The following is a 72,089-nucleotide window of genomic DNA, read 5'->3' on the forward strand; positions in this document are numbered from 1 at the left end:
GTAGGTGAGTTCTCTGTTGTTCAAATCAGAACTAAGATAATCTAGATATCCTCTTGAACCTTCAACTGTATTCCTGTTCATTCATAATATGCACATATGTGACTGGGACTAAATGATCCTCAAGTACATGGGTAACTTCCTTCTCCACCTATATAGTCAGTGGATTGATATGATGGAGAGCTTATTCAATACAAACTTATATATTATGTTTAAAATAATACAAGGAAAATCTACTTGCTTGCATTGTCCTCAGCATCATGATCTTCTTGGAGCTCTGCAATAAGGGTTTCAGTTTTTTACTTTTGCAAGGGGGGGTTCTTTTATCACATTAGGTAGATAAAAAAAATAACAAACAGCTCTGAGGATGCCATCATTCAATTTCTGGATCACTTTGTCATGAGGGCCTTTCCAGACCCAGGTGTCCCCCTCTGTCAAAGGTTGTGGCACTTTTTGGAAAGCAGCAGAAAAATTTTGTTCCTGTAGCTCATCTGCTTCGGCTCATCTTCTAGTGTATTAGATCCAACTGTTGAAGAAAATGGATTTCTCCTGTTGCTACAGACTGTGAGTTCTGGTTTCTGCAGAGACACAAATTTATTTTGCTGTCCCTGTTTTGGGGGCTGCAGCTTTGGGCAAAGAGATGGCCAGGCACCTGGTGGCAGTCATGTGTGAACCACCTCAATAGGTTAGGTGAGCTCTCCAAAAATTGAACTCTTTCTTTCATTTTTGAGCCACTTCAGCAAGTTAGAGTGTTTTAAGCCTCTGAACTCTGAGAGTGAAGCTGCCTCTGAGGAACCCACCACAGACAGTCCTCAGACAGGTTGAGGAAAGGTTTGCTTTACCAGGGTGTGGAGATGGCTTAGCTCTGCAAATACATCAAGCATAGTAATGCCGAACTGCAGATTATTTCACCCTTAAATGAAAAGGCTCTATGTGGACCCTAGGACTAAAACCACGGCCAGTAGGAAATATGCTCCTTGGCAATGACAGAAGACAGCCAATACTTACCTTCAGTAGGAAAAAAGTGGCAACAAATTCTGTATGCCATGTGTGTAAATGGCATTCTAATTTATTATTAAAAAATCTATTTTAACATTGTTTACATCCTACTATAACCCACATAAACCAAGAAGACTGGAGAGGTTATTCAGACAGACACTGAACAAAGATGTGTAAGGCTTGTAAGAACTCCTCTGTTCCTTAACTTCACCAGAAAGACTGAGAGTTCTCATGACTTGGTGGTTATTTTTACTTAACCATGTCCTCTGGTGTTGGCCTTCTCTCCAGAGGCAGGAGATATAAACCACAAAGATCAAAGCACTTGCCCAGAGGAAACAAAAAATTCACACGCAAATTAATCATTTATGAATCTTACATTGTTCTGGCAACGGTTCATAGGTAATGTCAGAAACAGTAATCCAACTAATGGCCACTCAGCTAACAGAGCTGTTTGGGATCATTCCTATAGAATTTAAGAGTCTTGAACATATACCTCATCAACAGATTTCTTTCTTTAAGCATGGCACTTTTAGCCTTGTGTTGGCTCATGTCAGGACTGGAAACAGGGTTCTTAGACACACCACTATGCCGAGTCCCCTGCACTACCTTGTAATGACACTGCTGCATGGTGTTGCTTTAGCGAGAATGGGGAAACCAAGATCGAAGGCGGAAAAACTCTGTACAGCCGTAGGTGAAATAAGCACCTTTTATCACATTATTCACACTTTGATCTCTAACCACGCTGCTCCTGTTGCAGTGCCTTCTGCCTTTACTGATTTTTCCTGTACAGACTATGCATATATTTATATACTATGACAAATAGACCAAGTTAGCATTGTACCATCCAACTGTTAGCGGTCAGTTTTATATAGAAATGAAACAAGTCTTAACAAATAGCAACATTGCTTGGAAGAACATGATTTAGCTTGCCAAAGGGAGCTTGGAAAGCTTTCTGAAAAAAAAGGACTTTAAACAGTTATGGCAGTATAACTCCTACCATGGGAAATTGCTTCCCATGAACTTTTCATGCTGAGTATAAAAGCATCTTATACTACTATAGAATATCCCCCTTCCTAGACAAAAATAGCTGTACTACAAAAAGCGCTTTCATAGTAAATCTAGCGATAACCATTTAGAGGTGATTTGTATTGCTTTTTCATCATTAGGTTAGCTGAAGTGGTAGGTTTTTAGCATGCAGGTAAGGTTTATATTATTTCTGTAAATAACTGGTATGAAGAAAGGGTCAACACATCAACACATTTTCCAATGTTTTTGCAAAGTAGGCATTTAGTTTCACTTCTATTTGGAGAAACAGCTCTTCACCTCTGCCTAAATTCGTAATGAAAAAGAAAATCTGGCAGATCACAGGCTGTCCCAGACCTAGAGGTTCAGAGAAAGCAGCCAAAATCCAAGCATGGAAATTTCGAAGTGACTATGCCCATGGCTATGTCCAGATTTCCTGCCCATGACAGGGAATTGGTAGCCCAAAGCCCTAATATTTTTTCAGGTGAACTGCAGAAGACCTGAGTCTAATAACTTCAGAGCTACCCCTTAGCCAACTATCAGGAAGATTGCTAAAAATGAGTTATACAATTTTGCAAAAAACAAACATTACAAATGGATACCCACAAGTAGAGTTCAGCCAGAGCAATGCCTAATGACACCCAGATCTCCAATGATATCAAAACTTCACCATGTAATATTTCCTATATCACAAATTAACATTCTTCAGTGAAGACATTACATCAGTGAATTCCTCAACAACTCTATCTCTAAGTCATTAACATCCTTTAAAAAAAAAAATGAGAGAGACCTGGGAGCATTTATTGATTTCAAGTCAGATCTGAACCAAAAGTATAAGCCTTCCAAAGTCAGGTTGGTTGTAGGAAGGTAATGATTCACACTGCGTCTATTATAGCTAGGGAAAAATGAACCTATCTGGATATGAAACAGAAATAAAACTTATCAAGAGACGTGGGTTGTACCAGTGATCTACTAAACTAGACTGAAGTTAAAAAAGTTGGCAACACAGTAAATGAAAATCTGAGATTGTTAGATCTGTAGCCTGGTTTTGAAATCAAAGCATTTTGCCTTAAAGAAAAAAAAAGAAAAAAGAATAAAAAAGAGGGGGGTGGGGAAAGGGGAGGGGGGAAGAGAGAAAGACATTTTAACTGAATCATCTTCAAATCCATCTACATTTATCCAGATGGAACCACAAAACCTTTTGAGGTCCATTAATTGTTATCCTGGCTGCCCAAGTTTCCCTGTGTCATCCAGTAGAGATTTTTAACCTTAAAAAGTATAGGATAATGAGTGCTTATATGACACAAAGGAACAACAGTGCTCATACAAAATAATGATTCAGTCAGTTACAAAAAAAAGTATTTAGTACCATAGAGTGATTTTTCCAGTGTTGCAGTCGACTGCCTTCAATGTCTGTTGTCTCCAAGGCTGAGTGAATCACCTTTTAAATATATATAAAGATCTCCTGTGAAATCACTTTGTCAGTAGCTCAGCTGCACAAGGTAGAGATAATCTATATCAAAAATTCCTGACAGGGACTGTGCTTCCTTAGCAGGTCTTTGAAACCTTCCTACTCAGTGACCTCAGGCTTCAATGAGTCACTGTAAAAAAGTCAAGCTGCTGCATGTAGGTAATGAATGCACAGATTCATACTGCCGCTACTGCAGCTACGAAAAAAATGAACATTTCTGGAAATGAAAATCTGTGAAGTTTATATTTGGAAAAAGAAATGTAACAAAATCTCGCTGATTTCATCGTGTGCATTTATACTGTCAGATGGGTTCGGCACCTCTTTCACTCCATGACACGTATCTCCGAGTCATCTGCACTGCATATATGTTGCAAACTGAGTTCTTTCCTTAGCAAAAAGAGTCAGAAGACAGTTTTTCTCAGGAGGTTGCACTGTACAAGCAATATGGGTATGGGTAGCCTACTGCATAAAGCTCTACACTCGAGTGGTAGAGACATGAGCTTGCTTGTCTAGAGCAACAAAGACACAGTAAATATACTCATGCTGGTATGCAGCATTAAGATGAAAGTTTTTATTCTTATCACTCCAATCAGTCTTTATAGCACCATTCCATTCGGAATGATATGTGGAATTTCTCTTTCTACCAAGGCCCAGTATATAGCTTTGCCAAGACATGCTGCGACCAGCTAAAGGGAGGGGGAAAACAAGGTAGTCCCCTATCGCCTTCCTTTTTATTTTCCTTTTCCCAATACAAAACTTTTCCAACTTAGACTGTAGACTAAATGTAGTCTTAGGTGCCAGATAGCACTTAGCATCCATTGCAATGGGTATGACAATATACAAACTCAGCTTTCTATAATCCTTCATTGCAAAAATCACTAGAACCAATAGAAAATGGTATTATAAATGATCTCTTTCACTTCAGTGAAAACACTAGTTTGCATAAGGAGAAAAAATGGCAGGTGTATTTCTTAAAATTCAGCTAGTGAGCAAATTGCAGCGCCGCATAGGTGAGAGCTGGATGAGTTCTCCATCTTACTAAATTAATTTGAGCCCATATTCATCTCCCCCAATATCACCTACCAAAAGGCCCTAAATCAGGAGAATAGTCTCCCCAAATTTTCCCTTTAGTCAGTCTAAAAAAATAGACAACTCCAGGGAGTGATTCACCCCCTATAATTCCCTAGAACTGACCACTTTGGGGATCACCTGTCTGAATTCAGCAGCTGTGTACAAAGAACACGCCCATGAGGCAGCAGCATGGCTGCCTGGAGGTGGCTTCTGTAACTTACGAGTGTTTTAATTCTCTTCTTTTCCTAGGAGTAGGGTTGAGGCCATACATCCATGTTGCTCCCTCACACTACTTTTGAGCAGATGCCCTCACCCAGGCCTAGCTGCGCTGAAAGCCATTGCTGTTCCCCCACGCTTATCAGCGGCTCCCGCAAACGCACATCTCGCTGAGAGCTGTGCAAATTCACCCCAGAAGCAGGTGAAACAAACACCACGTTCCTTGTGTATCACTTATTTTGTCTAATTAATACTCCACATGGTCTCCCAAGGAGGGAACAAGAAATACATTATGAGAGAGATGCTTTTTTATAAAAGTTCCGTGGAACTTCAGAAATTACCCCACCTTTTAATAAAAGTCTTTACTGTTTGTATACATTTAGATAGGTACATGCACACATACATAAATGTGTTGAGGCAATCACACCTTGGAAGTGCATGAATACATACGTTTCCAATTAATTACAGGTCCATCTGGTCTCTGTGGGTTGTTAGCAGGGTAGTTAGTTTTATAGTTACGAGCTCAGGAGCTCAAATTCACATCCAGCTTGTAAACTGCGGATTGCACTCCAGTCTGCAGCCATTAACCGCTCGCAGCCTGAGGGCCATACTTGACTTCCAGGGATGTTTTTGAAGGATAACTCTCCAGTCTTGGGGTGCAGTTTTCCCAAATTTGGTTTTTCAAACCACATGGATAGGATTTATTATGCTTTCACAGCTGTTTAATTCAAAAACTGAATACAACACACAAGGACATATAGTTTATTTATTAACATATTTTATGACAGAATTTTTATTTAATCAGCTGAAGTTAAGGGTATGAAAAAGCTTATTCTAAAGTACTCTTTTTATATATCTATAGGGTATATAAGGCACACGTCATTATTAGGAGAACTGGCCAAGTAGGACAAAGACTGTTTTTTTCCATCTGTAACTTTTGACAGCCAGGAATCTTTACTTAAAATGGATAATAATTGTATGGATAACTTTTTTTTTTTCCTACTAGATTAGACTGTGTAGTCATATGTTTTGAAAAATCAGTTACTTTCCAGTATAAAACAGTTGACAGCCTTTCTGGCAAAATTTAGTGAAAATCATGGTAAGTGCCTTGAGAAGACAATGAAGCTACTTCCTGTTCTTTACGTTTCCTATAGCAATTGGCCCTCTGTGCAGTCTGGATGACACAGTCTCTAAAATCTGAAAATTATATCAAAATAATTCCTACCAGAGGTTTTACTGGTATTTCAACCATTACAACAAACAAAGAAACAAACAGGTCAATTTGAGGGAATGTATTCTTTTGAGATTCACTATTTCCTGGGAGTTTTAGGATCTGGGAAGATGCTTGAAAGAAGGGAAGGGTTCCTTGGGAACACCAGGACAGGGCTCCTGGGTGGAAGCAAAAGGGAATGCTCTTTCCTTCTTCTCCTTTATTCAGTTTCTGATTTTTTCCCTTCTTATTATTAATACATAGCAATCCCATTTACTCCACCAATTTCTATCATGAGTTTCTAATACTGGAGACTTTTGTTGTTTTTCTGATGTGCAGAAAACTCAGCAGGGAACCACCCATACTTCCCTCCTGCTGTTTTGTAGAATGACAGATCAGAGCGTGACCTAACAGCTTTTTAACAAAAAGTTAAAGTTATTTCAACACTGTTGAAACAACTGTACCGGCCTCTAGGGTTCTGGACAACAAAGACAAGTGGTGAAATGTCTAAACCCATAATTTCCTTGCAAACTGCTTAGACTCATGTTTCTCATCCCACTGGCATTACTATGCCAGATTATCATGTGTGTTGAAGAATATTGATATGCCTGAACACAGCAGTTTAATCTCCAGGAAGACAGTCCTGGCAAAGTGAGAGTAACAGGCAAGGGCCTGCTCGTTTGTGCATTTGCTCTTGTGCAATGTAAGCAGTTCTGCTTGTTTTGTCCTGAGACCATTTTTTTTCTGTTCTTCTACCCTTACATTTTTGTTTAATTTGACCAATGTGCTTTGCCAAACAACAAGGTTTAACGTTATCTTCAATGTTGCTATTCACTTGCAATCAGTATAAAACATTTCTGGTGCTTTCCTTACATTTTGCAATCCTTATATCATGTGTGTATTTTTGATGTTAACCCCTTTGGAACAACTTTTTTGACATCTTTTAAAAAAGTCCTACATAATATGGAGATACACTTCAGAGTGAAAACATGGCCTTAAAATGTCTTGTCCCAGCAATACTGTGTTAATAGATCTATTCTCAGTGTAAGATGTTGTCCTCAGCAGTCTCAGTTCACTTTTCATCTGAGAAAGATGAACACTTCCCTTTCTTGACAGGGCAAGTACGTACTTCGGCCCTAGAACTGACTCCAGCGTGCTTTAGACAAATGATACAGAGTGTCTGCATTTTAAAAGAAAAAAATCTGTTTTGACTTCAATTAAGAAAATATTTATAATCAGCTTAGAAGTGATCCCTGTGTGTTTGTGGGAGGCACAGGGACTCACTTCTGGCAGTTAAATTAGTGGTCTGTAGTCTGTTTTAGATAGTCTTGAAGTCACAGAAATACTTTAATGTTTCTCTGACCAGCGTACAGCCTCAGCTAATCTGGGAAGGCAGCAGATACAAGAAGCATAGAAAAACAGTTTGGCATCAACCATCACTCAAAAAATTTCTGTCCTTGGAGAAATACCTTGCATTCCCATTTTGCATGTTTTAACTCTTCAGCTCTGCTTAAGAAGTGACGTTACGCTTTTTTTTCTGCAATGACCAATGCTTTTTTTCATTCCAGTTTTTCTACTTGTATTACAATTTTCAGAAAAATACGTCCATTGACTTTGACTTAAGGATTAAAATTTTGAAAGATGGATGGCTTCTGAAACTCTGTTGACAGTTTTTCTATAACCAGAAGGCATCTTCTAGTCATCTTTAATGATTTTGGATCTGTGCTCTTCCATTCAGTTCACCATCTGATTGAGCCCTGTCTGTTTCTCACCTACATTGGATTTTCTTTTCTTAGTAGCAAAGTAGAAAGTAAACATATCTTTTCCAGCCTATTCTTTGCATATTTCTTTGAACTCAGATTTATTCCATGTGATTCCACTTCCAATACTTAGAAGAAAGACCTGTGTTGAGCCCCTGGTCACCTAGGGTTCCCTTCACAGTCAGAGGGAGCGAGACAGAGGGGGAGGTCATAGACTTACATGATTCTCTGCAGGCGGTTTTCTCTCTCCACTGACAACAGACTGGGAAAGACCTTTGCAGAGAGAAGGCATCGGTACTGCCTATTTAGACACTCTGATTATTTGTCTAAAATTAGACAAAATAAAGAAGAGTCTGATTCATTACTAAGCACTGAACTCCATCCGTTTACTTTCAGGTGCTGATTACTAATTTGTTTCTCTCATTGCATTGTCTGAATTTAAATCTATACATTTTCCGTATGATTTCAAATTTACAGTATGTTTATCTCACTTTGTGGCACTGTTGATTTTTCCTAGGAAGAGTTCCTCTGAACTAAAAATGTTACCATTATCTTTTTTGCCTGAGCTGTGCTTCCCCTGTTGGCACTTACAAACTCTTACATACCGACATAATTCACGTAAGTATTTTTTGCAATTTTCCATCCCCTCTGAACCACCGTTGCGCTCTTAATTGTGAACTGCTCCACATGTCTTCATGCCTCAGGTATCCATCCCTGCAGCACTTCAGATCTTTCATACCTCTAACGTGTGCAAACACTTACCACAGCTCAGGGTCTTCAGCTTTCTTTGACCTGGAAAAAATTACTTTGCATTCTGAATCTCTTAGCAGCCTCTTTCGGAGTGCTTTGCCCTAGATGGTCTCATAATTTAGTCAGATATTAAGGACTCGGTTAACTCCAAAACTGAAAAATATCCTTGTACAACTTAAAATTGTACAAATTCCTCCACAAATCCTTGCAAACTTTTTTTTTTTCTGAGTCTGTCCAAAAATTGTTCAAATGCTTCATTTTTATGTGAAGTGTACTCCTTGAATTTTGTACTGCACTTTCAGAGTTAGCCTCTCTGCTTGAGCTACTGAAAACCATTAAACCAGCAAGTAGTTCAAAACCACCTACTGTCAGAAATAAGGCTGCCTTCTGTCTTCCTTTTTGCTGCTGTCCATTGCTTCTAGTTCCTTTTAAGCTTCCTCCTTCATGGAGTTGTCCTCCACGTTTCCCAAGGGGTTTAACTCCACTGGGGCCTTGAACAACTCCTTTTTTCTATTCAGGATGTAGCTCACTTGATTTTATTCCCCTTCCAGTGTTTGGCTCAGCAGCTACAAAAATCAGGGAGACTGCAGAGACCGGCTCCACTTCATGAAGATGTTCTTAAAGTGCAAAAAAATTTCAGTCATCCTTTCTTCACAACAGGTAATTTTCTTCCAATTATCACAGGCAAAAACATCGTAAAGGGGGAGTTTCCCACAAAGTGAGGGGTCACAAGAGAGAGGACGTGAAGAAGAGGGGTTGTGAACGTCTGTGGACTAAACAGAACTGGCTGTGGCCTACTGAGAAATGGCAGATTTGTTAGAAAGAGGAGCAAACGTAGCAGCTAATGAGCCTAAATAACAAGCACTGTCTTTTCCCTTCTTATGATCTTCCTCTTTGTGTCTTCCCAGCTGCCTGAACAATAAATGTCCTTTGGGGCAGAAGTGAGCAATTGCCTCTCAAAGGAAACGGCAACCTGAGCTGGAGCTGTTACTCTATTGAGGTTTGTTTGGCCATCCTATAAGACCAGCAGCAGAGGAAGTGGATATATCTCCAAAAAAAAGACAAATGGTATAGTTTTTAGCGAAAGCATACAAAAAGTCTGTGATGCTGTTCTCAGCTTCACATTTCATTCTTCTGAGAGTTCAGAAATAGCTTCATTATCTATAGAAAAACAACTCCACTCAACTGAAACATTTTCTGGTTTTGACATTTGGTTTTGTACAATATTGGCTTAGAACCAAAATATTTTTAAAGTTTTTCAATGAGGAAAAAAAAAAGCATGAGGCAAATAGCGATGGAAATAGAGCCAACGGCCTAGCTAACTAGGTCACTTAGTAGGGATATGAACTCTTCTTTCATCTGTTTCTCTTTGTATAAATAATTAAATATTCACTGTATTAGAAAGGTGGAGATTAGCTATCTATGGGCTGATGATAAAGGGTCTTGGCTAGGCTGCAAAACACATATGGAAAAGCCACTTTTCTTAATTACGGAAATCAAGAGATTTGATCCACCCATAAGACCCACTGGAATCTCATAGTTACCAGCATATTGTTCTCCTGTTATGAAGGTCACCCTTTTTGTCTCCCCAAAAATCCTTCCCTGATGCCGAGAAAATCTATACATGTTGCCGAGAAGATACTACATTTCAAAAAACCTTTTTTATTCTGAAAGTTTTAGTAGCAAGACTCATTATTGAAAAATTTATAACCAGTTGTGGAAAAAGCTGGGGTTTATGTAAAGTTAACTGATGAAAGTGGATGAGTGTTTCATGAGAGAAACTTTTTTGCAATACGCATATTTTCTTCAAATGTAATGAAAGTTATTCACTTTCAGCAAAAATAGAAAACTAAAAATTATTTTAGTAAAATACATTTTTTTAAATTGAGATTTGTGAAAAAAAAATGTTTTTCACTCAGAATTTTTTCTTCCACTTTCTTAATGAGCTTTACATCTATTACTCTATGTAAAAAGTATCCAGGGCAATTCTTCATTCAGGATTTGTAACTGAGAGGTTACTAGTTTTTCTCATTGACGGCAAAGAGTTACTTCACCACTACAGTATTTCACCTGTGTGCTGTTGTGATAGGATGGAAATAACACTATTTATACAATGGTAAAAATGGAGTTATGCAGGAATAATCAACCTCCCATGAATGGAGGAAACCTGTTTGCATACAAGACAATTTTTAAAAGGCCATGTAAAAGGAGGTTAGATTTGCTTGCAAGGAAATAGTACATAAAATCACCATGGAGGTTCCAGTGCTCGGTCTTCATTACAGTGCAGGGCTGAGTTCCTACGCAAACTCCTGACCAGTGCACTTTGGATTCCAGGACATCACGGTACCCTGCTGTTGTTTTGATGGGAAGGAAGGAGTGATGAAACAAACTGGGCATTTCAGGCTCCGCGCTACCTCAACTTAAAACATAAGATGCCGTGAGTGTTGTTCTGTTGTACACTGATCAATGTGATTGCAGCTTTGAAGCTGGCTGTACATCATGCAGCAAAGATATATTTGATTAATCCCCTCCTGGTTAGTTTAAGTGATAGAAAGCCCCCTGAGGACTTAGGCTTGCTCTCCTTCTTTGCAGAGATCAGAGACAAATAGTTTCTTCCTGTGTTATTCTTGTCTTGTGTAAAGAGGATTTGTACAAGGAAGTCCCTGGTGTAAACAGTATTGAAAAATTGTTCTAAAGGATTAAAGCTTCTCTAACGATCTGACCCAGGGAGTGTGTCTTCTAGCAGCCTGCACTGATGTAGGGAGCTTTGGGCTTCAAGTAATGAGGCAATGCACAAGACGTAATATTTTGAGAAGATGTGGAAGACAGAAGACTCACCCATCGGTACATTTATTGGAATAAATATTAGCGACAGTCCTTCCTGCACAAAGGGAGGTAATTTTGCCCAATAAATTATACACACAAGATCACACTAGCATAGCATCTACTTTTTTGCCTCTTTGTACGCCTTGAGAATAAAAGCAGGTGAGTACTGACTGGGGAAGTAGGGTGAGGATGAAAACACTATAGCTCCACTTAATTCCCAGACTGTTCTGCACTTGTACTTTAAGGCTGAAAGGGGCATGTTTTTTTCCTATACCAGAATGTTATCCAATGTCACTTCTAATGCAATAAACAGAAATGTCTGCATGACTGTCAAAAAATCTCTGCAGCCCACTGACCTTTCAACGACTTTATCCAATATGAATTTGTTTTCTTTTTAGACACTGCCAAAAAGACCAACTTTTGCACCTCAAGTAGAACTTCACTAAGGAGTTCATGTTTGGAGCATCTTTCAAATTCATTGCCTGTCTTTTACCAAATGTGCATTTATTAGGTTTTTTGTTAGTCAAAAGCCTAAGGAAAAGGTAGAACAATTCCATTTAATGTGCACAATTCTTGTATAAACATCCTGCCCATTATTTATTTCTGGAAATACAGAAGCCAATGGAGCTGTTGAACTATAAGGTCACATTTGCTTCAGGCAAAATCTCTGTGTCAAGATTTCAGCCTGCCTATAGTTCTTTTCTTGAAGAAGGGAGACTACAGAGGAAAGAGAGATGTAGACTGAACACCAAAACCACACTTGAAAGAATTCTTGTTCTTCCACAGAACAACTCAGGAAGGAGACATAAAAAGAGAAGTAAAATAGTTGATGCTTTTCTGTATAAATTGTGACTCTGGAAAAAACTACTGTTTGCACTTATATATATGCACACTGAGATCAAATTAAGATGGCTTGGACAAACTCAAATATGTCTTTGCAGAGCTTCCTACATCTTCATCGGGTAATTTGGGTGTTCTATATTGGTCCTTATTTGTTGTTGTGTGAAAGGAAAGATTCTTCTTACTTCTCATGAAAAAAATATATCTTTCTCTGAAATATTGATAATGATATGGACCAAAAAGTGATGTAGTTTTTAAGTTTACCAACCAACATCTGTCATATAAATTAGTGGAGGAATAGATAACATTATTTATCTTCTTCATGGACTACCTCTTTAGTCTGGGTTAGTCTGAGAGTTACAGCAACAAATACAGACGCTTGGCTATACATCTGCCCCAGCTCCTGGGAGCACAGCCTCTGGGTCACAGGTCCCCTGTGCCTCTCCTGGCATCATTCGCTTTCCATCTCCATGATACTGGATCTGTGCTACCCTCACCCCTTCCAGCATCTCTTTGCACTTATATTGTCTCACCTGTCTGCTGCCCTCAACCCCAGTTCATTGCTCCGGTGACATCAGCTCTCACATGGACGTCCTATTTGAACGCGATGTAGTAAAGTGATAAGTTCTTAAAGCTGGCACAGAAGGAATTAATTCCACCTTTCTACCCTCCCCATCTAGCTTATTCCAGCTTAATGGCTTGCCAGACTTACAGCCTGTATATGTCTCAAAGCAGCCCTGTTCACAGTCTGCCTATGGATCCTTTGAGAGCCTCCAGAACTTGCTTGCACAATTTTTGTACCTTTGTCTCACCAGTGTCCTTCCATGGACCAGCTGTTGTTTCCCAACTCTTTTCCCAGCCCCTGAACATCTCTCGTTCTCCCCGCTGACCACGTTGGCTCCATTTGCTTCCCCTGCCCTGCTTTCACTGCTGGCTGGGTGCAAGAGTAAATGACTTGTTCCTGGCCTGCTGCTGCTGGGCTTTTGCACCTGTGTCTCCCAGGTTCCTACCCAGACACGAGCAGCAAGATTAGTCCACCACAGTGAATCAGAGGTGGCTGTAGTATATTAAAATGGAGAATTAAAAAAAAAAATAAAAATCAAAAAAAGCTCTTTGGCAGATGCAGAGGTGAAACCAACCAAACTACGCAGGGTCTTCCGTTAGTAAAAAATTAGCATAGTTTCATTATTTTGTATTTCCAAACTTCCCATCCTTGGGTATGAAATAAGAACATTGCCAACACAGCCCCCATTTCATCAGGGCACTTAAGCATATATTAATCATCTATATTTATTCAAGAAGGTATTCTGCAGATGTTTTACTTTAATTCTCACAGAGGTCAGCATATAAGAGCGACTTTAAATGCTTACAGTAATAGAATTAGGATGAAGCATCTGGGCCTAAGAAGAAAAGCAGTCTGCTGTGCAAAAAGTAAAATAAATCTGAAGAGATAAAAATATCAGATTCATTCTTCTTTTACGCAACACCTTGTCATAACTGAATGCCTGAATATTAGACACAATGTCTAATTTTGGTGTACTTCTGTAAATTTGGTGCCTTCTGCAAATTTATTTTCTTGGGTACATTTCTTGGTCAGCTGAAATGGTCTGCATAAAGATTTCAGTTACCTTCTCCCAACTGTACTTTCCCTTTTTTGCCACATTTAATATATGATCAAGGAAGAGGAAACCAAGAACACAGAAGCACTCAGGAAAGCAATCACAGATTCTCCAGTTACTGCTGAAATAGCTCCCTGAAGATGATGTGTTATGCTTCCTTTCCATTTTTACTTGGCAATCCTCAAAAGCACATCAGATGGGTGACCTCTCTTGTCCTATCCTTGTCCTCGAACATTAATTAGTTTATGCTTTGTGACTGACTCCTGCTGACTAGTATCTCTGAAGTTAATCATGTCACTAGGGACATTTGTATAAGCTTAGGTTCTATGTAATAGCACTAATTATAAAAGGAGATGTAAGGTTATTTGGCTACAGAAGTGTGTTGTTTCATGAGATTACAGAAAAACAAGGTAAGTTTTCAGATGTCACTGTCAAGAGGAACGAGTCAAATGTGAACCGTCTTAGTGCTGCTCACCAGTTCATTAACACCTCCATTTGTCTTTCTTCACTCTCCTTTCCCTCACCCATGGCAATGTTCTATGGAAATGGTACTTGTCCTTGCTGGGGAGGGGGGAGGTGGGGGCGGGGACCAAGGAGTAAGGCTTTAGTGCAAATTTCTGCAGAAAATCTTAATGCAAGGAAGAAAGAATGCGGGAGGATGGGTCGCTTGAGATTAGTTTTATGGGAATAGAGGAATACATCTCTCTTTTTTGCATTTATCCTTTGGTAGTGCCGTCACCTAACTATGGGGTTGCTCTGTATCCTATTCCTTTGAAGTGAAATTATACCCTGAACAGCTCCTGAAGATGAATTTTTGTACTTGGATTTTTCCTTGGAACAGAGAATTTTGGCATTTAAAATGTTGGTTTCCCTTGCCCTGATCTGCAAGGTAGTGTGAGGTCAACATTTGGCCAAAAGCTATGGTTTGGGCCAGTGAAACCAATGGGAGTTCTTATAAAGTTAGCACTTTCCAGCAGTAAAGCATGGTGTTCGTCCCTGCTAAATGGCTCTGAAGTGATCTTCAGTTAGGATAGTGGTGCAAATATAGAGGAACTGAGGAGCAGTTTGGAACTTTACCTATGATACTTATTGAATCTTACTTTGTGTTTACATCAGGAAGTTGAAAAACAAAACCACTAGAAAGCAAAAGTATTAGCCACTGACTTGAAAAGAGGAATGGTGTGAAATTTTACCAAGTGCCCCGTGAATTTTAAATTAGAAAGGATGATGTTTCTAGTTAAGTAACAGAAAAAAAAAGTTAACTAATGTAGAAGCTGAAATTATTTCTCAGACTAGTGAATGATTCTCTCATATTTTAGATAGGATAGGATAGGATAGGATAGGATACCTGCATTTTATAATTTATATAATATGTCAATGGAAGCATGTAAGTGCCAGAAAATATGCCCTGACTATGAAGCTTATTGCCAAGAGGATAGAAGGTATGTTCTGAAACCAGAATAATTCTGACCCTTGTAGCACACCTCCTGCAGTACGTGTGGATAACGGAACAGCTGTTTCAATAGCTAACACTCCCCAGGAATGACAGCATGAAGATTTATGCCAATGTCAATCATTTCTCCTGATGCTAAAGCATTCCTCCTGATGCTAGATCCGAAGCGCACAAGAGATAACCTCACTTATGCTGCCCTATCGAGTACAGGAAACCAAAATGCCTTCATTCGCAAAATGCTGGTGGCGCAATCCAAGTCCGCCAGAGACGCACTCGCAGTACTGCAGCCAGCAGCGGGCTGCGAGACTGAAATGTTCTTCAAAGATTCAATCACCTAATGTGTGAAATTACAGCATTTCATCCATATGTTCTCGATTGCACACATTTTAAAGGGACAGTTAAGCAATTTAAATCAGGGACAGTACTGATCATATAATTATACCTAAATATTTTCTGAAAATGTGCAGTGAAAAATGTGAATTTTGTCTAGGAGACTGATTGGCTTAGCACTCTCTCCAGCAAGCTTGTTTGAATTCAGAGCAGACTGAATTTCTTGGAAACTGTTGTGCTCCAATATGCTGTTACTTAGTCCACGTAAAATACATCAAAAACTTAATTCCGATGTGGTCCAGAACTACCATCACAACTAGGAGTTGTACATGCACTTTTTTTCACTGTTAACGAGGAGAGAAATGATCTCCCATCCTTCCCAAAGGTCATGAAGATTGTGTTCCTCAAGGCAGGGTGCTTTGAGAAACCCAGCACCGCGACCATTCTGCTGCATGAATTTGATAGATAGAAGATTCATGATGAGACGGGAGCCAATCTGCTAGCCACCATTGAAGCAACTATTTGGTTTTCTATCTATTTTAAAAATAATTTCCTTTAAGTTAGTAATTTTGTCACTACCTGTATGTGTGACATATGGCAAATGAAATTATGGGTTTGAGTAAAAAGCGGGGTAATACATGAGGGTTTTTTGCATCAGTTACAAGTTACATACTCTTTTCCAGTATCTACCTAATTCAATCTAGCAAAATAAATAATTATTTTTTTTTATCCGCTTGGAAGGACTTTCTAGTATTTTACGCATTTGTTCCTTAATTTGATTCATAAAATTTTCATTGTAGAAAAATGTTATTTTATGGATTTGATTTTCCTGTTGCTTTTTTGTTTTGTTTATTTTGCTGTCAGTGGTGGAAGCCCATTCCTCCCACTTCCATTCTCTTTAGAGCGTATAAACTCTGCGTGCAGGCATCTGAAGGAGCAGTAATCTTTAGTTATTACAATAAGTCCTTCAGCACAGGAAAGATCATAGTGGATCAATTTTGCTGCATTTGACTAATCGTCCTTTCTTGAATGTTGTGCCCTATCTAGAACACTGAGTAGTCTCTAGAAATGTAAATCAATGCAAAACTTCAAATGTACCTCTGTATTAAAAGCAACTCTAATATTTGAAATTTCTTGTGCTTTATATGAGATGTGATACTCATGCCTTTGAAAAGCAAACTGCCTCTGCAAGGGCACTGTACTGATTCAAATAGAAATGTCCAGGAAAAGAGTGGCACAGGTGACTAAAAGGGTTAAATAGAAAATTAGACTTAAAATATTTGTGCTACTACTAACAACTAATAACATGTGTTCTCCATTTGCAAGCAAGCCCGTCCTACAAATACCTTTCATAGAATATAATTCATAGTAGTGTGATGACAAAGTAATTCCCACCTTAAGCTAGGAGAGTAACACTCCCTAGGGGCATGAGGGCTGTTTTGCCTGCTTGTTTTCTGGGCTTTGAATTTGAATGAAAAATTGCATTTACTGGTCATTTCGGAATAAGGAAGGCAGGAAGGGTCTGTGTCTTCTTGAATAAATACTTGCTCCTGATAAAAAAATAAGAGTGTGTTATAGATCGTCAAACTTGAAGAACAGCAATGCTGGCTCTTCTAAATATTTGTGTTAGCCCCATGAAATCCTTTGAAAGAATTACTGTGTAGAAACCTGTGGATTTGCCATAGAACAGTTTAGCTACCAGCAGTATCCTTTTTACAACTCCCCATGCATTTATTGCTATGTCAATAAGTCAGAGGTCAGGAAAGACAATATGAATTGTACTGCTAACAGTCTACTCTCTCAGAAAACAGTGACACACTGGAGGCCAAATCTTATTTCCTTCATACACATTGGTCCTGAATCAACAATGTACTTCAGCAAATTCCTAGCTTTAAGCACTTAATATCTGCCCTAGGATATATGCATCCCCAGACTGACTCCTGAGATGAATGTCCTGTCATGATCATATTGACGTACACGATCTTACCATGTCCTCTAGTTTCCTTAGGAGACACGGGACCACTCCACACTCCAATAACGTCTGTAATTTAGATGATCAGAGGACCTGCACAGTGGAATATACTGACCATACCCATCACACAGGATAGAGACACCCGGTTTGAGCTGGGAGGCTGCAAACGCGGTTACAGTTATACATAAGCTAAAAGAACTTGCAAAATTGTGGGCACTTGATCCTGTCCCTCACAAAAAGCACCAACTTCTGAGGGATTATACTTATGAAAAAGCTGATGGGACTCATGCTTTTTACATATAATATAGCTTAATCTAAATTGAAGAGATTCTACAGGAACTATCCTGTTTCCTACTGACTCCAGTAGAATCGGTCCATGTGTTATGACAGCAAAAAAAGTCTTTAAAAAGACAAGGACCTTGAGGCAAAAGCTACTACTAAGCCTTCATTCCCATTTAGCGGATTTATTAAAATAATATAAAAAGGAAATAATAAGAACCATCATTTTAGCAAGGTGACCTTCACAAAGGACATTTCAAAAGAGAAACTGCAATTCTTTACACATAATACATAAAGTGCACAGTCCACAGCCATGTTACTCTGAACAGACTGCACTTAGAGCTTTCAGCACGTTGGTGAAAAGAGTGGGTATGTTAATTGCATAATTGCAGCTTTATATAATGGTATTTATGTTAGCTGAATTTATAATTTACTATTACAGTATGCTGTAACGGATTAATATCCACTTATCAGTCTATGAACAGCCCTGTATGCATTACACTGAAACTCACTTAAAGGTAGAATAATGACACTAATAGAATAAACGTACTGTTCAGAGGGCAGTCCTTTTATTCAAAAGAACGTGCGAGGCATCAGCAAGGACAGAAAGTCCTTGAAAGGGGCATCTGTCCAGTATTAGACTACAAGGTATATCTGGAGATGTTCTAGGCTTCTATTGAAAGCAAAATTTAACGTAATCTTCAGCAATAAGGAAAAAACAGATAATATAACAACTTGGCCCTTTGCACTGTTGAGCATCAGGGGTGACTCCTTGCAGTTTCACAGTCCATCTGAATAATAAATAGTGTAAATGGTCAATTAAGTTGATAAAGATACAGGGCATCAGTACATTTACACCAAGCCGACGTATAAACCACTGTCTAATGAATGCCTGAGAGGAGTACCCTGTACTTAATTAACTCTTACGTGGCCCTGTTCATGGCAGCATGCCATGGTTTGGGCCACCACTCTGTGTCAATGGCACACTGGTACAGGCACCTGAGCATGTTGGTATCATGTAATAGGGAGATATACACGTTACACAGATTTTTTTGTGGTTCATTCATAAGAGACGAGCTCAGCACTTTGCATATCCCAGCTGATAAATCCACAACTTGTGTCTCAGTCTGGCCTCTCCATATAAGCTCACAACATCAGGCAGGCACTGTGTAGGACTGATGGTTGAGATCTGTGTATGAGGTAGTTGTGTCTCTTCCTACTCTACAGAATGGGTAGAAGTAAGCACTGCTAGGGTGCAATTCATCTTATCCTAAAATAAACACCTAAAATAGTTCACATATATAACACCCCAGAAGTGCCTATTTATCTCCATTGTCAATAAAGATAGCCTAAGGTTAGGTCTAGAACACACATTGCAGGCATTTTTACTTCTATTAAACTTAATTGGAACTTTGATGGGAGTTAGATTTCCAAACAGAGTTGATGTTTCATGTCCTGCTCTCTTTGGTTACATCTCCATTTTTTTAGCCAAGGCAGCAAAAACCAGCAATCCACAGCCCAAGTACTGTGAACCAGCTCACAGCTATACTGCTGAGGTTTAGGGGTCATTAGGAGTACAGGTTACACCTATAATGTGTGGACATCACAGAAAGCATCAACAAGATAATCAGGAGAGCATCAACAGTGTATTGAGGATCTAGCCTCCAGCCCATTTTTGGTCAGTGCATGGAGTTTACTACTGAGATGACTATTTGGTTTGCATAAGAGCAGAGTCCAGGTAAGAATATGGGTTGTATTTCTGTATACATTTCTATATAGAATATATTTCTATATCTTAGAAAACAAGGGTTTGATTATACTTCAGTGAAATATTAGCAGCAAATGGTAGGCACTATAAACAATAATACCGTCACTATCTAAAGGTCCTCTAGGCACGATGAAGACTTGTCATGTGTCGGTGGTACCGACTGCTGATGCGGCTTTTGCCTTCCGCAAGAGGTAAAATCTTCTGCGTCCAGCTGTGTAGGGGTTTATTGGTCACTATCATCTGCCTTTCTGTTTTATGAAGATGTATTGTGAAAGACTGTGTGTGTGACAATCCTTTTATATATATATGCATATATATTGTGTGTGTGACAAGTCCTTTCATATATAGATATATATGACAGGCACCATCTAATGATTTTCATAACACATGTACGGTTTTATGAACATCCCTTCTTAGTTACATCAGTGACATCTCCTGCAAATTTGTGCATATAAATGGAAATATTTTTTATTTTACTTTAGATTGTACTTCTGCTCTGATGTCTAGTCCAGGAACACAGCACCTGACAAAAACCCAACCCTGTTAACATATGGCATCACATTCTGGTATCTATTGGATCACGATTTTCTCCACTGAAAACATACTGATTGTCTTCATGATGCACCAAAATGTGTCATCTGTGCAGAATGCATAAGTAAAGTTGTTAAGAGTAACTTTAATAGACCAGATACTAGACCTAGTCACACAGAGTTACTTCTACATCTAATTTCCATTTTTACGTAAAATTGTAGTAACAGTTCAAAGTTCAGACATATCTCGGTAGGAAGCTAAGAGGAGAAAATAATAATGAAAAGGAAATACACTTTCAAAGTGCAAAAGACACAAAGTGTTGATCAAGAGAATAGTGACTGAATGAGAGCTGTGGTAGCTGAAAGCCCTCTGCCAGAGTACCTAATGGCAATTTATACAGGCAAATAAAATTCCTGTATGCACACAGAGATGACAAATGCAAATGTAAATGTGAAGGAATTATTCAAACAGTGCAATGTGACCACAAGCAAAACACTTCTGTATCTGGTCACTGTTTTTTAGGAGTTAGATGACATAAATGAGGACAGAGAAGAGGACAAACAGAACGGAGAGATTCAAAAATTCTTTTGGCAGCTCAAAAAGGATAGAGAAATTTCTAGGTAGGCTTTTAAGAGAGGGAAAACTGCACTGAAAGGAAGAAAAAACAACTCTGCAAGAAATTAGAGTGATACTGCAGTCATACCAGCAATGAAAGAAAAAGCTACAGTAATAAACTGGCATGAAGTTTGGGTTTTTTTCAAAAGTAGAGAGAACTTAACTCCTTCCACACCTGCCTTCTACTCCAGCTCCTCCATGCGCAGAATTCTTCTAAGCAAAGGTGATTCAAAAAAAACCCCCAAAGTCTTTGTCCATATAATTCAAAGTTGGGCTAGGCCACCGTAGCCAAGTCATTCTTATTTGCACGCCTAGCAGCTCCAAAGAGAGCAGTAAGCCATACTTAACAGCCATGGGGTAGCCTGCTCATAGCACATGTCCCCAGCGCACGTCCATAGCACCTGCCCTCAACAAGGCTGCAACTTGCACCTCAGACTGACCGCAAAATAGTTTAAATGCTCTACTGGCACATGCCCACAGTGGGGCAAAGTGTGCTAAAAACCTACCAAAAGGCCAAAGTATGCGAATGCACACCATTGATGACAGGCAGGCAATGCCTGGACTTAACTAGCCTCCACGTAGAGGCCCAGGTAGGACCCTAAGTGAAGCATTAACTGATGAGACCAAATGACTTCTTACAGTGGTCTTCGATACCTATTTTGTGCTTAAAAATAAGTTATTTTGTAGTCTTTCTCTCATTTCAGTCCTACATCAAATGCATTTATTCTTTCTGAAGTACCACATATCTGAACCAGTGTAAATGGATAAATTTACCCAAACTAGCATAAATTAAATGCATAAGTGCTGCCTGCAGGCTATTACCAAGGAAAGTTAGGATTTACAATGTAGAAGCTACTTCAGAGGTGATGGTAGGTTAATAACAGAGGACAAATTCCATCTTCCTTAGGTTCAAGGACTAAAAGATTAAGTCATTTCCTTTGAATTAGGATCCAAAGAGTTTCTGAAAGCCCAAAGATTAGAGATATATGGGGCGGAGGAAATGGGGAAAAAAGAACAAAAGAACAGAAGAAAATAATATCTGCATAACCACTGTTAACATTTGTTTCTTAAAAGTCAAAACATTGCAGTGTTTCCCTAAATTAAGAATTCTTTTTGATAAAAATGTACATCTCCATTTCTTATTTTAAAGGCAAGTTTCAGAAGTTCATCTCACTGTAACTTTATTGTGTTCTATCAAGAAGCATGTTCACGACTAGGCCAATCTCAGGTCTTTATAGTGCCAAAATCAAAATTTTAAATGCTTTTTAAAAGCTTAAAAAAGCCATCAAGGATCACGTATTCTAGAAAACTCATGCACTCTGCCCCAGCTGCAAGTCCTTAACTGACATGAAGAGAAGGCAGGATGTTAACTAGCCCAGAACGCATCCTACTACCTTTCCTACTAGCTGGTTTCTCTGAATTCATTGCAGACAGGCAGACACCTCCAAAGGACAATATATCCCACCTGAAGATAGGCACGTCAGATGTTGGAGCTGAACTGCTCTTTTGAGTTACTTCTGCCTCTCAGAGGGAAAGCTAGACAATTAGTTTGGACTAGACAGTGAACTTTAAGATGACTTCAGTTAAGTGAGATGACTGTATCTGTGATACACACATTCTCACAATAGAGCAGCAAATAGAGGCTGTTAATGCAAAGCCTTCATTTTTCCTGTCACTAACAAGCAATAAAAAATTACCTTACGTTTTAGTAGTAAAATATAATGAAATTATAGCAGGTGAGTGAGTACTCGGCTTACTAGCAAATACCAAGTAAAAGTTAAACAAAGCTGGTGTGGGTCCTAGAGGGAATCTAGCACGGGCAGGATTACGCCTAAACCTTATTGTGCTGAAATCTGTAGTGTGTGCTGATTCTCACCTTGCAGATCAGAAACCCAAGCAAATGAAAAGCAACTATTTTAATGTGTTCTTCAAATTTGGGGTTATAATGCAAGACCTCCCAGAATATTTAGGCAAATAAACTTAGAAATGAGGATACGTTTTTTACCGGTTTACTCAGCATTTAGTTATGTAGATTGAGAGAAAAAAAATTTATGTGGAAGTAATGTGAAGAACATATTGTTTCTTTCAGATAAGAAATGTTTTATGAATTCCTATGAAGTGTAGGAAAATGCATAATGAAAAATTATGCCATCAATAATGTAAAACGGAAGGAGAGAAATGGAACAAGTTAGGCCTGCAGCATTTTATTTACGTAAAAAGGTCTTCTATAACCTTGTCCTGATAAACAAAGAAATAAATGTTTAAAACATTTTTTTTTATAAATCTTTATGGTTTCACTCTACTGGTGAAATAAGATAAACCGTAATTAGAAAGAGATACTGAGTACGTCATCGTGTCTTTGAAAGCAGCATATATGAAAGGTTTGCTTCAACAGTGTTTAAGTCTAGGGTGCAGAAAGCAAAAAAAAAACCCATAACTTATTGCTCATTTCATTGTAATCCTTCCTATCAGTACAAACTTATCCTTATTTCTGGAGGTAATGCTGTTTGCACAGGTGACATAACAATTTTTATGCTCAAAGGCACGCTCATCAGTGATACAAATAATTGTCTCAGTACCATGTATGAACCTGCCTGTAAAAATTGTACTCAGAAAATATGTAGGAAAAAGAAAGGGCTAGAGTAAAAATACGACACAGTCAGCTTTTCCAGGGTGAATATATTCTGTTGTAGTTATTAGGAACTTCAGGCTTAGCCTTTGCCCTGCCAGAGTATGCCACATTCCCCTTTGAGATGGGAGGCAGTCCCCCTGTGGCAAAGCAGCTGTCCCCGGAACAGGATCGGTCAAAAGGAAGAACATAACCTGATCCAATGTTGTTGGCACAGAAGGGATGAACAGAGCTTTGCCAGCTTGTAATAGCAGAGGATCAAATTAGAGGGAACCCCAGTTGTCTGCTGTGGCTCTATTTGTGCAATGGCAAGCTACAACAAAATTAACATACAGAAATACCGGCATAAGTGTTCAGAGGAGACAAAAGATTTTACAAGGTTAAAAAAAAAAAGTGTTGCTCTTTAACATTTTTTGGGACTTCTCTGTTGTAAGAGGACTATAGCCTAGAGGACATATTGGATTTATTCATAATATAGCAAAACTAACAGTAAATGTAGGACCTGGCAGCAAAGACTGGATCTTTCTTGACTTTTCTTGAAGTTAAGAGTCAAGAAAATGTCAATAGTTCAGATCCCTGTAGTTATTTATATATTGCACTTTGAATGTTACTTGTTGTCTGCAGGAGCAGGCAGTGAGGCAGCCCACGCTCTAGATAGGCCTCCAGAGATCAGTGGAAATGGCTGGAAGCTGCACAAGGGTGCAAAATGTGTTTTGTGCCTGTTTTTTTGCTTCCTGTAAAACATGAAAGTGATCTCTGCGAGATGAGGAAGATGTTTTGTGTACTTCAGCGATGCTAGGCTAAGGTCAGGTGTTGTGTCTAATGGTGCTAATGAGCTCTCCGAGTTGGAGCCCCTCGTGGGCGGCAAAAGGTATTTTTAAGTTCAGTGGAGCACCATTTTATGAATGCAACCTCTTCAGAGATAAGTAGACCAGATGTAAGGTATTGCCTAAAAAAAAGACAGATGAATGGGAAGGTGTCTTGTATTAACTGGATTGCTATGAATTTAGATAAAGGAAGAAAACGTGGCTTGGAACTGTGATGATGTTATTAAAAATGGTCGGTCTGGGTGCAATCTCCAGCTAAGTGCCCGAGGACAAAAAAAACTGCATCACCATCCTGATGCTAGTGTTTAATGTGAAATTATATCTTTGGCTGGAAAAGAGCTCTTTGTCTGACACAGAGCATGGAGCTTTTTATATGATGTTTATTAGGGCTTACCAGGAAAGGTGGCTAATGTAGGGTGATAAGAGCATTACTAATTTTCTTTGACAAATGGCTCTCAGATATTTTCCATTGTGAATTGTACATTAAACCGCAATTTCTTTCATGAATTTCCTTTTCCTACAGCCATGCGATACTGATTCCACACCTATCATACAGCAATTCAAATGCTCACACACAATGAAGTAGTATAAAAAGTGCTAAGAAAACAAGATTATAATAAATAAACATAAGGCTAAATATTTTTGCAGTCATGCTTCTTCAAACAAGCCATAGCAATATGAAGCCTGAAGTAATTCAAAACCACATACCTAATCCAGATACGTTAAAAGAAATTATTGGCTTCTCTTACCAGTATAATTTTTGGTTTACTGTGATTCTAAGAACTACCGTTATTACAGATAATGCTTTAAGCTAAACTGAAGCTGAAGGACCTGCTTTTCTGCATAAGAGGTGAGACCAGTGTAGGCTTCTGTCCTTTCACTCCTGGCAGCAATTTCCTGAATAGTATGGAAGAGGGATAAGTAAGTACTGACATGAGATACTTTGGTTAAAGAAATCATTCCCTGTCATTCTCACATCAGAAAGTATTTGGTTGAAAATAGCTAGAATAGAATATCAAATTCATGAGCACTTCTAGCCGAGATAATTAGTTTAACAGGAAATCTCTGACACCTGAAAATCTCTCTAGCTTTCATCAATTAAAACAAAAACATTTGAGCACAACCGAATACTGGAACTCTTATAGGCAAAATAAATGAAAATGAAAAGCCTTGGGAACATGTAACAGTTCTTTTTCAATATTCATCAGAAAAAAATGTTGAAATATAGTATTTTTTTATTGGGACAAAAAAGTATTTGAACTTGGACTGAGGCACTGTGGGATCTTTCACAGTGATCTCTTTCACCCAGACAGCCTCTAGACAACTTTTAAAACCTTGAGGAGATCACGTAATTCTTTTAAGACTGAGGGGGGATCTTCTCAATGCTTATAAATACTTAAAGGGTGGGTGTCAGGAGGATGGGGCCAGGCTCTTTTCAGTGGTACCCAGCGACAGGACAAGAGGCAACAGGCACAAATATGAAGATAGAAAGTTCCACCTAAACATGAGGAGGAACTTCTTTATTTTGAGGGTGGTAGAGCACTGGCACAGGCTGCCCAGGGAGGTGGTGGAATCTCCATCTCTAGAGACATTCAAAACCCGCCTGGACGCGTTCCTGTGCAACCTGCTCTGGGTGACCCTGCTCTGGCAGGGGGTTGGACTAGATGATCTCCAGAGGTCCCTTCCAACCTCTACCATTCTCTGATTCTGTGATATAACTGGATATGAAGTTCTATGTCTGTACCATGTTCTCCCTGAAGACCAGCAGCTTTCCCACATAAGTACCATTTTTAGTCACCTTTTTCATTACTTTGAACAGAGAGGCTAAGTGTAAGGCAGTAGCACCATGTACCTATTACCATCCAGCCCTTACCCCCAGACCACCGCTCTCCATGACTAAGTTTCATTTAACATTATAAGTTCTTTGAGATGAAGGTCTTCATTGTGTCCGGTGCTGCAGGATACTTTAAGAAAAGCAAGTCCATTCAACTCTTTATAAGCATAAATTCTCTAAGTCATGCTTAATAGTAACTGCAGTAGCTTTGTCCTGTAGCAGGAAACAGTACATGTGGATGACACTTAGAATGCCTTTGGGGGAGGTACTATTTGTGCTGTAAGGCTGGGCGATGAAAATGCCCCACTTTGTTATGTGACATGAAGGTAAATGTTCCACAGTTCCAGAAAGCTGAGGCACTGAAATGGTCCCATGGCCTGGTAAAGCTGTGCCTTTTCTCTTTGAAGGCAAAGGGACCTCCTCTTTCCCTCGCCAGCCCTGCCACTGTCACCAGGCAATAGACTCCCAGCACTTTCTGCTACTGGCATGGCTGAAAAACTGTCTTGGGCTCGGGTTTCCCAGAAGTAATGCCAAGTCCATGTCCAAATCCTTTTTGTACCAGCACAGTAAAAGAAGTGATCTTCCAAGGCTTCAGGACAGCATAAGGGAGTCTTTGCATTGGAAACTCTGCTGAGATAGAGTAATTCTTGATAATTAAAGCCAGACAAACTGCCACCAAGGGAAAGAAATGGGAATCGTCTGCCGTGGAAGCTGTATCCATTCCTGCCTAAGCGTTTGTTGTCTCTCACTGTCTCTGAGTCTGGATTGTTTTTTTTCCATCAAACTAAGGCATTTTTGTACAATTTGAGTAGATTTTTCACTTAAGGATTCAGTAACTTTTAGCAATCAATACAGTAGCCCATACACTCTTGAGCACTTAACCCCTGCATGGTTTTCGTGTCCCCCATAACTTCTTTGATTTTTCAGCATTTCTCTTCAATATCTTTTAATTTCAACTGCAAGCGAGAAGCTGATTGTTTGAGCTTGAACAGAAAGTTTCAGTGTGTGTCTTCTCTGCTGTTCTAATGCAGGTGTAAAGGTCATCTTCACTCATGACAGCTCATAATGTTGCTCTCCTGCCTTTTGTTACTTGTAATTCAGGAACTGTGTTGGGAACACCAAGATACCGAGTGCAGAGCACTGAACAGTCATCCAAGAAAGACAGTTTTCAGGAAATTCCAAAGTTGGACAGATTTGAATGAGCAAGTGCTGGAAAGCTCCAATCATTATTATAGTCACCCTGTCAATCACTGGTCTCCCTTTATGAATAGTTGTAATGTAAAACTGAAGGAGCGATGAGAGAAAACCAGGTTGCAGAGGAAGAGCCAGAATACAAAGAAAACAAAACTGGGAACATAAGATGATAAACAGAAAGGGAAGAAAAACATCATGTTTACACAAAAGAAGTTAAAGGAAGGTCAGATTAACTCTGGGATTTATGAGCACTAATATGAAAAAGAAATAAATAAAGAGGGTTATTGAAGTGCTTATGTACAAATGGAAAGAGCTTAGCAGTAAAGATAAGAGAGATGACGGCATACACATATTTGGAACTTGTGATATTGTGGGAATAGTCCAACTGGGCTAGAAAATAACAAGAATGGGGAGATTACTGAGAAAGAAGACAGAGTTTTGAGAAGACAGGGAGGGAGGGAAAAGGGGGAGAGCATAGTGGGAGGGTTCAACAGTGTTGCAAAGGATAATTCAGGAATGATATAGAGATATTTGAGAGATAACTTCTTGTGGACATATTCCAATACTCCTCAGTGCAGTGGATGAGTGAATTTCAAAATTAGAGTGCAAATTGAAAGCAAATAAATTGATGTAGATACTTAGGAAAGAGTAGTAGGTGTACCTGTACAATTTAACTCTACACATAAAATAAGAAGATGCCAGCAGGACATTTGTGCATTTCTACTTGTTCTAGCTATTAGGTATTTTATACAGCAGTAATGAGCATGCTCAGCTGTATGTCCATAAAAGTTTTACTCCTTAAGGGACTAAAGTTAACTTATTGAATGCCTCAGTTCCCATAGACCTCCAATAGTCATCTTGAAAAAACAAAAAGGTAATTGAGAACTTAAGGGGGGAGATCAGGATCAGCACTTGGGGATGCTGGCTAATCACCCAGCAGTGTGGGGCTCCTATGCCTGCCAGCCCACTTTTCCATGTGGAAGAGACATGCTTTGGAGGGACAGTATCATCTCTTGGGTAAGCAGAACATCATTTGTTCAAGCTCTTGAAATCAAGATTATGTTGATCTACGGTAGGTGGACTGACTACTTACTGCTCCTATATGCAGCCTGAAGGAACTTCTTTTGCACATGACTACTTTACAGATGAATCTTTATGAGCTGGTACAGATCTTGGAAGAAGAACCTATCAAAAGGAGACAAAGCTTTATCTTAAATGTAAATGTGTGCTGCAAATTGCTTTCCTAATGTTACCATGATGGCTGCTACTTCAGAAATAAGAAAATGACCATAAGAATGACCATAACCACACCAAAGCCCAGCTATCCTTGTACCCTGTTTTTGACAGGGGTTGTTCAGGAAAAGCATGAAGAACTGACAAGTGTGCAATGAAATTCATACAAGAAGCCCTCCTAGTTACAGCAAGCACCAGCTCACAAAGCCTTGCTAACAATGGCATTCGGTTTTTGTTTAAAAGATTTTTTTTCTTGAATTTGTCTCACCACTTTTTTAACCCATTTTTGCCTTTCATGTTAAACTTAGCAGGAACAAAGACAAATCAGATCCTGAGCTGCATCTGCAGAGGCACTGATAGCAGAGATAGAGTTGTGATCATCCCAATTACTCAGCATTGTCAGGCTGCACCTGGAGAACTGAGTTCAGTTCTGGGCCCCAGAATTGAAGAAAGACATGGACAGATTGGAAAGGGACCAAACGAGGGCCATGAAGATAACCAAAGGGCTGGAAAACCTGCCTATGAGGAAAGACTGAAGGAGTTAAATCTTTTCTCCCCAGAGAAGAGAAGGCTCAGGGGGGCACCTCATCACAGTATTCCAGTACTTAAAGGCCAGTTACAAAGAGGATGGAGGCTCTATCTTCACAAGGAGCCACACGGACAAGACAAGTTGCACCAGGAGAGGTTTCATCTCAACATAAGAAAGATTTTTTTCACAGTGAGAACAATCATTCACTGAAACAACCTCACCAGAGGTTTTCCCATAAAAAGTTGGATGAGATATCTTTTGAAGTCCCTTCCAAATGGACTGATTCTATGGTATCCTATAACAACGATTTTATGGTTTGATTATGCACTATGAAAAAGTATTTTTTTCTATTTTCTTTAAGCTTGCTACCTGATCATTTCAGTTGGAGCCCCTTTAAATCTTTCATGAAACAATGAATAAATGTTTCCTGTTCACATACCTTATGAATAATTCATGATTTTATAGATCTCTGTCTTAATCATCTTTTTTTCTATACAGAGAGCTCTAATCAACATAAGCCATTCCTTACCTTTGATCTCACTAGTTGCCTCTCCGTCTACTTTTTATAGTTCCCTATATGTTTTTAGTGATAAGGGACACCAGGACCCAAAGAGTGGGCAAACCATTGAGCTGCAGTGTGGCATGATGTTTTCTGGTCTGTGTGGTGGTCATGATTGTTTGTTGCTTCTTAATAATTCCTAACATTTGTATTGCTCTTTTGACTGCTGTTCAGTGCGGAGCTGTTATTTTCATAAAACTGCCAACTATCACTCTGACATCTTTTTCCCACATCACAATCTGCAATATAGAGGCTATCTGTGTTTATTTATAATGTTGGGGTTTTTTTCCAGTTGTACTACTTTGTATTAATGAACACAGAATTTCGTCTGCCATTTTGTTACATTTCATGTGTTTACTCAGTAACAAACAATCACATTCGTTTCAACCAATCTCTTCTCATAAAACCCACATTTTGATAACTTTAAAAAAGCAGTTTATGCCCTCTGCACCCACTGCATCCTATGACAGTGAGATAAGAGAAAGTTGAGAAGAACATAGGAAAAAAAATCTTGAGATAAATATGTATGTCTAGGTTTTCCAGGGTTTCTCTTCATAGAAAATCTATTTGTAGATAGTAACCTGTAAGTCTCCCTTGTCACTGTGAAGACTGCCTTGGCACTGCTGAAAAGTATGGATTCCTTCTATTAAGACCATTCTATATGACGTCTGAAAGGTGTTTTTTGATAGAATTTGAGATATAATCAAAGTATGAAAAACCATATATACACACCTAAGACTTTAGATCACCCAATTGCACAACAGACATTATATCATTATCATGAAAGTCTCTCAAAAACTAGATTTAATAGCTGAATTGTACATCTGCAGTGAGATTACCCTAGTTGCTTATCAGGATAAGGGAAATCACAGAGAAAGTGCTAAATTTTGCATTTTGAGACAAATTCCTCATGTACGTTGAAATACATAACTCATGCTAATTATTAAAGTGCCATTGAAATGGATTAGCCTAACCCATCCAAGGTGTTCTCAGGGTGGCCTAAGACAGCAGAATTGTTCTCACCTAGTTTTAGATGGTTACATTAAAGACACTTACAAACTTTACAAATCACCGTCAAATGTTACTGTCCTGAGAAAGATACACTTTTAAGGTGTGAAACATCTGATCTGCTTTAGTAAAGGGTGAGTCTCACTTACCTTCTTTTAGCTCTATTGACCAGATATTCAGTGACCATAAGGGGATCTGGGATGTTTGGCTCTGTCGGAGACCATCCCAGCTTGAAATGAAGCCAACACTCTGCAGCAGGTCTTCTAGGCTGTAAGGCATAATAAATTGCATTCAAAAACATCATATTTTCCAATCAAAATAAATGAGAGACTTAAGAAAGAAAGAAGGTAATAGCTACTGAAGCAAGAAGCAAAAACGTCAAATAATTAAGTGCTCTAAGAATGCCACTCCATTTTGCATTCAGGCAGAAATCTGAAACACTGGCAGTCAAGCACTGGAGTTTAAGACATATTCTTTTTTGATAGTTTTAACGTGCTTGTATTCCTACTCAGCAGGAAACACATTAGTGAAAAAATGTCAGATGTAGTCTCACTGGAGAATTAGTCGAATTAATTTATACAAAAGTCCAATAATTGTGAGGGAGTAACAATGGCAAAAACACTATTGGAATAAAATTCTCTTTGCCTGGCTGGGTAAACTAGAGGAGTGACCTTTATTTTCGCTGCATAGGTTGTGAAACTTTAATTTTGCGTTACAATTTTGTCTCTGAATTTTCTGTTTGGTTGATTTTGGTTTTAGTCTGGCTTCTGGAGGAATCAAAGACTATTTGATTAAGTTGACAGTTTATTTGCTCTTTTCTCTCATATTTTTACACAATTGTGATTTAATATAACAAAAATCTCATTGAAGCTAAATTCCTGAAGTCTCTCTGAAATCGGAGAGAGAAGAGAGACACCTTCAGTGCTTGAAAGCCTGCAGTAACAATATAATTCTTATTAGACACTAGAGAATTGATATAAAAAAGCAAGTATGACAAAGTGGTATAAGTCTTCTTGTTGCGTAGTCACTCATATGTATTTTAATTATTTTGTTAGATATATTGCTAATAAGTTTATCAAAACCAATACGAAAAGTCCGTGGTTTTTCTGTCTCAAACGTAAAAATTAAAAAAAAATAAAAATACTTGGTGTCAAGCGTATTTTTCACCTTGTAACATAATACCTAGTTTCTGTTTGGAACATTTTACCAGAAAACAAATGAATGCAAAGGCAGACTAAGATACCAGTCACCATGACGGGAACAATGAGGTGACTCCACTTCTTTCACTTCCTTAAGAAATAAATTATGCACATATATGCATACAACAAACCAATCTCCTGCCCATTCTAATAAGACTGATACCCAATACATATGTTACCGTTAATCTCCAGAAGCTGAAAGTAGTACACTAGAAAAAACAATTACAGAAAAAATAGAGCAATGAGAATTCCACAAATTCCTACATAGTAAATTTGCTATTTTTTTTTTTTTTTTTGCATATGCTGCTGAATTGCTGCCAAAAAGCAAAGTGACAGATTAAATATCTCTGGATTTGCAAAAATCTCTTCTAACTCTTGGGATGTGGTTCAGTGTCTCTTGTCAGATTAAAAATCGTATGTTCTTAAAGCATGAAAACCATGAAATGAAACTGAGTGATCCTGTCACCCTGAGGACTTACTACAGTCGGTAACACCAGTCTTGATCTGACAAAAACTCAGACAAGCAAGAACACTGAAATATTCCCAGATGTTAATTTCTAGTCATTAAAAAAAGGTTTAAATTTTTATTTATTTTTTTTTTAAGTATAACATGGCAAAGCTCATTCAGAGATATGAAAGAGGCCTCTTGAACTTTAGTATATGTTTTGAGTAGGGAGAAAGACTACTGAAACCAGCTCAACAAGAAGTACTTTCCCAGAATGAAGAACATCCATTCACATCCCCCAACACCTTGGGAAATGTGCAGAACTACATCAGTGCATGGTGTCACCAGTGCAACTCAAAGTATCTGAACTTAACTACATCACCATCCTCTAAAGAAAAGAGTTTTGGATAGATTAAGATGCAGAAACAGAATTGCAAGATTTTATGAGAAAAATTTGTTAACAGTAATTTTTCACTGCAGCGTGCTCACAGTGTACCTCCAGGCTAGCAAACTCTTAAGATACCATCACTTGGGCACTACATGGTTTGTTCTACTGAAATCTTCAGTGAAAGGATTTAAAAAATGGAAATAATTCATGTATTTGTGTTTTTTTTTCTCTCCTGCTGAAGACAGCAACCAAAATAATAATCTGTAGTTTAGTAGAATTTGATGAAGTCGCTGCATGAATTTCGTGGGAGATGGAGCAACTTTTACCAACTGAAGACGTGACCTTATGTCAGATGACATAAGGAGAGTAACAGGGAAGTTGAAGGCAATTGAGTCTGACACAAGCCCTGTTACTACACAAGATCTGTGTGTCATGTTGGCTCTATTCCTCCATGAAGCCCCACCAGGTGCTTTAGCATTTGACTTTGTGCCAGCCCAGGCTTACATGCTTGCTTACCTTTAAGCTTGCCTCCTCATTTAGCATTTTACAAGATTTCAGCCAAAGTACCTGCAGGATTGATCCCTTTTTTTATTGGAAATGCAAAATTCATGTTAAGAACAAAATCAAACAGTTCACAGCAGCTGACAGAAAGGCAAAACCACAAGCTGTTTAAAAATGACTGGCAGGATATTTCTGGTCTTGTCGCATCACCAAAAGGCTCGTAAAGCGTTCAGGCTTTCACAGTGACCACCGCCATCTGATGCCAGCTAGATTCCTGGGACTGCTCTTCCTTTTTCTGGTGTAATTCAGGGGCAAGTTAGGCATTCCTCAAAAGGCTCCAGTTTGCTCTCTTATGAATTGCTTCTCTCCAATCAACTTCAATTCATGGAAGACAAGGGCCTCTTAACAATATTGCATATTTTATCCTCTCTGATTGTTTGGCAAATCCCTTATTCCCTAAGTTTTTCATTTCCCCCCTGACATTTCACCCACTATATTATGGGCATCGTCTGAGGATTTAAATCCAAAAGCTGTTACTGTGGCTCCAAAGCTTCAAATCAAAATTGAAAGATGTAATTCAGCTGTTCTTCTATAAATATGCAGCAATTATAAAGAAATAAGGGTCAATATAGAATCCCAGAGAGCTTTGCAATAACCTGCACTCACTATATTTAACTAGAGACATGAAAGCTACTTAGTTTCAAGGAAGCATTTAAGTATTACAAATGATGAATTTACAAATTCATGAATTATTGATGAAATAAAAACCTCTCTGGAATTTGAGCAACTTTTATTTGAACATATTCCCCATATTTATGTACAGGCATCTTAACAGCGTTTTTCAATTTCAGTTTTGGATTTTGAATATACAGCAGGAGTCTCTCATTTCATAAGCATCTGGTGAATTTGCATTACGAGTATGGTTTGCACCGAGGGTTGTGAGTTTATTGCCACCACAGTCTAAAATCCTCCAGCTCACAACCACGTCCAGTTTCCCTCTATCCTTCCTGCTCTGCTCAAGAGGGTGGCGTTCGATGTACGGAGGTGTCCCAGGGGTGCACCAGCACGGGCTCAGGCAGCTGGGACAGGTATCATTTGAGAAGAAGTATTGTCCATTTGACTCACAGCCCTCTCTGTCATTCCAGAAAAGATTTCTGTTACAATTCCCACCTGCAGGGTTCAGACTGAAGCAGTTCATGCAGTTCAGAAATTGCTGGTGCGATTGACAAAGTAGCAGCCCTAATTAGCAAATATCAGCAACCACTGAGAACTTTCCAAATGAAAAATTAGCCACTTTGCAGTACTTATTAAAGTGTACAGTGTATTCAACTCTCTCAGAAAAGGAAGATAAATCCTGTGTCTGTGGTTCCCATGCCAGTGGAATTTGGACAAAGGAAAAAAAATCCCTTTAATTATGAAAAAGATTTTGGTTTTGGTATTCTGCTAAAAAATCTCAGATGTGGAATGCCATATTCAGGGAGGTTTGGGGCCAAGATTTCCCCTGCTGGAATAACTTCATGTAGACGTGATTTCATGTAGATGCAAGATGAAGTCACTTATGCATCAGAGAGATTGATTTTTCCAGCTCAGTGACAGGGCCACAAAGCCTGGACTAAAACAAGTGGTCCATGGGGAAGTTTTAGTTCCTAGAAACAAGTTGTGTTCAGGACCAGTACACACTGATAGGTGCTGGTCCCCAGTCATCCTTCCTTGCTGGATTTCTGTGAAAGAGCTCTTTTTAGAGAACAAATGAACCCTTCTTCTAATGGGGAAAGTGACTAGTGAGAGAAAAGTTGTGAAAGCCGCTATTTTCAAATCCTTGTTTGAACAGAAGGAAGTGGATCTTTGATGGGGAAAAATAAAATATCATAGAAGTGGGAAAGCCTTTCATTTTCTTCAGTTGTCTGGCAATTGACTCTGAAAATGACAAAAACCTATGAGTTACCCATTAGCTTTGTTACTGTTACTATTGCAAGAAGCCTATCAGGACAACTTGCAGACAAAAACATAATATTGAGCCTTGCCTCATCCCCAACATGACAGTTGTTGTTCCAGTGCCCTCAGATTTTACTCTTACAGGACACAAGTGGTTAAATCAAAACTGGCAAGAGAAGTCAGAGGAGTTAGAGATCACCCTGTATTTAAACTAATCACTTTTTCAACAATACAAACTCAGAGAATTTTCTCCAGTCTGATTTTTTGACCCTCTCTCTTCATCCCAGGTCATGTAGTAATGCTTGCTTTTCCAAATTTAACTTGGAGCTTTAGTCTTTATAATGCAAGACTTAAATGTCTGTAATAATTTGCATGTGTCAGTTAGACTAGAGCAGCATGTTTCTCCAGTCAGGCCATAGACAACCAGACTCTGTATGGTTTGGTGTTAGATACTGTTAGTTACTCTCCAAAGCTATCACGATTACCAATATATAGGCATTACATGAAGAGAAATCAGTTTGTTTTCCCAGCTGTTCCTCTCAGTTTTTAACACCATTGCAGACTGCTGTAAAACCTCCAAATTAATCTTTGAGTGAGTCCTGAAGACTGCGTCTGTCTCCTGCCATTTCTCCATCTTGACATTGTGCTATGGAAATTGTTTTCCATTATTTCTTCTTCATGTAAGAAATATATGCTTTTCTCTGTTCAGCTTCACTGCAGCCTTTTACTCCAGACTGATGTTGCTTTGTAGTATTTTCCCTACTGACTTTCCAGACTGTTTCCTCCCCAAGAGAGAAAGAAGCTAAGAGAAAGAAGCCCAGGCCTACCAGCCCAGGCAACAGTAGTTTGTCACTCTTTCACACCTACTACTACTATTATTAATTATTGTTATTATTATTATTATTATTATTATTATTATTATTACCACCTTAGGCTCTGCTATCCAGAAGGAACTTGAGTGCCCAAAGTCACAAGGACACCCAAGACTACAAATGAGTTGTGCACGCCAAGGGATGAAGCCATTCCTTCCATCCCAGTCCTGGTGGCACTGAGTCATTTTTACTAAAAAGAGGTGCTGTGCTAGGCAGTCAAATCCAGTCCTAACATGGCTATCCAGCACAAAATGACATCTGCTCACAAGTCCTGCCTGTCATTTGCATCCTTTTCACACACACTCCATAACAAAACTCTTCTGAAATGGGGCGTATGAAGAATGTCCTTTTTATCTAGAAAAAAGCCGTAATGATACAACCTCACTGACTGTGGCAAGGGACTTCTTGTGTTATAAAATAAAGACAAAAGGGAAGAAGCTATTTTTGTGGCTGGTTTCACATTATAGTTTTAACTTGAGGCTTAGTAGGAGTTTCAGTGAACGCTCACTGTAAAATGTGAACAACTTCTGTATTAAATCTGAAAGAACTCACTCCCTTGGGTCTTTTCATCCTCACTGGTGGATGGCCTGGTAAAATTTCTCAATTTTCTCTTGCATTACATGTTTCAGCTAACATGTGATATATTTCTGTCCCACTAGGGCAGCCTGAGAATTTGACGGCTTCCTAAGCCATGAAGGAAGACCAAGGTTTTTCACCTTTCCTTTTGTAGCCCTTCAGTCCATCCTTGCCAGACACTGGGAGTGAAAATGATACTGTTCTTTTGGTGAGCGGATTAATACATATGATGATAATTGAGCAAAAAGCCACGAACAATAGTCCTTTTTCAGCATAACGGGAGAGTTTCCGATATGGGGCAGGATGAAGAATACAGGAGATGACAGAGTAGGTCACTGCTGTAAGGAGAAGAGCAAAACGTTAATTCTCGTTTCTGTGGCCCAAGAACTAGAACAGCTGTTTACCATTTCCATCCCATGACTACATGACCAACTACTGACCTCAGTGGGCTCAGGACAGGCTCAAACTGTTTGCAGAACCATGACAGCCGTTCTTGAGGCTGACTGTAGGCTGCAGAGCACACGTAGGACAGCAGTGGCAGAACGCTTTACTAAAAAGGTGAGTCCCTTCAACTGTCCCTGTTCTGTTCCATGTTTTCGGATTATTTACTATGCTTTTAACAGCATAAGAACTAAACTGTACAGGATAATGACGTATTTTCAAGTAGGTATGAATCAATGGAGGAAGGAAATGGAGGAAGGAAACAAGGTGCATAACAGGGGTTACTAACTAAGCAAAAATTTGATGGCTGCTGGCCCCGTTCATTCTTCGATCTAACGCTGTATCATTTATCCTTTTGTCCTTCATCCCTTTGCAAGATGATTCCCACGCTGTGTTTCTAGAGGGAAACAAAATTGCACGGCATCGCTCAGTCTAGAATGACAAATTTCCAGGCATTCAACTTTAAAACCCTTCTTATTAAATGAAAATTTTTCACTGAGAAACTACTATTTATTCCATAATGTTTGCTTAATTTCTGTTTTTATCATATGAAGAGGAATTCTGTAGTTCTGTTTATGGTATCAAATGCTCTGATTTTTCATAATTAAGAGCTTTGTTTGTCAAATTGTTGGTGTTTGCACATCACAGCAATGGAGAGAACAGTGCTGTGTACACACGGAGGATGTTCACATCAACTGCAGGCTGCTGATGTTTGCACAAGCTGTAGCTCTCAGCAAAATCCAGCGTCGTGGACTGGGACATCATTGTATAACATATACTCATCCCAAACTTTCTTCTCTTCTTGCATTAGGGAAATCTTTCATTCGAACAACGACCTCAGAACTATAAACCCATTTCCTGCTTGATTTAACACTGTGGGTTTTGTTAATCTGGTGTCTAGGATTATCCAATTTGCATGTGAAGCAGGAGTACTTTCATTCTGGGACCTGGGTGAAAAGTCTGCCCATGGAGTGAAAATGACCTTTCCAAAAAAAGAAACAAACAACAGAAGAAAATGTTTTTAGTCTGTTACCACTCTACAATCAGGAGAAAAACTTCGATAACTTTGTATGATTCTTAGTTCCTTAAAAGAAAAGGCTGGTTGATGCTGTTCTGCTGTGTGCTGTTAGAGGAAGAATATGCTCACCCTGAAGCTTTTGTTTTAGCTTGTGCATCCAGAACTCTTGAATTAACTATTCTCCTACTGCTTTCTGTTATATACAGAGGTGTTTTTACATATATAAAGATGGGCTGCTTACAGTCAGTAAACAGCACAGGGCCTTCCTATTGCTTTTCTTGAACTATGGAAAAAGCCTGCCTAAAAGTTTGTCTAATTAAAGGAAATTAGCGTTCCTTCCTGTTTCTACAGAAGACACGTGCCGAAAGGTACAGTCGGTGCCAGTGTCCCACGCATGTGTGGCTGTCTTCAGAACTGTCCATACCAAAACTCTGACTTTTTGTGAAAGTTTTGAAGAATGCCTCATCTCTTCTAGGTTCTGTTCTGGTAACCACCCCTGCACAAAATTGAACGGCTTTGATAGTTTTTCTTTATTCTCTGATGTCTCTTTGTGATTCTTGTCAATGCTTATTGTGAAGACAGCATTCTGAAAACAGAAGTCAAAGCTGAACAATCTCATCCACTCTATATATTTAATGCTAACAAAAAGCAATCCTTTTTTTCCTGTCTATTTTTTCATGTGGTTTTGTAACATCTTGGTGCACACAGCTTTCATAGGAGACACCTCTGTGGTCTAATAGGCCTCATCACTAAGCATTTTCTTAATAGCCAAAATTTACTTAATTTCTGTTTTTATTGTTATGACTCAGTAAACAAGCTTTAAAGCTCCTCCTTTTAATGCTCCAGTAAAGGAGCTTCAATGCTGCTTTACTGGAGCATTAAAATTGTGATTCTGTACTTTGCCTGATGAAAACTTTACATGGTATGAATTGAATATCCTCTTGTAAAATTATAATAATGAGATAAAATGAGTTAAGCCTATGCTTTTCTAACATGTTCCCGTGAATGGCCTGTTCTTCTTCCTTTGTGTGGTATGTAATTTCTTACACTATTAAATGTGCTTTTCTTAAAAACATGCTTGAAATTAATTCTGCTGGAACTTTACAATTCCAGCATGCATGAACTTTTTTTAAGATCCTTGACAAACATTAGAGGTTCCTGGTCATTCTGTACAGAATTGCCAGTTATACAAAATAATGCAAACTTCTTTCTTGAACTGTGTTAAAACCTGTGCACTTTCATTGGGATTTCGTTAATTTCCATGTCAGCCAGGGAAACCGATATACTTCTGATCCCGAGCACTGACGTTGATGATGTTACGATGAGAACATTGAAGAGCTAATTAAAAGCATGATGTAGTCTTACAACTTCTGATAGGCATTTGAATACCATGCATTCGTGAAATGCTGAAATGTAGTACCTTTAGTTGTTTACAGGCATTATCCTTTCTCAGTTCTGGAAGAACTTTCTGAATTAGTTTTAATAATTCTTTATTTAGCTCCTAAGTTTGTGATATGGGGTTGCCTTCTTTTTAGCAGTAGAACATCCAAACAACCTTTCTTTGTACACAAGTAGCTAATCTGTAAATCATGTTAACTTTTGGTGTCAAACTGAGTCAAATACGCCTGCATTTTCGTGAACAATATATGCCCCAGTTCTTGGAAAGTTTTTGATTCCTGTAATGTCTGTTGCCATACTTCCTGAAAACGTATGCGCACTGTCATATTTTTAAACTAAATGTCCTTCAGCTAGAGCTAAATCACAGCAGTAAAGATGCCAGTTGGGAACTGATTCATTCTCGCATTCTTCTACTTTCTCCTTTAACATCAATTTATGCAACTATTCTTCAATAATTTCAACTCAGAGCTTGACTTGTTATCTTGCATTTTGGAGATGATGAGCATCTTTGAGGTAGCCTAATAACTTCCTTTTTTGGCATTTTTGTGAACGTTTAATACTTCTTAAAATCTTGCAGGCAGAACACAGTAGATCCAGCAAATATTTTTGTTATGATAAACTATTACAGAAGTTTTGTTTCTTGGAGATGTCATTCTGATCTTAAAGTGTGAGTAGGTGGTACCACAGATATGTTTAATTTGCAGTAAAGATTTTCTGGTATAATTATGCTGCTATTTTGTTCATATCATCATTTTCTAATAAAATACCTTTACATAGACACATCTCAAAAAATACCTTTCTTTCATTCCTTTTTCTTACTTTACATTCTCCACTCTAAGTTTAATCTGTGAGATAGTAGGATAAACTTTATAATTAAAATTTGAATCAATTCCATAATTATATTATAAAACTTTTATTTTGCACAGTTATACAATTAAATGTGTATTGATGTCTTAAAAATGTCAGCATAGCTGTCCTGGAAAACACTTTGACTTTTTCTTCTTCACTGGAATTCCTACCTCTTTGTCTTCTGTTTCTGTAATCAGCTGTTAGAACAATACTTTAAAGAGCTGTTTTTATCTTTGATGATCCATAAAGCATCACACTTCAGTAAATTATTGTTTAATAAGCTTGTCACAAGGACCTAAGTGCCAGGAAGTTTCATTAGTCATTATATAATGGATTGATACTCACTGGTGCAGAAATCACAGTTCAGAATTTTGCCTTCATATATCAGAATTTAAGGTTGATGGTTTTGAAACATACGATGCAGTGCTGTTCTGCTTTAAATGGGAAAGAAAATCTTTGTAAGAAAGTTTTTCATTAAATTTCTTTTTTTATAAGCTAATTCTTTATTTCATCACTCTTCCATTTTCTCATTATTTGTCACACAATTGAGTACTTGACTGAAACCTGAGTTATTTGAGCCACTTCTGAAGTGGTTGGCACAGTTGTCCTACTTTGTGCATCATGAATGATCAGCGACACTAACCAAGAATGGGTTGTTCTGTCTCAGGGGAGGATTTTGCTTAGTCAATGCTGGTTCTCTGGGTGTATTCTAATAACTGCTGGCTTTCACATTACCATGTAAAGTGAACCCTAATTAATCCAGCAGTGAAAGACGTGTTTCATCTTCTGATACTAGCTCATTATGAAAAATGTAAACAACTCTGTCCAAGCAGTCTGTGTGCATACTAACTTCTGCCCTAATGATGCTTATTGTCTGACTAACTTAGCTTTGTTTCATTTTTTACTATAAATACATGACTTCTAATTTTTGTTCCCTCTTCATCTTTAGCAGTCAGATTGGTGTTTCATAATAACCTGCCTTAAAGTAAACCTCCGCTTTAGTACTTTTAACCAATTGGCATCTACGTAGCACTCTCTAAAATGAGTGCTTTCCTACTGGCCTGGAGTGGTCCTCTCAAGGGCATGCAGTATGGCGAGGAGGTGGCAGCTCCCAGGGGTGGGAATCAACAGCCTCAGGGAAGACTCAAAAAGCAATTTATTTCTTCATTGTTACATATTCTTAGATTAAGGTAGCTTTCTAATAGAAACCACGTCTAGGAAGCAACTTTAATGAAATCAATACTAAGTTGTCCTTGGTGCCTCCAAACTCCCTGAGGACGTAGAAGCCATGCCGGCAGATTTAAAGCCCTTATGAAGTGGATTTTTTTCCCTCTTGCCTGTAAAGGGCTGACAACACAAGCTATTTATCAGTACAAGTCAGCTTACCCCATCCTTTTATATATAACTGCTGAATGCCCTTTCCATCTCATGAAATAAGTCCATCTTATTGCACAGCCATGTAGAAAAAAATTTGTGAATGGAAGTCATAGGAATAGGTACAACCTCTTTGCAGAGGAATAGAGCCCCTACTTTGGCTCTTTCCTTCATTCCACGACTGTTCACGGATAAGAAAGAAAATTAAGAGAAAGAAAAAGGACACCGGAGAAAAGAAAATGCAGGTGGGAGAAGGGAAGAGGAAGCACAAGTGAAAGCAGTCCTCAGCTCTAGCATTAGCATTTGCCAAGGCTTTCCACTCAAGCCTGGCTACTTCTCTTTTCCGCCCTCCAGAATGGGAACTGTTTCCATCTTCCTTGTCCCTTGTCCGCCTCTTTTGGAGCTTGCTTGTCCCCAGAATATGAAGCAGCTCAATTCAGAGTGTTGCCAGTTAGATGCTGTATTATAGGTCATTTTGATCTCCATTTAGCTGTACCTCATTAGAGGAGCATGTTTTGTTTAAGTAGAGATGAGGTTATTCATAAGTAATTCAGTGCCACTGAGAGAAGAATCAATTGTGGGAACATTAAATTTTCATTAAATATGTTAAATGTAACCTGACAGTCAAATGGTCTCCAGTTGTATGGGTTTTACTGCAATATTACTTTAAGTAAGAGATGAAAGTGGGATTAGGTGGTAAAGAATACTTTGTTTGGCTTAAGATAAAGGATAAAAGTGGGGTATTTTTCCATTAGCATTCACTCTGCAGGGATCCTCAATTACTTACAGGGCCATCTGCACTTCTGGAGATATTGTGAGTTTGAAGTGAGTAGTACGTGCAAGACAAGAGCAGATTGGAGCTGTCTGGGCCAAGAAAAATCAGACACACTTGTTTTTGAGTGATATGACACATTTTGTAGCTCCTGTAGGCCTGAGAACTTCACACGCCACAACTTCTTGCGTTCCATTCTCCCTAACCTCGCAAGGATTTCTTCACCTTTCTTTTGACGATTTTGACATGATTTCCATGTCTTCCTGTCCCATAGCATTGATCCCATCCCACTCTTAACACAAAAATTTCCAGCTGATGTCCTCCTCAACCTCGTTGTCACCTTCACACCACTGTTTTACCTCCCCTCTCCCTGTTCTCCATGACTCCAGCTCTCTGCTAACACACCCAGTCACCTAGTTCATGGTCCATACTTGCCTCATAGCCTTTACACAGTCCTGTGAGAGTGCCAACCTTAGCCCACGCTTGGCTGTACCCCCCACCCAACTCCCACAAGTGGCCTGTGCCCCAGCTTGCTCTCTTCCCGACCCCTTCCTCCCTCCCATGAAACTGCCCTTTCCTCCTCCTTCCTTCTGCTACTCCTGACTCTCGTTTGTGCCTGCACCCCAGGCTATTGCTCCTCCTCTTCACTCCCCAAGTCCCTTTCTTCTCTATTCTCAGTCACCAGCTTACCTAAGCCTTTTATTTTTGCCAGAGAGCAAGCTGCAGGTGATCCCTTCCTGTAGGAAGTTACGCTGCTGCTGGTTGTACATCCCTTGGCTGTAACGCAGGGCGGTAGAACTTCTCCCCAACCTGTAGTGTGGAATGTTGTGACTGGCTTCTAAACAGAGCTTTCGAATGGAGCATCACCGTCATTAAGCTTGTGCTGACTGATGTTTACTCCCAGAATCTCACAGCTGGCCTTTCCAAGTCCAGCATGTAACAACAGCACAGCGTGATCCCATTAATTTGAGTGTAAAGTTTCACTCAGCTCTTGCCTGTGATGTTTCATTTCTGTTTATCTATCACAACTAACTGACTGCTTTTCAGAATGGGATGTATATATGTGACACATCTTTCCCTGGTTCCCCTGATAAGTCAGTGTGTAGCAGTCAATCAGGCACAAGTATGAGAAGAATCTGAATTTTATTTTACAGTTGCTGCCTGTCTCTTTTGTTCTGATATATCTGCCTAAGCATAGAAAATGATGTTGTAGAAGTACAGAATATCTGATTACATGTATTACTGCTTTTTCTGCTGTCACAGATAACGGCAGTAATGCAGCTATAGTACATGATAGTGTCTTGCTGTTTACCTGTTCCAGCCTTTGGAAGACCTCAGCAGCTGCTCTTCAGAAAAAGTCCATGTTGAAGTTTGCTCTTGAATTCTACAGAAGAGAAAAGAAATGCACGTATCCTACTGTTAGTACCTTGACAGACTCTTCTGCCTGCTTAGCTTCTGGTATAAATATTTGATCTTGATTCACCAAAATTAAACAGAAATTGCTAGTGTCTTACAAAAGACCTCCACTGGCTTATATATAGCTGGGCTGTGGTAAACACATCTTTTTGCTCCAGAAGTCTGTCTTTTTAACACCACTATCTCTTTAAAATAAAGACGGCAAAATGACAAAACAGGTTGGATTCACACACAAACCACCTTGAATTAACTTGAAAATATAAAAAGGTGCATTTCAAACGCAACAACAATGTAATAAAAGATGCACATCAATGTATTGTCCAAGGTTTCACCTTTAAAAAAAATCTGAAAGCAATTATTTTTATTTTTTTTTTAAAAAGGTCTCTTGCACTCTTGTTTAAAACTTGTATGGAACCAAAAACAACTATTTGCATGTGAAAATCAGACTGAGAGGTGAATTGTCAATTGGCTTGTATCAAGCCAAGTGGTCTGAGGAATTCAAACCACATCACTGTCCTTATGAAGTTGCTTTACATGTAGCTAACAAGCTGCTTCTCGTTGAGAAATTCAGAGTCCTGGTGAATGCTATATATTTTTCCATGTGTTTCCATGAATTAACTGTTTCCATTGAGTGGCAAACCTTTGTGTTTCACAGGATCACTGAGTTAGCAAGCAGCTGAGCCCTGAGCAACACGTATTCCTCTGCAAACTCTATGCCCAGTGACTGCCCAGTGACTGTGAGGAAGACTGTGAACTCATATCCTTTGCCTACTAAAGACACTTTCAAATTACCAACTCAATAACACTATTAATACACTGTTGCTAAGAATAATTGCGTTTACACACCAAAAATAAGGATTTTATGCGTACATTGGTTTGAACAGATTTTTCAATTCAAGAATATGCCACTTTGGCTCCTTACAGTCTGTTTTAATGCTGACCTCCCTGGAGAGTTTCTAAATAGTTATATGATTGTCAGTTTGGGAAAGCAGCAGAATTTCTGGCACCCTAGAGGCAATGAAGATGTCACAGCAGGTTCAATCATTACTGCTTCAAAAAATGTTACAAACTTTTGATGGATGCCATTTCAGAGCATGGGGTCATGTCACTTACTTAATTTGCTTTTAAGGACAAAGAAAGGTGGGCTTGGTTTTTGTCCTTTTTGTGTTGTTAAGAAAGAAGCTTCTGGTCACATGTCCTAGATTTCAGCATATTTATCTTTGCATTGGTTAAGTGATGCACAGATAAAAGACAATTTCTGGTTTGTATCTACAAAAATTACCTAGTACTTGCAGTCCCCAGCAGAGAAGAGCATCTCATGAGAGAGGAGAGGACTATCCAGCAGTGCTCTTCAGTGCCCTCCAATCAGCAGGGCATCTGTAAGGGTATCATTTTATCCGCCACAACTCAGACTTGTAGATTAGTTTAATATAATCTGAGGCTACTTGTTTCTGTGTGAATAGAGGATACGAGGAACAGAAAGGTGCATTGCATCCATCTTCTGTTAACAGCATAGGACTGTTATTAGTCATGTCTTCTGAATACTATTTTTTTTCCAATGTACTTGGCGAGTTTTACAGAATTCCTAATTTGGGAAATAAATTTCCAGCATTTCTATGGGCAGTGATTAAAAACTGAATGAGGGTTATCAGGATCTGGCCTATTGTGAAAAATTTGCTATTCCACTTTCAAAGAAACGTGTAAACTTTTTTTTATTTTGGAATGCCAGTGTTTGGTTTGATAATGAGAATGTTGGTATTTTTATGCTAAGCCTACACAGGCACGAAGAGGGGCATTTTAGGCCGTTTCCCACATCAGTTAAAATGACTGCATTACAGCTAAGACAAACAACAGAAGAGCTGAAAACAGGACACGATTTTAGAATATAAAAAATATGCTGGAGTAAATATATCTGTGTTGGTATGACAGCAAATAAAAGCTTAGTGATGTTCTTTCAGGTTTATTTATAATTTGAGTATATCCCAGTCTATACCAAATCATACATAGTATCCAGATCTTTTGAAATAAGGCTATTGGCAATAGATCTAACTTAAGTACAATTGAACTGTGATTTAATTTGCTTCTTGCTAAATTCTGAACCATTTCAAGCTTTAGAGTGAGAAATATCTTCAAAAGAATATCTATGGTATGATTTCTATATTACCTTTAGTTTCTATTTACCACATAATGCTTACGACATACCCACAAATCCTTGGAAATGCATAGCTGTAGGAGCATGAGGCCAATCCTTCATGTCAAAGAGCACTCTCATGGAAAGTAAATTATTACCACCAGCCTCATATTTATACAGTGAAGCTGAGGATGTTTAGCAGCTTGTGTGCTGTGAAGCCTGTTGTGGGATACTGCCTCTAACTTAAACTGTGCAGGCACAATGGAGCCCCATTTGAACATTAGCACTAAGTAACTCATGCTAGCAGAGGATTTGGATTTAGGCTATGACTTTGTATTTCCCTGCCTTATGGGTTTATAATTCATTCTTACCATATGCTTCAGTCGGATTCATTGCAAACACTTAGTTTTGATTTTTATACTAAATTGCTATCAGTTCTTATGGAAAAAAATTAAACTAAGCTTCAGAGAGGTGATTTGTATTTAAGAGTTCAAAAGTTCTTACAACAGCCATTTTAAAAAGTTCATATCCTAAGCTAAAAGATTCATGGTAGAAGTTAAACTTCAGACTTGCTCTAATATGGGAAATTGCAGGCATGCCTTGTCCTGTCCCTTATTATCATATGTAGTTATGAATATATCTAGTATCTCAGATCTCACACTAGCATCACTTTGTATTTTACGGTAAGGGTTTATGATATTTTTTGTCTGTGAAACCCTACATGATTTGGGATCTAAGCTACAGCACTCCAGAAGTGCCCTTGTCATCTTCAGAGATTCCCAAATTGGAATAGTGCTCATGAGAAGGATGGAGGGTGGAATAAAGAGTGGTATCCTTGGGAGGGTCTTCTGGTTCCATTTGCTTTCCTTCCATCATGTTGTTCTGCTTAAGTTTCAGAATTCATTTTTCCTTTGAAGATATCTAAGGATGAGGTTGACTTGTTGGGGTGAGAACTCAACAGGGTATTTTTGGGATTGTTGTTATTCTGACCATGGAAGGTGGAGTGCTGGGATCTGGACCCTGAGGGCTTTCAAATCCATGGCATTCACCGCCCAGGAAACTGCCTCTACTGCTTAATCTGACCTGTCCTATTGAAACTGCAGCCCAGCAGATAAGGTAGCGCTGAGAGAGTTCTGGGCTCAAGTCTCTGTTTCCAGCACTTTGGTAAAAACCTCTGTCCATGAGGGAAACTGTGTACCTCAGTCTTTGGATGACTGTATATCTCCTGTCTTTTGATGAAGACTCTATCTAGTAGGTCCATATTTTTGTCTTCCAGCTGTCTTTTCAAGAGCAGTTATGATGTGCTCTGACTCTGCTTCTGTATGCCAGACCAAGCCTGAAAGCATGTAGGCCCCTTCACACTTCCCTTCTGCATCCTAATGAGGTACAGAGGCATCCAGAGCTTGTAGCTTCTTGAGTTAGAGTAAGCTTGTAGATTACAAAGAAAATAAGTAGGCATTGAGGGAAGTCTGAGATCAAGAGGACAGGCGTGGAGTGAATACCATCTGATCGGTCTTTTTATGTCACACTGTTCCTGAATCTTTTGGGTGTTTTGGAGATGATGTTTAGTTTTTTCCTACATGTCAATTCCTGTTTAGTAGCTCAGACCAAAGCACAAACAGGATAGCCAGAAGAAAATATGTCTGAGGAGTGAAACGCTGTCAAAATGATCCTTTTCTTAATTGCAATAGATTAAAAGGTGTAATTACTGGTAATTTCTCAGCTTACCTTATTTCTCCATCCTTTTTCTTTGGACTGGACAGAGTCGTCCTGAAATTACAGAGTGGCTTCAATACACAAAAACTTTCTAATAAATTTCAGTCTTGTTTCAGATATTGCCACTGTGCTGGAACTGCTCTTGTGAGAGTTTGTAATGAGAATCTGTTGCTTCAAGCTAACTGAGAAGCTCCTTCTTTCATTGTCTTGATTTATCAGCAGCCTTTGATACTGTTGACCGTGGGGTCCTATTACATTGCCTTCAGCACCTCCTGGGTTTTTCAGGCTCCACACTGGCCTGTTTCACATCTTATTTAATGGAGCACTGTCTCTACCGTTATATACTGCAGTTCTCTCGTCATAGTGATGCCTAAAGCTGCGTTGTGCAATTAGATTTTGATAGCGCAATTTGCCATGACAGCACTGCAATATAGTAAAATTCTCACTTTTGTTTGTTAATTTTTTATATCTAACATACACACCAGGTGTACAGGGGTGATAATTGTTTGAGAAATTATGCAGCTGTTTGTTCATGGATCTGTATGATAATGTGATCCCTAACAATAATTGACACTGTATGTAACTGATTTTGTTTCTAAGACCATATGGTGTTAAACTTGCAGGTTTTGTGTTGGGAAAAAGTTATTTTAAAACAGTTAAAAAAGGTGGATTATATTAGTAAATGTATTCCTTCCTTCTCATTAGGATGCACTGAAGGAAAGGTGTCCTTCCTGTTAACAAGCAGTGTCTGTTATATAGAGCTTTTTTTTTGTCTCCATTATTCATTGACATTAATGTGGAGCCAGCAACTTGGTGATGGAGCTCAGACACCAGAAAGGGAAATGTGGAAAATATCCCAGCATAAAAGTTTGTTCTCTGTCTCCACTCCTTACATCCCTAGGCCAGAGACATTTGTCTTTCCATTCTGAATCTCCTGCCACTCATCCATTTCACGGCGTCCCGTGCAGCAGAGGAGATATGCCTCCTCTCTGCTGCAGACCTTTAGCAGATGTGGTGTCAACATCCCTTCAGACCTGACTGAAAGTAGCCCCCTGCAAGTGTGTGTGCTTGGGACCTCCTTTAAAGCTATCTGAAAGTTATGAATCAGGTTCAATGTATTTGCTGGGAAACTGCCTGAGCATCATTACCAAGAAAGAACATTGATTGCTTTTGCTGGTTCAAATCTCATGAACTTCTGAGATAAGTATTCCCCATTCTGGTAATTCTAGACCCTTACAGGGGTAGGAATGTGAATCTAATATTTGTATCCACAAATTCAAAATTACATCAGTCTACACTAGGTTCACTAGTATTTACAACAGAAAGTAGTTGTCATGGTTTAACCCCAGCCGGCAGCTAGGGCCACACAGCTGCTTGCTCACTGACTGTGATGGGGGAGAGGATCAGAAAAGTGAGAAAAAACTCGTGGGTTGAGATAAAGATAGTTTAATAGGTAGAGCAAAAGCCACACACGCAAGCGAAGCAAAACATGAAATTCATTCACTGCTTCCCACCACCAGGCAGGTAGGTGTTCGGCCACCTCCAGGAAAGCAGGGCTCCATCACATGTAATGGTTACTTGGGAAGACAAACACCACAACTCTGAACGTCCCCCCCTTCCTCCTGCTCCCCGAGCTTTATATGTTGGGGGAGAACATACGTCACATATCATGGAATATCACTTTGGTCAGTTGGGGTCAGCTGTCCCGCCTGTGTCCCCTCCCAACTTCTTGTGCCCCCCCAACCTCCTCACTGGTGGGGTTGTGTGAGGAGAAGAAATGGCCTTGATTCCTTAGCAACAGCCAAACAGTGCACCATCACACTGTTCCAATCCCAAATCCAAAACGTAGCACTATACCAGCTGCTAGTAATAAAGTTAACTCTATCCGAACAGAAATCACAACAGTAGTAGTGAGATTAAAATGTTGTGGGGTTTTTTCTCTGTCAGAACAAGCCCGATTAAAGTATTTCCAATGAAAAATCTACAACCCATTTCTCACTTCCACCTTAAGTCCACAGAGCAGGAAGCAGAGCTTCCATCCTTGTTCCTCACCCTCATCTGGGCTAACCCAGCAACTGCGATGTTTGCTCATTGCAAATTAGATGAGATTTCTGGTTTTGTGGGATCCTTCTGATAGCAGCCTGACCTTCAGCATGCTAGGACATTATCTGCATCAGATTTTTTTCCGTATTAGAGATGGGCTTACAGGATGAAATTCAGTGAGATTTGTTAAGGTATTTAGCTCCAGTGTTTTGGTTCAGCCTCATTTCTGCTGCATTATACTTTGCACTTTCCATTAGGTGAAGTGTAATTTAAAAATGCGGGAAGAAGCCCCCTTTTGAAAGCACTTGCTATCATCTGTGCATGGCCCTCACTTCAAAATGTAGCAAAGTAAAACAATGTGGAATCCATTCATTAAATGACACATTAAGCAGCCAGTGCCTTTTTTCTATATTGCCTGCAATAAAATATATTCAAAGCACTTCATATTTCATTAAAATTATCAGCGAAATGATTTTCATCTAATGTTATTTCTGCTTTTAATAAAAAGGCCCTGCAAAATGAATAACGGAACATTTTTCCTTCCTTTCTTTCTCTTTCTACAATTACGATATTGAAAATATCCCACAAGTGAGGGAATGACCCATAAATTGAGTTATGAAGGTCATGTTCTATGAAGAGCAGATATTTTCCATATATCTTTAATGGCACAATTGGGCATAAGCTATTTTAGTTCACAGTGAATCTCAAAACTACGCTTTGAGCATGCTATAAGATTGTTTAGTGCATATCAACTTTGAAGTGCATATTTCAAATACCTGTACATACTTGATCATTGTTCTTTTTGTAGGCACTATGGCCATATTAACATGGCAACAGTAGGTTTTGCCTGAATTATCAAGTTTAAAGTAGTTTTGAAAACTTTTTTTGGAAGTCAGAGCTGTGACAATTAGATTATTTCACTGTGATGCTGTTCATTGTTTACTGATTAGAGAGACACTTTGATATCAGAGAAATTATTAAATCTGAAATGGTCATTTAGAAAAAAAAAGACTTCATAGACAGAATGATTTTGTTTCTTTTGATCTTAAGCTTATTGTGAACATAGATAAATGTAAGCTTTGCTGCAGGTATCTCAGATGGGTGCCAGATACCCTGGAAAGCATAAAAGTAAGAGAGCAGCTCACCCAGAAATTACAGAGAGGATTGCATCCTGTAGTGTGTGGAAATAATCTGAATTTATAGAAATAAAGATAGTTCATAGAACTGTGTTTAAAATAATTATACAATTGATAAAAATAACGGTTTCCATTTAAACAGTTAAGAGATGTTGAAAGAGAGGTACATTGGCAGTTCTTTAGCTTTCAATAAGGTAGTTAGTCAGGATTTTCTCTTAATTTTGAATGTTAATGTAATAGGAACAGGTCATATCATAGAAAGGAAGTTATGAGAAACTGTTTGCCCTGAAGCAGAGCAATGGGGATTAATATAAAGCACATCGGGTTTATCACATAATAATGTGCTATTTTTTAGCAGCTTTAATATGAGCTGTAATTATAAGTATCCCATCTGCAGAATTAGGAAAGAATACTAAGATAAAGAGAGGAAAAAAAAATTAAATTTGGGTCAAGAAATTAAAAAATAAGAAGCAAAGAACAGGCAATTATTTCTTGGCACCACGATTTGGAAAGTCACAGTCATATTCCATTCCAGAATCCTGCAAAGACATACAGACGGTGAAGTACAAAGCTGAAGTAGCACAGAGGAATTCGTGCACAGGAGGAAATAATACTGTCAGAGCAGGAAATAATACTATCGATAAATTATTTTGTTGGATACTTCTTTTAATGACCAGAAACTAAATGTTATGTCTTGAATGGTCTTCCTGTTCTAAAAGGTGATGCTCTCCGTGTGTTAGGATTTAGGGCTGTTGAGCCCCACACTTTAGCTGCCTGGTTTGTTCTGTTTGAATGCTGTTTATCAGATTTTTTACAGACCACCTTAATTCCTTTATTTTAGACCAGCCTGCTTAGCTTCTGCACCTCACATGCTGCAGGTGTCCCCTTAGAGATACCAAGGCTCTGGCCTCATCAGTACCCTGCCGAGACCTTTATCAGTTGCAGGCAGAGAGTTTTCTGATTGGATTAAAGATTGATTATACACTAATCACACCATCTAGACAGGCAGACAGGCAGCTTGTGGTCAATGGGATCTTGTAATCAGTGCTGGGATAATAACATGCATGCAGCTGGGATTGTTGAACAGCAGGTTTTGACGCACAACTTCCGTACTCTGAAAAAGACCATTTACATCTTAGACATCTTTGAGAAGAAATGGATAGTCAATTTGCCAGCGGGAACGTTAGTTGAAAGTATTTCCCAAAGCATTAAGACTGCTATTCTAATGGTGGTAAGTGCCTTCATTTCCAAAAGCTCTCTGCAAAGGTCTCCACAAAAGGTCCACAAAAATAGCTGCAGCCTACTGACTGCGCTTTTGTAACAGCCTCGGAGAAATTAAAAATTTGCCACTTTCCAACTATATCAGCTAAACACTACAATGAAGTTATACTTACCTTGCATCAACTCAACCTTCACTTTTGAAAACAGCAAAATACAGAGGTGAATTTGCCCCTGATGCCTCAGCTCATTGTGGAACGCAGCCCTTGTGTCAGTGTACAGGTGAGACAAACAGAAACGCAGAATATATCATCTCTGCAGTTGATTTAAGTAGACGTATAGTCATACGCCTCTGAAAAAGAAATCGCCACACACATGAATACATCTCTTCAGAAAACAGACAGTTCTGCAGCTGAAAAAGTGTGTTATGTTAGCAGCTTACTGTTTGAGCATTTGTGGGGAACAATGACGGATGCGTAGCCCTTGGAATCGTCACTTTATGGCATTAAAAAGAGAGGTATAAGTGTGTTTTGACATTACCGGTTGGTTGTTACTTTTTGCACAGTTCTGTTTTGGAGGATCAAGACTTCCTTACTTTTTAAGGGCCTAGGTGGGAAGGAAGGAACGACCTAATTTTCTCTCTGTTCCTGTCTGGATTTTTCCCAGGACAGGGATTCAACAAGTAGGAGAATTAGGTGCCACTTTTGGAGAAGACTGACCTGGTCACATATTATTTTGCAAATACATTGATTTTAAAAAAAAAAAAAAAAAAAAAAAAAAAAGATTGGGAAAACCCTTTTTTCTTGGTGGTGATTTTTCTTGGTTTTGTTTCAAAGGTTAGAAAAAATGTAGCTTCTTGTAGGATTCTGGCAGCTGTAATCAATGCATAGGCTCAAACATATGAAGGTTTTTAGGATTTTTGGTCAGTAACAGGGGACATAGGCAACTGGCTGGCATTTCTAGAGATTTTTTTCTTTCAACTACTGTGTGTTAAACAGAACCATGCTTCAAATTACATGTATTCTAAAACACCAGCTACAACTGCGAGGATTTGCCCCTGCTTTGCAGCCAAACAGAACTGCACGTAGAAAAAGCTGTAATAATCTATAGTGTGGCTTTTTGTTACCTACGTACATAGAAGCATCATCAGATTTTTGAAGGAATTGCACAAGAGTGAGTTTGGACAGGAGACCGTGCAGCAACACCCAATATCCCTTTAACACAGTGGGATACCGAATGTGTGAGAACATTCACTGTCAGCGTGGAGCAATAAAATACATTTCAGCATTTCTTTTAACTTGTAAACATGTGCAGGTAATGATTATCTTGTGCTCTCAGTTTGCAAGCTATAATTACAAGACCTGCAAAAAGCCAACAGTGAATAGAATCCTAATCACGGAGGGTGGCTGCTACCTAGCAGAGATTCAAGCAACATTTATTTCATTTTTAAAATTGAGCGTTTCCTGAAAAGTATGAGTAAAATTCAGAGCCAAGGGATACTCTGTTTTCAGCTTCTCGTTATGAAATAGAAAGCATTTTTAAATTTGTCATAAAGCTTTAAAATTTCAGCAAATGCATTTAATTTTCTTGATTTTGTTTTGTGTAGCCAGTAAATTCTGAAGACTTTACTGAAGTTAAAAAACAAAAAAAAACAACCCAAAACCCACACCGAAACCCCCTGTTGGCCTAAGTGATTCTTTTGAGTAAAAATTGTGGATCTCAGGCTCTGACAACAGCTTTTGTCACAGTCAGGTTTTGTTTACTACAGGAAGATTGCATGCAATACCACCATAACTATTATTTCATTTAAAGACTTAGGATTTTACTTTCTCTAGGTAATGATGGGCTAATCACCCAAGGTTTGGAAAGTTAAAAAAACAAACAAACAAACAAACAAATAAAAAAACCCTAGAAACTAACAACCCTAACTGTTAATATCTGCGTGTAAATACTGACTGCAAAATTCCCAATTTTCTATTCACCAAATCAGTTCATGTTTCCTACCAAAATGGGAGGGAAGACTGACCCTATGAAACGTAAAATTAGTTTTGCCCAGCTGTCTGTAAGGAACGTACAGGGGCTCTGCAAGGGAGAATACAACTTCCATTGGGACCAAAGGCAGGTGACATCTCCTCCTCCCATATGGTTTCCCAGGTATTTCTGCAAGGAGCATCGCCATGACTGGGGCTTCCCTTCCCAGGACCACAGAGGTAGAAGGCAGAGAGCAAAGTGAGGAGACACCAGAACACCAGGAGGCTTCCTGAAGGGGATGGCAGCAAAACCCAGCAGTTAAGCACATGCTCCTCATTCAGGAATGGTGGCATAACAGAGGAATACTGAGGAACTGGGAGTTATCAGTGACATAAAATCTATGCTGAAGTATTTAATGTCACACTTGGTTACTACATAGAAGGTAAAACATCTAAGAAGAACATTTGGAAATGCAAAAGCCTGTGATTTTGTGTGTTATTTTTATTTTTGCTTTTGGAAAGAAAGAATTCCTTGACAGTGGTTTCAAATCTTGAAGTAACCTCCAAAATTAAAAGAGGTGTGGCTTTTAAAAATGAAAATAAAAGAATTGATTTCTCCTTTGGTATCTTGAAAAGCCTGCATAGGTTTGTACATATTCTGATTACCCTGTTTTATCACGCTCTGTCTCCCTTGATTTAACTTTTTTCCTTTTTAATTTTGTTCCAGTCTCTTAAAACCCAAATCCAAGCTTGAAATGAAGGCAAAAATACCCATTCTGCCCATGATTCAAAATACTGTAAGTACAGCTATAGTAAACTAAAGATCAGTGAAAATCAACCTTCTGTCCACCTCACCTTCTACTTGAAGGCCACAAATACAGATGTCCTTCCAAACATTTCTAAATGAGGACAATTTCACTCTAAATTGTGTCATAGGAAACCAGGCTTGAGCCCTGGAGTCGCCTCCTTTGTAACTTTTAGCACGTAAAAGATCTGACACATCAATCCTACCAAGTTTCTCATTTTTTTTACTGAGCAGAAGTATTTGTGATAGCATTGGCAAAAGGCATTTATTTCTTTACAAATAAAACGTGTCTGATTAATGTGGATAACTGAAGAATCTGAAGGTGAAGCTGTTCTATTCAGTGCAACAGGTTTAGCAACGACTGAGGCAGAGGAAAAAACTTAGTTACTAGCTATGCTCTAATAGCAGTCATAGGTCAGTGTAGCTGCCAGCAGATAAAACAGAAGAGAAGAGGGAGAAATATGAAAAATTCTATTAAAATACACATTGCTTATGCTGATATCTTTTTTTTTTTTAATTAATTAAAATCTCAATTAGGAAAAGATTCCAGGGATGCATAAATACATGCCCATGTTTTCCCAGGTCGCTCATACTAATATTAAGTTTTAATCAACCCCATTGGGCAATTTCGAAATATCTAATGAACGTCTGTATAGAGCATTTCCGTTAAAATCTCATCTCCTGAACAGAAACGTCTCTAGTGGAAATCTACATGAAATTCCTTTACACAGGCAAGGTACTGATTTAAAACACGAACTGTCTATTTACCCTCATTTAGTTACAGACTGCTGTAAAGTAATTCATATTTAGCACTTTAACTCAAGTTAAGGGGAAAAGGGAAAGTTGGAAGTCAGCATAAGATACGAATATATGTGATAAATTCTGTAGCAATGATCATTGCCTTCTAATAGAGTCGTTGAAGGTTAAGGTAAAGGTTGTCAAAAAGAGAAAAGTTCCCCATCATTTAATGTTCTGCTGATGAAATGACAAAGTAATAATTTCACTCGGGGTTGTGAAATTGGTACAAAGTTGGAGAATGAAATGATATGGGAGACATTGTTGAACAGAATAAAATACCCGTTTCAGCGCTAAAGACGGAAGAGCGGAGCCTTTCCACTCGATGGATGATAGGAGTGAGGCGGGCTCCAAGCACAAACCCAACAAGGACTAAAAGTTGAAGCCGAGAAGTCTGTATGCTACCAAGTACTGAAAAAGCATGTGAAATGCTTGAACTGATACTGGGAGCTGGACGGGACGAGTGAGTGAGCAAAGAGCTCCATCAAATTTGAGTGGGAAAAATCTGGGTGAGGAAAGGCAGTATCTGCGAAAGGAAAAAAAAGGGAAGTTTCAAGGGTGCAATGAGGTTTGCTTCTATGGTGATATCCTACAAAGCAAAGCCGTGTTATCTGCAGAGTTCAATTTGAAGTGGACTAACTGAATAAAACCCTGGATGCGCTTCTGTTAAAATTGTAGATCATACTCTGCTCTCAGATTAATATCTCTATATAGCATGGTATGCTTAGTAAAACTAAAGTTCCTAAGTAAATACAAGGGTAAATAATTTATAGTTCCATTTGCTTTTTTTATATTTGAACGCAGTTTCCCTAAGCAAATCACCAATGGACTTGGCTTGTTCAATCAAAGAAATTGCTAGCTTGTACGTTGTGAGAGGAGTTTATAAATGTTTTTGTTCCTTGGGAAGAAAAAAGGCAAGTCCGATTGCAAGGCCATTGTACATCTTATTTCAGACACTTAATGTTGTTTGATTCCTCCCCACAGACCTCGCACCAGAACAGCGTTTGCTCCAAGGGAGGCTAAGCCCAAGTGGGACAAGGTCTCTTATTACTCTTAAGGAGAACTTTCACTGGGAACAGAGTGCTTGTGGTAGCCAGTATAGAAAAATAAATAGCAAGATGCTGTTTTAAAACAAAATCAAAACGTATTGTACAGTAAAGAAACGGTAATGCCATAGGGATTTTTTGTTCTCTAGAATTGCTGGGAGTGTTGCAGACAAGAGGATCTAGTATATGGATTTGCTGCTTAGTATATTTGTTTGTTGGTTTGTTTTTAAGCTGAAAAAACCTATTTACGTCCCTTAAGTCTTCAAAGAAAACCTTTCTTCCAGAATTGTTTTAGAGGATGCCAGAAACAGAGCACTATAGCATAGTACAGGGATTACAAAGTCAAATAAATTCCTTTCCAGTCTCTACACATAAATTACATTAACTTTCTATGCTTCCATTTTGCTCCTGTTTTCATTAAATGTAGCTCATGTAGTAATCCCAGCTGTTGTGTAATGAAGGCATCTGAGGTACTAGCTCTCTAGTGAGGATGGTCTCGGTGGTGGTGGTGAGCTGCTAGATTATGAAAGACTTCTCTTGGCTATAATACCAAACTGAAGAGGTTCTTGTTGTATAAAGTCCATTCCTACACTAGATAAACAACTGTGAGGAAAAGGTAGTTTATTTCATAGTTTAGTGATAGAATAGAGGCAAGTTTCTTTTGTTTACTTAAACAAAAGTCTGTTTAATTTGTAAGTGTTCAATATTATCATTTTCAATGTTATCATATTGCATTTAGAAATGGGAATAGGAGTAAAGCTGGGTAATGTGGTTTTGTTTAAAGAGTAAGGTAGTTCCTTAACGCAGGTATGATTGTAACACGAGAATCCACAATGGCAATCAATAAAGACATGGGAAAACTAAATGCAAAAGAAAAAATTCATTATAGAGACCCAGAAAATGACATATGTAGTGTTCATTTGTATTGGATCATTATGCTTGCACAGCAAACGTAGCTGACAAATTAACCCAGGCTTTTCTTTTTTTCTCTTTTTTTTTCTGAAAAGCAGTTATGACACTTAATTATGCACTGTTTCCTCTCTTCAGCACCGTCATAAATATTGCTACTTGTCCTACAGGATGGCATGGTTGTGCATTGCTAAGCAATTTCTTGACATTAATGGAAAGAATCTAAATAAATATGTACGCTGTATGGAAATACACGCGTATGTAATCATGCAGCCAATGACAGTCCTTCTTATCAACAGCATCTTGAGATGGTTGCTCTGTGTTTCATTGAAAGAGCCAGCTTCTGCTAATTTGACATCCCATTCTGCTGTTACTCACATTTTCCAGTATGTTTTTGTACAAAGGAAGCACACTGCAGTCAGAAAGATTTCATTGAGTAAATATTAAAGCACTGGGATGTTGCAGAATTATTGTATCTGTTTCTGTGGAAAATTATGCTTTAGTCTTTGTAATTTAAGGACAAGGCTTTCTGCAAAAGCATATGATTGTGGGTAAATGCAGATAATGTTATCCATGTCTGTTGCAAAGTGCAACTCAGGTGATGATCCTATGTAACAAGTTTTTGCCTGTTCATTCCCTGTAAGATTCAGGTGACGGTTCAATCCCCGTCAGTTCCTGACAAAGCCTGTTCCCTTCACGTGCCTTTTGAGTGCTCAGCAGCAGGGATGAGATGAGACCCTGACTCCACTTCTTCTGTGCACAGGGAACATGCGGGAGAGCCACAAGGCTCAAATTAAGTAGCTGTATAAATTCCCATGTCTCCTACAGGAATTCCCCTTTCTATTTCCCTTAAGATATGAGCAGTAGCCCAGCAGAAATAGTGCTGCACATATGACCTTAATCTAATCAAATGCTTGGGGAAGTAAATGGCCTTCAGTAGACTTTGACTCAGGATGGTGCTTTTGTTGTATATGATCTATCTTGGTCTCCGGAACTGGTTTTGCTTAAAAATCCCAATATAGTGGGGCTTTTCACATCATAGCTCCTTCCTCTCTGACACAGACCTGTAATGCTGAGGTATTAACTTGTAGAAAAGCCTGTCAGCCTGTTCCTTCACTTAAAGTTTTGCCCATTGAAATGCAACTGTACACATTTCATACTTTATATCATGTCGTGGGATCTGGACCTGATGCCAGGTGCTTTGTAGTTCCTTCTCTGTATTGAGTCACTGCTAATATTTCCATTCTTTCTATATCAGAAAACATACCTTTTCTGACAATACAACTACATGATCCCATCTCCAAATCCCATCTCCAAATAGTGAGCTGACTACCGAAGTCTTAAGACCACTCATTAAGAAGCCTTTAGAGTTGTGCAACTCTGAAAAAGACAGAAAACTCATGGGGGACTGTGAGTGGAATTAACAAAGAAAGCGATTCCCTAGATTATGATATTCTTTGACCGCTATATCAAGTCATCCTTTTCAAATGGGTGAATTTCCTTTCTAGTGGAAAATTGCATGGCCTGGAAATCAGAATAATTTCAACTCAAAAGCTGGACATCTGTATGTCAGAGCAAACACAAACCAGTCTGTAATCTTGAAGACTGGCAAGGTCAGTTAAATGCACTTAATTTGATTTTAGCTATCTCGGACTCCAATGAGCTGCTCCCTAATAGGAATGGATTTTATAAACAATCCAATACATAGGGTCCATAATGTTACGTTAAAAAGCAAGACAATCTGAACCAATCTTTTCCTTAGACAAACTTGGATATGTTTCTTTCAAATCAGAATCTGGCCTTTATCTTTCCTGCCGTACCAAATATTGTCCCTACTTAAAATGGCTTGGAAAAACACATACAGAAATAAGTCTGTAAGCAGCAAAACAAATTCTATTGGATTGGTTGCTTTAATGAAAAGGTATTTCAAAAACAAGCATTCAATAATATAATTTTCAATTGAATGTATGAATAGGCATTTAACGAGATAATCAGATTTTTATTAGAGAATAAAAGTATTTTTGTAATACAGGCATCTAACTTTTTCTTCTGTGTGACAATTATAAATGAAGAATCTATAATAACCATCAATAAAGACTTGGAAAAATGAAATGCAGTGGTGGAACTTCACAATAGGAGCCCACCGTGTGACACGTGTAATCCTTATTGGTTTTGAAGCATTGTGCAAACACATCAAACATAGTAAAAATTTGATTTCCTGTGGGTCTGTGACTCATGGTCACAAATACACTCTGCTGTGTAATAAAGGGATCATATTGCTGCCTTTCCCTTGCGAGCACAGCAGTAAGGTCTTTGATCAGTAGTGGTCACCTTTTTCCATAAAATATGTAGGTATAGAATATCTTTGAAATTTCTGCCCATTAGCTTTGGCTGAAATTGGCCAAAGAATCCCAGAAGCTTTAAAGGTGACAGTTAGAGGAGTAAATACCCACATAATTCTCAGGAAACTGGGTGGGAGAAATGACTGCCCAAAATAGACTGGGTCATACATGAACGAGATGAAGCTTGTGCCAGTGTCAATTACTATATAAATTTAGTGATATGGTTCACACTGACACATTTTATATTTGTACTGGTGATTTTCACTGACATTTAACTCAAATGTGTAGCTCCATAGAGGCAAAGAAAACTTGCGCGTGAAGAATAGTGAAATCCAGATTATTTTTTAATACCGGGTGATAAGTCTGAACTACTTATTTTACTGTTAAGGATTTGGCATGATCAAACTCTGTGTGATAAATCTATCTCCCAGACAAAATCCGTCCCTGGGCCAAATTCCCCTTCGCTTTGAACTCATAGTTTTATTTATGGCTATAATTTGATCAATGTTTTGAATAGGAGGCTTTATACTGTACGTCTGTTATGCCAAAAAAATAGAACATGATTTTCAGTGTGTGATGCATGTGAGGAGCTAACATCAAATACTGCCATCTATTACACAAATACAGCTCTGCTGGCTGAAATGTGTGTGTGTAAATTCAGTGTGTAGTTTCATTTTCCATCTGAGGTATACTGCTGCCAAAAAGGGCTGCTCCACTCTCTGCTAATCACCCAGTTTTCTTGTCCTTGCATTGGGTACAGTAATTAGAAAACTGCAGGATGGAAGTGAAATACATGCGTCGCGGGTCACTTTTCTGTCACGTAAGCCAGTCAGCCTACATCGTACTACGTGTTGCTTTTTGGCTTTCTGGCAATGCTCCTCAATACTTAGATGAAAGTAACGTGTAACTGGCAGGTAGAAATTAAGAATTAATTTTTTCTGTTCTTGTTTTGGGGAGATAAAGGAAAGGGGAGGATCCAATGGGGCACACATCTTCATAAACTGCTCAAACATGAGATAATTGTAGTTCCTACGGCAGAACTGTGAGGTATTTGCAGCTTGTCCTATAAGAACTTTATGGCTTTGTAGAATGTATCTATCCTGATGCGGCTCTGTCCATCATGGGAAAAAAACTCATCACAGCAGGTCTGGAGATATGGCTGGCTCTACATATAAGCAAAGCGAGCAATTGCCTAGGGCAGCAACTGTGAGGACACAGTGATAAACTGGAGCCTCAAAGACAGAATTTCCCAGAGGTCTTTTAAGGGTTTCCTGTCTCCACAAGTTTTAACGAGGATCAGCAACCATAATCCAGAACAACCATGTGTTGTTGAGTTCTAAAGAAGTGTAGAAGTACCTGCATAATGATACATCAAACACATAAAATTCTATATACGGTTTCTTTTTTTTTTTTCTTTCTCCTGGAATTCAAAGGCAGTTTGTGTATTATTCACCTTTGTAACTGAGATGGAAGCATGGGAGCAGAGCCTCAGGATCCATCCACGACTCAGGCCAGTGGGAGCAGGGCTGAGAACGTGCTGCTGTGCGCCTGCCCATTTCTGATATTCTTCTTCTAAGCATCTTTACTGAAGACTATAGAGAAAGAGTTGTAGGGAATCTATAACAAAGAGCCCTTGAAAAGGGGCTGGGGCTGGGAACTAAGGGTCGATATGAATATGCACGACAACAAATGAGGAAAAAGACAGAAGGGAGGTTCAGAAGAAGGAACCAGCAGGGACATTGTATCCCTGGCTACACAGCACTCCCTGGGAGCATCTAAGGATCCTGTGGTGCCACCCAACAGCGCTATGCAAAGACGTATGATATTATTGACCAGAATTAGACTGAAACTTCCCCATTAAGTTCCCTCCTCGTGGCTACAGTCAGAAGAAGACAAAAGAGAGAAGTTCTTTGATTTGCTGGGAGAATCTGTAAGCAGAAAGATGCAGAAAAAATTGCGGCCAGAACATCAGAATATCCAGAGGAGATGGAAGAGAGCTGCAGTCTTGTGCAGAGAACATAAGTAAGAGGAATCCTCTTGCTATAAAACCGACCAGAAAAGTGCAATGAATTTTCACTGATCCATGGGAAAATTTTCCAATGGAAGACTGTAAAATTAAAGTGGAAAAAAATCTATCCAAGGAGGACATTTTGAGCCTTTTTTGGCGATAAGATGCCTTGCTTTTTGGTGCTTAGGTGGATCACAAAGCTGTGGAAATCAAGAGTGTTGATGATGCATTCAAAACGCAGCCTGGAGGTATCTGGCTGGGCAATGTTTCTCTTTCTCCACTAATTGCTGATGTGACCTTATGAGATCACTTGAGAGTGATCTCTGCTGGACTAGGAACCAGGAGCAAATGAAGGCTTATCTTCCTCAGAAGAGAATCACCTGCCAATCATTGTCAGAAACAGGACGTAGAGATGTATTTTGCAGGTGACATACTATGACAGATCCTCTGTTAAGCAAGAGAAAAACTCGGAATGTATCTGACTACTTGCCTCCTGGGCTACTCGTATCACAGCACAAATCATGGGAGCATCCAAAGTGCATTACAGCTTTCTAAATACAGGTTAAGTAAAACAGTCACCGTGTTGCTGCGTCTCCTACTAAAAACAAGCCTTGGGTTAAAACTTTTTTTCCTGGCAAGTTCTCATTTTCTGACATTTGATAGAAAGTGCAGTATGTGATGATGCTTATTTCTTTTTTAAGACAACTCTGTTACAGAGGCTCGAGTGGTGGAAGTTGCAAATCCCCAAGGAAATAAGTCGGGAGAATGTCAAGTGAGCAGAGGCAAAGCCACATGTGTAGGCTGACACTAGTTCAGGCTTGACTCACCAATGAAACTTATCATAAGACACCTGTTTATAGACATGGATGTACTTAAGTCTCCAATAAAGCACAAGTACGGCGGCCAGTAAAAGCACAGATTTTCACTCTTTGAGGCATTATCTGAATGTAGCAAACAATTTTTTTTTAACTTAAAATTAAACTATTTGTAAATAGACTGATGATAAAAAACTATCATCGCCTTATTGTTATAAAATTCCTCATTGGCTTACTTAGTAATAATTTACATAGACATTTCAACAATAGATTGTGTCCCTGTTGAACCCTAGAGCAGATGACCTTGAAGTGCAAACTGTCTATAATATCAAGTAAAACTTTTTTTCTTACAGTTCTGAATTACAGCAATGATTCAAGAATGAGAACAAACCTGTTGAAATTCACTGATATTGCAATAATAAGGACCTGTGATCTTCATCTTGCATGTAAAATAAACATGCTATTCTAGTTTTTGATCCCAGTTTAGAAGGAGCTTTCTATGCAAAGGGATTTTCAGTGGCCTTTTTCTTTTCCTTTTCAGGATTTCACTTGTAATTTCTAAAGGAAGATTACTTATGAAATGAACTTCCCTTAAATAAAGCAACACCTTTTGTGAGCCATGCAGTGACTTTAGACCCCGTGTGCACACACATTGCTAAGCATGTGCTGTGAAAAGAGCCCTCAGCAGCGTACCAGTTCCCCAGGTCTTGTCAGCTGCGTGATATACACCACCACACTCTGCAAAAAACAGTTGTATAATTTTGTTCAGAAAAAGTCTTCGGGGATATTTCACATAAAGGGATTTTATTCACTGACTATGATATGAGTCAAAATCTCTTAGACTTGTTACCATAGCTATTCTTGACTGCTACTGCTGGAATTTTCTATACATATAAAATGTACTTTCCTTCAGAATTCAGGGATGAATTCTTGTAAAAAGCTTCAATAAATGATAGAAATACATTTCCTGCCTTTACATATAATTATGTAAAATAAGGATCTTCAATTTTAAACTAATCATGCTCTTCATTCTATCACAGAAAATATGCTTAAGAAAGGGTAGATGATATCATCAGTTGGAGTACTCCTGTATAACTAAGGATAAAAATTGGGGTTTCAAAAGATGTCTATCATTTATTGAAAAAGCAGGGATGTACAGAGACTCGGTCTATTACAAATTTTCTGTAGATGGTGTTATTCTACGCTTGTAGCAAACTCAAGGTTTTGCTGCTGCTCCCACACCCATAAATCGCAGGCAAGCAGGGACGAGGAGAGCTTTCACTGGTGGGCTGGGAAAAGGAAGCAGCGCTGCCCAGAGAGCTTACAGCTTCCCAAACGGTTTGCGGTGGAAGCTGCTCCGTCAAGTATTGCTTAGCGAGGGCTTAAAATGAGTAGATAGCAGGATAAAATAACCTGCAGTATGAACAATATGAGAGAAAACTTCAGCATTAAAAAGAGAGTTGGAGTTTAATTTGCGCAGGAGTGTAAGTGGGTTAGAAAAGCATATATGTTACAGCAAATGCAAGCATCCATTAAGTCAGTTAATATTGTCCCTAAGGTTCCCACTGCAGAGATTCAGCCTGAAAGGTTACGGTGCTTATTGTTCAACAAATCTCTGAAGGAGCTTCCCCAGGTACTTAGTATAAGCAAACATTAGTGCAAATGTATGTTTGAGAACGAGTGTTAACGTCTCTCTCCTGATCTCTGCAATGTCTTCACTGAAACACAAAAATCATCCATTATGTAAATGAGATAGCCAACAGTTAGGCAAGAAGATTTGTTTTTCATTTAATGTTATAGACGTTGTTTCCCGTGGCTTAAATCATCGCAGTTCTCTCTCTTTAAATAAAAAATGCGGAGAGGAAAAAAGAAAAAAATCCTTGATGGAAAAACGGTTGCTGCTGCAACTGTTAAGAGGCGAGCAGTGGCAGGTGTTTCATGAAGCTTCAGGAAAAGCTGATATTGTATGGCTAAAGGAGAAATTTTCTCTTTGGTAGAGCTTCTTCTTTGACTGCTCTGCCCATGTAACAGAAATCTGTCCACGGCGTGAGCCTCTGGCAGCTGAGGCCTTTGTAACTCAGCCAGGTGTGCTGCCTTCTGCCCTGTTTTGAGCATAAAAGTGGGCTCTCCACCATTAAACTCAGTCCTCTGCCTGTCTTCCCCTGTATTCCTGACCTGTCCGATAATTTTTTAGCCCTCTGGCCAATTTTAACCAACTTGGAGATAGTGGTTGCAGAAAATTAAGTTCCTACAAGTACTGTGAAAAGCAATGACAATATGACACTTTTATGAAATTGCTGCCACACACTTCTGAGAATATCCTGCTTTCTAGGAAGCTTTATCTGATTTCATACTAGACAAAATAATAAAAAAAAAAAAAACGCAACCCCGTTTCAGACTCAGATTTGTAAATTGCTGAAGAAGATATCTGTACACATCTCTGTGCTGCTGCGCTGTCTGCTCCTCCTCATATTCTCATGTTAGAGATTGTAATCTCCTTGGCTGGAGCAACGCTGTTAACACAAACAGAACCGGGACCCCAATTTGCTTTGATACGGAATGAAAAATTCCATTACACGAAGGCAGGAAGGGACTCTGAGGGAAGCAGCAGAGAAACAACAGCTCTCACTCACAGTTTAAATAACTCTTTAAAACAAAATATGATGAGCATCCAGCAGTCTGCGCAGTAATGTGACCACTTATTTCCAACTTCATAAAGCAAAAGAAAGCCGGTTAATATCAGCAGCTAATTACAGCGCCTCCTTCTCTCTCCAGACACATAAAAGAAGCTGTGAAGTGCGGGAGGGAGAGACTGCAGCAGTGGCAGATTGAGGCTCTTCTTGTTAAATTAAATCTGGCTGAAGATTGAACGCGTTAGAGTGGACAGCAGTGATAATGGGTACTGTTTCTTTAGTGTGTTTGCGTATAAATTAACTACCTTTAAGTGCTATTTGGACAATAAAGCTTCAGCAGTTTTGCTTCTAGTTCCACATATGCTGCAATAATTACAAGCATAACTTTATTTACTTCTGGCAGTAAAAGTATGAATAAATGATGTCTCATTGCCGTGTTCATGTTCTCTCTTTGGTCTCTTCTCTCGTTCTGCTCTACCTTGAGTCATGTCCTCTGTACCGGTAGTGCTATGAAACACAAAGTTGGCAGATGTCTGGCTGCGTGACATATTTCCCTTGCACTCAGGTCTTTAAACATTCAGTATGCCTATTTTGTGAGAGAAATGTGAAGCTGTGATAGAAAAACAGAATACCTGTAGTGCTCATGCAATGCAGTGGTGCCGTGTCATGGCCCAAGTTATTTCCAGACGATTTAAAACATTGCTGACTATTACCTCTTTCTTACTTTATCGGGTTTCCCTTTCAAATCATAGCACTTTGCCATCAGTACTGAAACTAATTTGGCTGTGACCCTTACGCTTGGTGGCTAAATTGATTTTTCTCTTCCTAATTCTTGTTTCCCCTTCCATTACAAAGGAGCACCAGGATTCCCACATGGGTAATGCATCAGAGTTTTTAGATAACCGGGTAAAAAAAAATCCTGTATTCTCATGAATTGCAAAAAAAAGTGGTCTAAAAATAACAACATCAAACGGAAGAAAAAGCAACCTACAAGTAAAATATAAATAGATTGTGTCTTGCTAATTTTTCATAGGAAATTTGGAGAGCTAGTTGCATTTCTGTTTTATTCCTGTAATGCCTGCAATTATGTTTTTCAGCTTGTTTATAAGAGTCTTACTATTTAAGAAGCACGTTAGGCCAGTATTTGCAAATAAGTGACTTTCGACTCGAATAGACCCAATATAGGAAAAAAGATACTGTAGTGCCAGTAAAGTTGTAAAGCCACGTTTATGTGGAATATTCAAGTGATATAAAAATCAGATTACAGGAAGGGACTTGGAGCTTGGGATTTGGATTTTGTCTGTGTGTGTATTGCATTTGTTGCTTTTAATTCAGATTTCCTAAACTCAGGGTTTAAAGAAAGGCACTGATAAATTTCGACAGCAGCAAAGGCTTGATTTTCAGACACCCTTCATATTCACAGTGTCCAGTAAATTTGTTTCTCTCTAAAAATAAAATTAAGGTTCCTAAACATGAGGTTTTGCTCCTAGTTTTAGATGTCCAAGCCGTAGTTAACCGCAGCTTAGTTTTGTATTTACATTGAAATTCAATGTATGGGATTGCTTGTTCCTCCACTCCCCGCGAACAAACACATAAAGGCACAAATTCCTGAACAACTCCCCACCCCTTGTGTTAAAACAGTCTTCAGACCCAGCGATATGCATTTATGAGAAGACTGCGTTTTACAGCATATTAAAAACACCTTTACTTATAGAAACACTTTACATGGGCAGTGCTGTGACCACTGCGGAGCACTTTGGCACCTGGACAAAGTGTGTGGAGAGGGAGATGGACACAGTGCCTTGTTTTCTGCTCTCCATCAAGCTGTGTGGTGATAGCGCAGCACTTTGTGGGAAACTGCCCCTTCCAAACGGTGCTGGTGACAATTAAGCCTCGAAATGTAGCCTTGTAGAGGAGAGCTTTGCTTCAGGCCAGCAACCTGGTCTCGCTTCTTAATTCCACTGCTGACCTGCTACCCCCTGTGTCATCTCATGACAGCCATTTCACCTCCCCGGTGTCTCTTCCCTCCTGCCTTCTCGGCTGCCCTTATTTTATGTTTAAGTTCATTGTAAACACAATTGCCTTTCCCTTTTGCTGCAAAGTACCTCAACCAGCCACCTCCTGCTCATTAGGCGCTGAGATTCTCCAACCAGAAATAGGCAGGACTTTGGCCGTGGCGCTAGACAGACTTCAATAGGACTTGAATTTGGCCGGTAGGAGCCACACAGAAAAGAACTGTCCTGCAGCGGGGTTTAATTTAGATTTCCAAGATGAGAGAAGTGGAAAAGAGCATTTTTTTAGCACAATTAATTTGCTGGTAACCTGGGCTTCCAAGCTCCTACAAAAAACAGTTTAAAGGACACTTACTCATGTGAGGACAGTTTTTACACCGCACTACTTGTGAAAGGTGATACTTGAGAATAAATTAGCATATGATGCATCTTATTCTTTGCAAAATGAACTTGCAGTGAATAGAGATGATTAGCACAAGTACTAAGGATTAGTGGACCTGGTAATCTTGCAGCATCTGCTGTTAAATTAGCCTCTTTAGTCCAGCGCTAAATTATTTTCTTTTAGCTTGTTCCACCAAGTGTTCACAACTTCATAATTAGAGATGACGATGCTTGAATCTACGCAGCAAAGGTTGCCTGATCTGAGGGTTTTGCTCAGGTTTGTCAGGACAGAGCTGCCAACTGCAGTCTTCTGCTCAGAGTCTGAACAAGAACCCCTGGAAAAGCAATTTGGTTCAGATTTGTTTCTAATTGGTGATATCTAAGATTTTGGATTCTTTTGTTTTGTACAGGTAGATGCAAAGGGTGATGGTTTTAAACTAAAAGAATGCAGATTTATAGTAGATACAAGGAAGAAATTTTTTACAATGAGGGTGGTGAAACACTGGCCCAAGTTGCCCAGAGAGGTGGTAGATGCCCCATCCCTGGAAACATTCAAAGTCAGGTTGGACGGGGCTCTGAGCACCCTGATCTAATTGAAGATGTTCCTGGTCATGGCAGGGGGGTGGAACTAGATGACCTTTAAAGGTCCCTTCCAACCCAAATTATTCTACGATTCTATGATTTCCTGAAGATGTAAAGACCATCCACATCTTCCATACTGGCACAGAATAACATCACATCAGTGACAGTGACCAGTATTTGGGCCTAAACCTCTTTGTATCTTAATTTCTTCCTAGTCAAAATAAGTTTACTGCCAGCTTTATAGCACATTCTGTGATTCTTTGATGAAAGATTTTTAACAAGCACAAATTATTATTTTATTACTTTTGGCAGACAGAATGTTTAGCAAGTCATTTGATATGTATGCTTTTTCAAAACCTCCTAACTGCATTGGGAATCTTTACATAGAATCTTAATTTATCCCTTTATAGTTCAGTTGTTTTTTGAATCTTTCTTTTGAACCACTGAGCGATTTTCAATCTGAAAAGAGAATCTGAGGAACAATACGCAATTGTCACACACATCAGGATTTTAAAAAATTGGGTTTATGCCTTTGATGTAGTCTAGACAAATGAACGTATTTCAGAAACATCGCACTTCTTAAGCTACTGACTGACTGATGAAAGTGATGCCTAATTTTTAAATAATTAGCTCTTCTAGTTTTGGAGATATGAACATCTGCAAATGAGAACTTTACACGGCAAGGAAAGTCAGCCTCCACATGCACCTTCATAGCAGGAGACCAGATGCTGCTCACCATCCCCTGCCCTGCAGTTTGGAACACCTCAGTTAAGCGCTGCGCTCCGTCTCCATTGACTAGTGAAGGTGGGCACACCACAGCGAACGACAGAGAGAAATTAAATGCTATGTGAACGGACTCTTGATACAAAAATCTGTCCTTAACAGCATGAATATACTCATGTGTTTATAATATATATATTTATTTGAGTGCAAGTGCATTTTCTATTGCAATGATCTTTTGGCAGCTAGGGATTACTTTTTATCCTTTCCTGTATCATAAGGCTAACAAAACAGTCAATTAAATTAATCCTCTGCAAATTTAAAGTGGATGAGAAATGAACACAGCTATAAGCTGTAGAATTCACAGTCAGCAGATATTGACAGGGAAACAGGTTAGTGCTGTTTGATAAAGAATTAGCCCAAATTAGCCCAAACTGCAGATGCTCTGTGCATAGAGCTCCTCTGAAATCAGTGAAGTTAGTCCTGACAATGGTTGCAATTCTTTACAAATGTCCATTTACATGGCAAAATCTCCTGTTTATCTTCCCATTGACCCTCTTTCTACAGAAATGGCTTCTTCATTAAATTGAAACTGATTCTTTCTAGACTGGAAAAAAATGAAAGACTCTGTAGTCTCCATGTACACACCTTCCCATTCCCAGATTTTGTGATTCTAAAATTATCCTTACCTCTAAGAGGTAGCTCCTTTTGGGAAGAAACCATTGCACTGGAAAAAGGATAAGCACACGGAATTGCCAGGACAAATCTCATTAATCCTTTAACAGAGCAACCTTCATGACTGGATTTTGAAATAGGAAATGCAATGTTGCCTCCTTTATTAATTAGTTGGTGGAATCAATTAACTGCTAACTACTAACTAAATAGCCAATCCTGCAAACACTTAAGCATCTGCATATCTTTAGGCATGAGAGTTATCCTGCTGACATTGATGGGGGAACGGTATGTTTAAAATTAAACCAGATTGTGTTAGGAAAATAGAGGTCTTAATTACAATATTTCTCTATAGAAAACATGTGTTTAACTTATACAGCAGTGGGGTTTGTATTTACCTGTAACGGTATTTACCTGTCTTTATCTGAAGAAAGCCCTATTCAAAATAAGAACGTACATGAATCAAGATTGAAAAGCACAAGCATCTTCTATACTGGGGGGAAGAGGTGCATCAGTAATTTAAAAAGAGTGAAATAAACTAACCATATATTGGTTAACAGATTCTCGTTATAATATTCAGATTTTAAAAATACAAACTCCCAGAATCTAACACAGAATAACAACACTATCAGTTGAAAGTGGTTGTTCATACATATTAATAGACTCCATTTATTTTTCAAGGTCCATTCTTTCCCCCCAGTTTCTGTTCTTATAGCTGCTGATAGCTGTCTATAAGTGTCATTGCTCTGCCTCAGGAAACTCATGGTCACCACAGTAGATCTGAAAACCTGGGCACTCTGCAGCTTGTAGATGTGATGACCGTTACCAGCAAGATGGTTAACATCACCTCACTGAGTATATTTACCTTGCAAATTTAGAAGAGATTTCTGATGCTGCTCCATGTACACCATGGTGAGTATTTGAGGCTTTGTACAAGGAAGCAACAGCAAACATCGGCCTGCACCTATCTTGCCCATATTATTTTGTGCAAATAGCGAAAATACAAAAATGGCAACTGTACTCTGAGACAACTGTATGGGAAAGAACTGTGTGGACTTTATTCTGGGGGGAACAAAAAAAAAGTAAACTGCAGAAACCAGTCTTTTTATTAGTCTTGGAATGATTTGTAAGGAGCAATCAGTGTAGTCCAGGCTGTGGGGTAAATGGGAGGGAGGGATTTAATGAGCACTTTGTGAGTTACACGTATGTGGATAGATAGAGAATGGAACTGAGAACGGATTGCTGCAGTTTGGTGGGTTCTGGTGTTTGGTGGGTTTGGTTGGTTGGTTTGGTTGCATTTCTGTTTCTTTTACATAATAGATGGAGTTTCCACAGGTAACCTCAAACTGCCCATATTTAAGGTACTTTGATACCTCCTCAGTTGTATACTTGAAACCACAAAGCCATGGTCACTGTGTGCCATACATAACAAACCCAAGTTTTCTATATGTTCCTGAGATAAGCTTGGGATTTTTCATACAGTGCTCCAAGATTTCCCTTTAAAAATGTCCAAGTTTTCTTACTTAATCCCTTGAGATATATCCTTTTGCACTAACACAAATGTACAAGCTATGTCAATGTAGTAAGTTTGCTTTGTGCTTAATGAGAAGAGATAGTCCTGTGTGAGGTGTCAGTTGGATGCAGAACATTTGGCATGAAAAGGCAAATGAGTAGATACTGCCGAAGGATCATTGCTGAGAACCAGTTGTTCAATGTTTGATGACAAATTTACTGAAGACACTTAATGTACGTAATTTTTCTCTGAAAATGTGTCCATGGCGCAGTGGAGTCAAAGACAGCAGTTGTCATGACATAACGCATTTCTCATATACTTTGGAGAATTACAAAAGGATTTCACATCCTAGAAAACTGTGTCTCAGCAGTGTCCGCAGGTTTTATTCAGAAAACACGATTTCCTTGCATATGTCTGGTTACCCATAGTCTACCTTGCTTTCTTCACACTCAGCCTTAACCTGGAAAAATTTACTCCATGTAATAGAAGCAAATGTGTAGAAGCTTAATAAGAAGTATCAACTGTGCTCTGTCACTGGGATTTTGTTCATTCTTTTTTTTTTTTCAAATCTATCACAAGGGCTTGTAAACCAAAATATGAAGAACATAACAAAAAACACTGAAACAGGCTAAAAACTGCATTTTGCAACTTTGGAGTTAATATTCTTTTAACGCCCAAACAATGCTGTGTCTTAGGAACAAGATAAAAGCACTGACAGTGTATCAAATTCCTGTGAAATGATTCCCCGGCTTTGCATGGTGTAACATCACCTATTGAGGAATGCATTTGTTTAAGATGCTGCTACATCTGATTACAAGATTATATTTAAGAAGATAATATATACTTTACCAAGTATTACTTTACCACTTATTTAGCGCTGAAGTATAATCCTGTTCTATGTAAATGGCTAGACTA

The sequence above is a fragment of the Rissa tridactyla genome, chromosome 2 (genome assembly GCF_028500815.1).
Source record: "Rissa tridactyla isolate bRisTri1 chromosome 2, bRisTri1.patW.cur.20221130, whole genome shotgun sequence".
NCBI classification, from domain to species: Eukaryota; Metazoa; Chordata; class Aves; order Charadriiformes; family Laridae; genus Rissa; species Rissa tridactyla.